The sequence below is a fragment of the Plectropomus leopardus genome, chromosome 17, assembly GCF_008729295.1.
Source record: "Plectropomus leopardus isolate mb chromosome 17, YSFRI_Pleo_2.0, whole genome shotgun sequence".
NCBI lineage: Eukaryota > Metazoa > Chordata > Actinopteri > Perciformes > Serranidae > Plectropomus > Plectropomus leopardus.
The window spans coordinates 336,783-400,418 of NC_056479.1; the positions used below are offsets into that span (position 1 = coordinate 336,783).

General features: G+C 41.9%; 1 protein-coding gene across 1 annotated transcript; it reads right to left on the reverse strand.

The window, feature by feature from the left end:
- Nucleotides 1-295: 295 nt before the first annotated feature.
- On the reverse strand, nucleotides 296-17,650 carry LOC121956128 (serine/threonine-protein phosphatase 4 catalytic subunit B). The gene is made up of 9 exons (XM_042504245.1): nucleotides 17,524-17,650; nucleotides 16,595-16,879; nucleotides 13,119-13,170; nucleotides 12,962-13,012; nucleotides 12,517-12,618; nucleotides 12,113-12,286; nucleotides 10,677-10,803; nucleotides 7,493-7,682; nucleotides 296-1,146 (listed from the first exon to the last, which is right to left on the reverse strand). Exons 2-9 carry the CDS (start codon nucleotides 16,702-16,704, stop codon nucleotides 1,017-1,019), a joined length of 936 nt encoding a protein of 311 aa, XP_042360179.1. The 5' UTR covers nucleotides 16,705-16,879; nucleotides 17,524-17,650; the 3' UTR covers nucleotides 296-1,016.
- Nucleotides 17,651-63,636: the final 45,986 nt, after the last annotated feature.

Below are 63,636 nucleotides of genomic sequence, written 5' to 3' on the forward strand. Positions count from 1 at the left end.
ACTCATGGCGGAACAGTTTAGACGACTCCTGACAAAACAGGCAACTACATCATTTGCAGCAGTGTAAAAACGGAAAGGAAAAACTCTTACTGATAGTGCCTCAACCAGTCTGGATTTTTATAGTAATGTTTGCATTAGTGCCTTTCAGACATGTCCTCAGAGTTTTTGGGTGAACTGACCCATTATTCATTACTTATCCTACTTAGCTTATTCACAACCAGTGATGTCCAAGAAGGTAGATTGGTAGCCATAAACATTTGTGTACATGTGTCATTAAACCACACCTGAAAAGAACTCAGCATCGATACAAAAACTTTATTCTCACAATATCAAAATTGACAGACCTATAGAGATTTGTAGATTAAAAGGAACTGAGAGAGGAAACAGCGGTGAATATAGTGACTCCTGTTGGCCAGTGATTACATTTCTGGTATATGTGACGGTGCTGAGCATCAGCATTGAGCATTGAATAGTGATACACAAACATAAGAGCAAAAAGAGGGTTGAGGAAATTCGTCATCTTGCATTTAATCCTGGCAGCAACAATTATACAAAAACAAGACAACATATGCATTGAAGGAATTCCTTAAATGATAAAATGGTTAAATGTTCTACTTCTGCATATATTTCACAAAAGAAAAAATCTAACTCCTTTCAGATACTTCTAAAACTAAATGACAATGTTTGTCTTGGAGTAATACTACAAGAGGTTAATTGTGGTATCTACAGAAAGATAGAGAAATGGAAGGAGGCTTAGGGAAGAAAACGAGAAATGACAACAGTCATGGGCCCAGTATCCACCTCGCCCCTACACCCTTCACAGTGACTGCTCTGTCAGCCTTGGGCAGTATGGCAAAAATCCAGGTCTTCAAGCTGAAGCTGTATGAAGCTTTGCTGGGTTTGGCAGGTTTTCTGTCTAACTGCTCTGAGTTCAGACTGACAGGACTGTCCAGCAGCAGGATGGAGGGCAGCTGGTGTGAAATGGTGCCAGAGATTTCAACACATCATTTAAAACTTCACAGGAAATAGTCGGCTACTGGCTTCTTGGAGGGGATGCCTCTGGTCTCCTGCGGCGCTGCTTCAAATATGATGAACTCTCGCTGTAGATGTTCATCCAGCTCCAAGATGGCCGCCACGTTTCCACATCTAATTGTTCAGAAAGAGACAGAAGTGGTTAAGTACATTAACATAGTAGGCACACCTGTTCGCTCAGTGGAGAAAGCAGGTGCCCCATGTATGAAGGCAGTGTCCTTGCCATAGTGGCCGCATGTCGTGTCCCCTTTCTTTACCCCCATCACTCTGTCCTATCTAATAAAGCTGAAACTAACCAAAAAAAAAATAAGGACATTACCATAGTAATGTTGCTAGCTACATGTCTTACGTCCCTGATGCAATAAAATCTTAAAGGACGCCGTAAACTCACTATCCAACCATCCTGGGGATGCACCCTATTTTTTTCCCCCCAAATTGCCACATTGTGGACAACAGATCCATGGGTGGAGCAATATGGCTTAACAGTAATAATGTGGTATTTTCAAGCTATATGTTTATACATGATAAATATCAATAAATCTCCTTTAACCGAGTACTCACAGAGTACTTTATGTGACTTTAAAAGACCCTTTTAACAATAACTTGAATTAATGAATATTCATGTATGTTGAAAATGTATGGGTAAGGAAGCATGTAAGAAATGGTCAAATTTAAATCCCAAATCTGAAAACGTTACAACTTTCTAATATAATTTACAAAACAAGACCGTATATGTGTCTTTACATACAGTCTATGTACCAAACATACAAATGTCATATCTGGAATTAAGCACAGAGAGCACCAAATCCATCTATCCAGTATCAAGTGGGCCTAAAACAAATCTGACATGATTGTGATTTTTTGTGAAATTCATAAATATTTAAATAAGCTTATATATAAATTTAATAGTTCAACACTGAGAAATAAACTTCTTTTTGAGAAGTGTTTTATGTTTTCCTTAAAAATAATATAATAATAATAATAATACATTTTATTTGTGGGTGCCTTTCAAAACACTAAAGCTCATCTAGGTACTAGGGAAAGGGTGGAAACCAGACTGAAATTGTTAATAAAGTCAGTCAGATAAGTAAGCATGAACCTGAGATGCAACTGCTTTTTTAAGGATTTTAGATAGAAAAGGTAGAAAGAAGAACAAAACAAGACAAAAGTTATTGAATATCTACGGAAGGAAAATGACGACTGCCAGTGACGATCTTTTTTTCAACACAGCGCACCTGCTCAACAGTACAAAATCACTGTGTCATCTTCGAGATGAATGAATGCAGTATTGTTTCGCGGGACAATCATATTATCAAAATGTAGCATTATCGAGGGAATAAACAGTGCTTCCCTTACATCAGTGAATACAGCATATGTGGTCACAGTGGACACTATGCCAGAGGACAACAGGGATGTCTACTGTAATATCCTACATAGACATTAATTGATGACATTTTATGAATCTAAAAACAGAAGGGTACTGTCTTGTTCTGTCGAGAACCTTGCGCTGAGCTGCTGACACCACCATGTCTGCCACATAGCAGAGAACTTGGGAAGAAGGCTGCTGGACAGATGTCAGGTCTATGCAGTAAGTCACGGACAGTCTTATAATAACATCTAAAACATAAATTTCACTCTCACTGGTTTCTGTAAAACGAGAAATACGTACAAAGTAATTGAAATCACATGGCACCAATGATTTCAAGACAGTCTTATCGTTCAAGGACAAAATAAAAAAAATCAAAGTTACAAGTTAATGTTTTTGTTTTTTTGTTTTTTTTTAAAATCAGCTAGGAATGGCCGATAAATCGATTTTATCGATTAATTTGAATTTGTGGTTCAGGATGATTTTTAAAAATGCAAATCTCGATTTTCTCCTCCACCATACCTTCCCAAAAATGGCCTAGTCTGGTCATCTATTTGGAACTTGTTTCGGTTTTGTGGCGTTAGATCTTAAGCAAACCACAATCCCCTGCAAAGTTTGTTTAAAGGGTGCCGCAACCAAAGGAAGCAGTGCGACCACTTTGTTTCAACATGTCAAACAGAGGCAGGAGCCAAGTGGGAAATATGTGTCTCACTCTGAGATGCACAAGACCACGTCAGCCTACAAACACCTGATATAAAGCAGCTAACATTAGTGGAAACATTTTCCCATTGTGTCCCGTATGACAGCACAGCCACCCAGTGCAAAGCTGCAGTGTTTACCCAACAATGTTGAGTAATGAGATGAGACCCCCCGCCAGGCCTAAATGTCAGCAAGGTTTGCGCAGGACGTTGAAGTTGGCCTTCACTGTATTTTTTTCCCCTTAGGATGTTTAAGCAAACTTGCCAACCCTCACAATTTTCTAAGGAGACTCCTGTTTTTCCCTGCCCTCTCCCCCAGCATCATGTTTGTCCCGTATTTCTCCTGATATAGAGCCCTCAACCATGCGCATAATCTCCATCAAAGTATGTGAAGTTGATGCAGCACTTTAATGCTTTAAATACTTTAATGAGTTTATACTTATGTTCTTTGGTGTTGCAAAGAGCTCATAAAGAAATGATGAAACGGATAATAAGCATTATTAGGGAGCTATTTTTAGACTGCACATCGATCATGTTATCAGGGCCGCTGTGGGTGTGCGATCATAACTGCTTTCTTGTTATGCTCACACATTATAGAAGAAAAATCACAAAACCTAATAAATTCTGCATATGTATGTTCCACTACAGAGGAACTATAGAACAAGCATTTTTCAGCAGCTGGGCTCTACAGAGAAACACGTCTACATTAGCCTACCTGCTAATAGATCGTCAATCAGGCCATTATATGACGGCTTCTGAATGAGTTCTGTGGTGACACTAATGACAGAGAGGCCAGTTCGACATTCCTGTCCTATTGTTGAACACAGGTATGTTTTAATAAGCTTAAGTTTTGAAAAACTTCACCCAACAGAGGCATCTGACTGTTTTAATTACTGGTAATCACGTAAAAGCGTGCCCTTGCTGCTGCCTGTAGCCTATAGCCTGTAGCAGCGGCACTGGCCATTGTCAGGATCAACTATGAAATCGCAGAAATGTTTCATGATCAAAAGATGGATTTATTATTATTGCTTCAGCTGAAGATGTTCTGCTAAAATCACATTTCTCCTATTATAAAGTTCTGTGGTTGCTTTGTTTTCATTCACACCACAAACAAACTGCACCAGGGTTTACTTGGAAGCGGAACAAGACTCCCATTTTCAAGTGGACCAGAGTTCGCTTGTTTGGTCTGCGACAGAGTTCAATTAACCTTCACACCACCCCAAACAAACTGGATTATCCGAGGAAACGAACTATGGTCCATTTAAAGTGGACATTTTTACTATTTTCAACAACTGACAAAAAGAAGGCCTAATAAACATAAATAACACACCTAGCTGATCACACAGCTGATTGAAAGATCCATTGGAACAGACTGAAAGCGCAACAGAGGTAGACCTCTCATCCAGCTGCGGATTTAGTGATTTGGAGGCCTGGTGCCCCAGCCTAACTGCCTTGTTTTGGTTTTTACCCATTCTCTAACTGGGAGTGATGGTGGGCTGTTGGCAGCTGTAGAAGAAGTTATGCTGTTCTCTATCCCCCTCAATGCAACTAATAAAGACAAATGCAGGTGATGTAGAAACACTGAAAGCTGTTACACAGTTAGGCTGAATATTGCTAAAGATATAATATAAATTAATTCATGTAAATATGTTTTGTAAAATAACTACAGCCTTCAGTGCAAATTAAAACAACTCCCACTCCCCTGAAAATACACAGTGCACTTTTTAAGTTTGCAGCTTGCACTCAAACCCCCAAAAGGAAATTCAGTTTATTACATTAACAGAAGGGAAATTCAGTTTGCCTTTAATTTTTATTGCTAAAATTAAAATCAAAACTTGTTTTGAGTAATTTGTCATTTGTAGTTTGTTTTAAAGAAGGAAAAAAAATATTAAAATTGTTAATTGGGTTTGGTGTGAAAAAAATCAGATTTATTTTTAGGCCATATCGCCCGGCCCTAAGATCAGCTGAGTGTGTGATTAGAAGAGTCGAGTAGGCGCAAAATTGATCAGCGCAGATAAATGTCCACACACCGCCTCTGCAGTGTGGCTCATTGCGCAAGTTGCCAGGGCATTTGTGTAACACTAACAAGCAATGCAGCTCCACAACTGGCCCTGAAGACTTGAGAATATTTTTAAATGATATAAAAGACCAAAAACAGATAGAAAAACATGATGCGCAGGGTCTCGTATTCACTTGTATTTTTTTCCAGGTAGAATTCATTCACAAAGGGGGTGGGGGGGTGGGTGGGGGGCAGATTCAAATAGTTTGTGAGCAAACTCTAAAATCAGGTGAATAAAAGAGTATTCTTAAAATGCTGAATTGAGAAATCATCATCTAGAGATAAGGTAATGTTTATGCAGGTGAGGGTGGGAGAAGACCCATATATTGTGGCTGGGAGTGAAACAAACAGGCACATCGTGGAAGCAGGCAGTAATTATCACAAATGCAATGGGAGCGGACAGGAACAGGATTAAGACAACAGTCCCATGCAGGGCTATACCGCAGTGTACTGATTTTCAAGACACATTTCTGAATTGACACTATGACGTGCAGTACCACACCCTGCCCGCCTCCAGCACATATGACCAATTATTTTCCAACCCAACCTGAGAACAGAAGATCTGGCCAACACGAAACTGACTATCCTTAAATGACCATGCGCTGTTCAAATAATTTGGTTAGTATGAGGTCAAATTTATGTCAAATATCAAGAGGGCAATAAATATATTCACAAGCAAATTATAATGTCTCACTTGCAGATATTGCCACACACACAATAAAATGCTTTGCACACAAATTCAACAACCTTGCACACAACCTTGAGCAAATTCTATTGTTTTACGTCCATTCAGCTCTTCACACACACATTCATCAGCAAGCACTCACACTGACTCCATGTAAGAAGCTGTCTGCTCACAAAGCAGACAGCTTCTTACAGGAAGGCTGTGTGCTTGCTGTAAATGAGTGCGCAAAGAATTTAATCACGTGTGTGGAAGTTAATATCTGCACATATGAAACGATATAATTTGCTAGTGGGTACTGAATCTTTTGTGAGGTGGTTGAATTTGTGCACAAAGATTTTTATTGTGTGCATTGGCATTAATATCTGTACATGCAAGACATTGTAATTCACTGCTGAATATATGTATTGCCCCCTTAAGATTTGACATAAATTTGACAGCATAGGGTAAAGAAGCATTATTTAGAGTGATTACTGTAAAGGAGCGATTTGTAATCTCCAGTTACGCAGTTCATACTAATAGAGGTATGAAGAGGTATGAAGAGGAAGAGGTATGAGTATTTTACCCTTTAAATGTCGGTCTAATACTGTGTCCATACAACTGCAATTTACAGTCATCAGTCTTCAATAAAGGCAATTCATAACTGACAGCAGAGCAAGAATACAGCCAGTCAAAGTAAGGCTGCTTTCTTAGGGTTTTCACATTTGGCGTTTGTGGTTTCAATACAACACCAGCTGGCTAAACTTCTTCCTCCTCTCCTGCGGCAAACTAGAGGCTACAGTGACCATCGCCTCTCAGGCCAGGATGCATTATTACAGAAGGGATGATCCGTCCCTGGCTGCTTGGCAGCGGATATCTCTGTAATACAATACATAGACATCTTGGACATAATGACAAAGGTGTGACTTCTTCACACTCTGTTGATAGGGTTAGTTCATTTGTTAAATGTTTTAAACTAAAATGATGTCCAGAGCTTACATAATGCACCTTTAAGACATTTCATACATGTGAAACAAAGATAATATATTTTATTAAAAAAGGTAATTCGGGAAACACAATTCAATACTTTCCAGCCATGGCCAGCATTATTAATAATCTTTAAAAAAATAATGAATACATGAAGTAAAGAACAGATCTTCTGTTTTTATACACACTAAAAAAATAATATAGCTTCTTCACAGTCTGTTGAGTTAGTATTTTGACTTCATTTTATTTCCAGGTTCAGATCTGGGTTAAACACACGGGCGAGTTAAACCGCTGGTTCTTGATGATAATTATATTAAAATAAAATGAAAATGTAAATGACAGAATCTCGTCAATAGCATCGAAAGTGCCAAATTAAAATGCTTTGCTTATTCTCATAATATTTAGCAGCACCTCTACAAAGTAAACACAGCTGTTAGGAATGCACCTGACTGAAGCGGCTAACATATTTCAGCCAGCAGTCAAAAGTCAGAGGATTAACACATTAAGTTAACCTGCATTTTTAATCCACGTTGTTCTGATAAACTGGCTCCATTCAAATGAATCAGAGTGCTGTGGTCTTGTTATATTATACACCTTAAAAGCTGTGCTTTTAACTGGGACTTGATACTTGAACTTGTCTTAGAAGGTTCTGGCGTTTTGTCTATTCAAACAGGACTGTATCAACATACCTGTAGCAATAGTTGGGTGCTGACCACACAGTGAGCACCGTCTCGTTGAAGTGCCACTTGTAGCCCTCCATGACCAACTGGTGTGCTCGACAGATCATGTGGATGTCATTTGCTGCGTTGAACTGGGCCACCACGTCACTTCCAAATAAGTAGCCAGCACCCCTGGGACTCACCCCCCATCCTGTGGTGTCTGAGGCAGAAAAGGTCAGTGGCATCAGAGTTTAAAGCTGATAACTACTATTGTATATCAAACTACATTTCCACCACTGCATAGATTCCCACACATTAATTTATTTGTGGTTGGTCACCACAGCTAAATCATCTACCACAAATAGATTTTTGGAGTGGGGCTGTTAATTAAGAGCATTATTATAATATAATATAACATAATACAACATGGGGTTTAAGGATTAAGCTCATTTTCCCCATTTTTTTGCTGGTCAAAGTTACAGGAATGCATAAGGTGTGTGATATGAAATACAAACATAGTACACATTGTCTAGTTATTATCATCCTTAACTTCCTTCCATATGTTCAATGGCATCTTAAGAAACAAAACTTTTCCACTGTTTTCCCTTCAGCTTCCATGCGCAAGGGGCAGGGACAGTCCATCAAGCTGATGGGGGATTTCTTTCGTGTCTTTTTATTTCTCTTATGTGGTATCTATAAACAAAGAGTGAAACTCCGGCACACTGTCGAGCTTACTGCTGACATATTTATTGAATGAATAAAACAATGTTTCAGTCTGACAGACCTTTGTGAATTTTATGTGATACACCTGATGAAGCTCTGTTCCTGTCAGCAGTAAGTGGGACAGCGTGCAGGAGTTTCTCTCTTTACCACATAAGACAAATAAACAGACAAAATAAAATGCACCCTTTGTGGAAATACCTGTCATACATTCTGTTTTGCAGATTCTCTTCAGCTCGTATGCGTTAACAAAATCATAAGACTCAATAGAGGAAAAACTCCACTGAATGGCAGCGTTGCTGCTGCTTTACCGCCACAGAGATCAGTTGTGGATTTTTTCAAATACAGTGTAAACTTCAACTGATATTATTTTTCTAGGTTTTCTGCAGCCCCGTCCACAGCAGGACATCGCTTAGCTTCCGTACCGGTGTGGAGGGACTTTACTTCATTTTTCAAAGGAGGGGGGTGGCTGGGGTGTGACTTTTCTATTTAAAATGAAAATAAAATACTACCTTTTCATGTTGTATGTCCCTCACCTAGGACAAAATTAAAAACAAGTCCCTCCCCAATGGCTTAATGTTTTAAAAATGCCTTACCTGGTTTCCAGCAGCTCTTCTGCCCTCAAAAATAACACAGTCCCTATCTCTAACCAGCTAGTTGCAGAGTTTACAAATGAATCGTCCTTAGACAAGGATGTTACAGCCCTCTGTGAAACCAGTCTATCAGTTATTAACTAAGGATCTTCTGCTCCCAACCTAGAAAGACAAGGAGTTGACTCACAACCTTAAAAGAAAAATAGCCGATGTTTTAAAGGTTTAGAAGACAAATAAAGCGCACCACATTAAAGATGTGCTCCTGGTAAACCGCGAATACGTTGCTCTATCACCGCAGTGACAAAAAATGCATACCGTCACAGCCCTACCAGCTACTAATTCCATCTGGTTGCTTGGGCATGTTACTGCTGGTGGCGTCATACAACAGTGCATTTTTTGAATTTGCATCAGAGTCTTGTGTCCTGTTGGCCCTGAACAAGGTCTGTCAGTCCAGTGCAATAGCTTGAGCCAGGATGTTACCCTGGATTTCCACTGCTTGCATGTGCGTTGCGGTACGGCTCTGCTGCAGTTTTGCTCTGTGCTCTCTAATCTGTCAACTCCCACTGGTTGCAGTTTGAGTCTGGCACGGTGCAGCACTTACAGATAAGCTGGGGTGGCAAGACCGAGGAGATCCCGTGGTAATTATAGAATCACGCACAACATATCAGTACAGTACAGAAGAAAACAGTAATAACTCCATTCACTACCATAACTCCCAATAAGTTGTTCCATGCCATTTCCTTTCTATGGTTGTCCTTACAAAAATGATGTATGGTGTCATAAATAATTTTGTGGTTTTCCACCTCCATAATTAGCTTCTCCTTATTCATGTTCTCTGTAGTGACCTCTGACCCGCTGACCCCAGGTCATGTGATGATTGTGATGTTCTGTTGATGTAGGTAATTGAAATACAGTCAAATGTAAACACGTAGTGTTTTATTCTGAAAATTAACTGGATGTTTTAATGTTGTGTCGCTGTCTGATTTCCTGTCTGCTCTGTGCTTAATTTGGCTAAATTGATGCAAAGTGCTGGCAAGAAAGAGCCTGGCGTATCTGATCCACAAGCGTCCGGACTGTCGGAGATGGGAGGGAGTTGATTGGCAATGCAGCGGAGCCAGTGGAAGTTAACACGTATACTAGAGTGTAATCCATTTGCTCTGTCTCCCGTGACAGATCGGAGCCAGGGGAAATTAGGGGTTAACCATGTCTGTAAGGATGTGGGCAGAGCAGTCTCTGACGTCCCATTGCTGAATGAGCCTCAACTGCATCTCATCGACATTCTCCTGCTAGTGGACAGTAGCCAGAAGCAGGTTTGGTAAAAGATCAGCTCTCTGTCCAATTCAGTTTAGCCTTGCCCTGATGCCAGCTCCCTCCCTCTCTTCGTCCGGCACGTTCTATTTCATTTCTCCCCTGTGGTCTGACTGGCTGCAAAGCATATGCTGTTGATGGAGATCCTCTCGCAGTCTGCTGCATTCAGTCCAAAAACCCACACAACTTTTCCCAAAGTTAATAAGAGCTTCTCTATTGTAGAGAAGTCGTGCTTCAACAGAAGGGGCCATGGAGTTGTTAAAATAAAAAAATATATAAAAGTAGCAAGGATTTGTGGGGCTACTGACTGCTGCATCTACATGCCCTGCCATCGTCATACATACACACACATACATATACATATATATATACACACACAGATGGTGCTGCAGAATGTCAGGCGCACTGCATGTGAAACTTAATCGTTCATTCTGTGGGGTCTGAAAGTTAAGTTTCACTTGACCAACATATGCAAACAGCTCCTTGAATCAATTGATGTGATCTGATCAGCTGTGAATGGATCTACATCTTAATAATCTACCCCACTGGTGACAAATTGCTATGAAGGAAAAAAGAACAGATTGCTTGTATACCTTCAGGGTCTGACCACAGGAGGTCACACATTGGCCCATCATGGGGAACTTCCTGTTTTCTGTCAATGGTTCTGATTTGGTCCAGTGTTTGGATGGAGGGAGACAAGCCACCGTGCACACAGAAGATCTGTAGAACAGAGACAGGGAAAGAGAGGAGTGTATCAACTAAATGACATACCAGGGTACCCCCAGGGTTGTCAAAGTTAAATTTAGGACTTTTAAGACATTTTTAATACTATCTAAAATGAAATTTAATGTCAACTTTAAGGCCATACTGGCAAACATCTGATGGATATAATGCAAAATATGTGGACATTTTCAGACCAAGAAATAATTATATACCAAATAATTAAATGTAATATAACATGTTAGCAATACTCACATTCATATGTGATTAATGTAGCGTTGTAAGGTGTGTGTCTGTACTCTAATAACATTAAATGAAAAAGATATTACTTTGTTGCATTAAGAGTCCAAACCAGAACCAAAGAGGCCTAAAAAGAAAATTGTGATTTTATGTGAAATCAATAAAAATTTAAATGAGCTACTGTTTAAATTTAATGGTTAAACATTTTGTGAGATAAACTGTCTTTCTAAGAAGAGCTTTTAGGTATCTTTAACTTTAACTATCAATAAAACAGGATGATAACTATGATAGGAAAATGGTGATCACTGTTGATAATCATTTCAACACACAGCGCATCCCCTGGACAGTCGAGTCATCATCTACATGAATGGTTACAGTATTGATCAGTGGCACAATCATTATCAAAATAAAGCATTATCAGAGGGAAAAAAAAAAAAAGTGCATTCCCCAGACAGTAAAATGGTCACTGACAGCGAATACTGTGCTGGAGGATAACAGGGGTGTCTGTAGTAATATCCTATGTATACATGAATTCGGGTACATTTTATGAATCTAAAGATATAAAGTTATTGTTTTGTATTGTTGCGAACTCTGTGCTGAGCCGCCAACACCACCCCCTCAGCCCACAGAGCAGAGAGCAGGGATGACAGCAAGTACACGGGTGTCAGATGTGCGCAAAGTACCGGAGTGAAAAAAAAAAAAACAGTCATCACGGACAGTCTGATAAGAACATCTATAACACAGCATGATGCGTAACATGCAACATTACTGTGAGGAACAGTAAAACAAGTACAACAATTTAGACCTCTATAAACAAATTTAAGACTGTTGATGAATTTAAGACTTTTTAGGACCTTAAATTTGAGAGTTTTAAACTCAAGGTATTTTAAGATTTTAAGACCTTGTGGGTACCCTGGGACCACACATAGGGTTCCCCTAAACTGAGATGTTACTTAACCAGCTATTAGAGTATCAATACCTCTACAGAAACATATGAGTGTCTGGGAATTTATTGCACAGATTTTAATTGTCAGAAAAAATGAAAGAAATACTGCCAAACATATCTCACCTTGCCATCAATAATAGCAGAGAGGGACAAATAGTCAAATATCTCAGTGCAGTATCTCCAGACTGTGACTGAGCCGTACTTGCGGAGGCACTCGTCATAGAAGCCATAGACCTGGGTGATTTGTCTGGACTCATGGTTTCCCCGAATTAAAGTTATCCTGTCTGGATAGCGCACCTGAGGAGCACAGTAGAAGCAATGTGATGAGAGCAAGGGGATTCCATAACCCTTCTGCATGTCCTCAAGATATTAAAAAAAAATAAGCACAAGAATATATAGAATACATACAAGAAACACACACAGGGCTGCTTCTCCTGTTAAAAACTGCTGTAACAGTTGCTGAGCAGGTACAAAGATCATACATTTTCTCCAAACACTTACATATCAGAAAAAAAGAAACTGTATACCTTAAGAGCTAGCAGAAGAAGGAAAGTCTCCACACTGTAGAAACCTCTGTCCACAAAGTCACCCATGAAGAGATAATTTGTCTCTGGGACATCGCCACCAACCTGTCATGTGATAAGATTAAAATCAAGCAGTTTAACATTGGGGTACTGTGAACACCATGTAAATGAATCTACATTACATTGACACCAGTATCAAGCTTGACACAGGATCTGTTTGTCTGGATTGAGGAGCAGCACTCCTGGCAAACAGATCCCATCCAACAACTAGACCATGTCTTGCAAGCCCAACAATGTTACAAGATTTGTCTACAACCTGCTCCAAATTGGTATGTCAGATGTGGGCACTGTGATGACAAATGCAGTTAGAAAAACTTTCAACCAGAAATAAAAGCAAAATGTGACTACTACATTTGTAGTATAAAGCGTGTAACACACAGAAACTTACTCTAAACAGCTCTTTCAAGTCATAGAACTGACCATGTATATCACCACAAACCTTTGAGGGAAAACAAACAAAAACCAGAAGAAATATTAATACCACATTTAATCCACTTTAAGCCAAATTATGAGCAGACAACAGTAAAAAAAAAAACATAACTTACTGTGACAGGGGAGTCCACTCTCTGGACATTGCTTTCTTCAACCAGAATCTCTCTGAAAATACAGACATTCTGATTGATACACATATATTATCAGTTTGAGGGTGTGGGGTGGGGCAAAACACACACACACACATAAGCATATACATATATATACATACAGATATATGCATACATACATGGAGTGCCCCATGGATGACATTTTTTTGTAGACCAGCCTAGAAGCTAACATCGCCCCAGTTCCTCATCGAAAAGCCTATAGGATTTCTCCACTGGACTTTGGATTATTGCAGAAAATAAGCTCTGTGGTAAAAAAACGTTTATGATACCAACATGCTTGGTTCAGCAAGATAATCTTCACAAAAGAACACAATTTTCATGTTTTTTGAGGTCTAATTGTAATCACCAGACGTAAAAATCTACTGCTAGGCTAAAATGAACTATACTACAGTTGCGTCTCCACAAGGCCGCAAAGCTGTGTTCAGCACAGTTCGGTGGGATAGCGTTCTGTAGTCTCATTTAGGGACACAAAAAGGAACATAGCATCGAAGTTTATGAGTGGGGTTTTTACTGACCCATTTTATGTCATAGAACAAAACGTGTTCTTAAGCTAACCACAGACCTTATTTAAGGCTTCCAACCAAAAACCCATTCAAAAAACCCTGAAATTTTGAGACAAGGGAATCTGAGGTAATGAAAAGCTAAGTAAATTCCATGTTTTAGGACCTTACTGGGGTTCTCTCTCTTTCTGTGTCTCTCCAGATATATATGTGTGCACACACATATACACATACACACACACATACATATATATGTATATATGTTAGGGATGTAATGGTTCACTCATTTCACAATTCGATAGGATTCACAACACTGGGTTCACAATATGATTTTCCCAAAATTGTTTTAAAATACAAAATGAGATTACAGAAAAATTATGACTGAAATATATTGTTTTAATTATTTCAAACAATAATTTTACAAAATACTGCATTTTCTGTTCTTTTCTAAATCAATTTAAAGATTCCCTCATTATTTCTGAGGTAGGGTATAAATGCCAAAACACAAACTATGCCATGAATGCAAACTTTCACTTGGGACAGAGGTTGCTGGTGTGTAAAGGTATGCTTTTGCCAAAGCGGAAAGCAGAGAGGGCGAGTTTGAAGAACTAAGTTGGCCATTTCCCACTCGCAGGTTATAAGTTGGGCTTTCTCATTGGCTCTTGTACTTGTTTGGGCAAGTGGGGTTGCAAATGCGCTTGTCAATGTGGTTTGGCCATGTAGTTGTCGTTAAGGAGTAACGTGCGTAGGCGGGGCTTACCACAGGTCCTCACTATGATGCCGGCTCACATGCTGCATCATCTTAGTTGTGCTATTTGTATAGTTCAACAACCTCTTGCAATATTTGCAGACCGGGTTTTTTTCCTGTCTTTTCTGTTACCTTTATCTTTCACCTTTATACTTTCTGAATTAAGGAAGCTCAAAATGCCACCACACTTCCAATTTGAAACTTTAGGGCACATCTTCTCTTTCAATATTGCCTGTCACAGAGCCTTTGCTTTGTCTTATTTACATTGACGAGCTGTCTCTAGTCTTGGACATGACGTAGGACACTGCGCAAGTATTGACGTGACACTTTGAGCAAGCAAAGTCAAAAGCAGACTACCCTCTCTACTGTTAAAACAAGTATCACGGTGATGATATTTTGAATCTTATGCAGTTTTTTTTCCAATTTTTAACTGCCTAGTGATGCTTCATTACATCCATAATGTATGTATACAAGAGCCCAGCCGACTTACCGGTTTACCAATAATCTTGGCCGATGTGAGTCTCTCACAGACCTATATTGGCATCTGCGTATATTTCTTCCAATATGCGCCGATTAGACAATTTTTTTAAAGACCATACAATGCAGAAAACGATGCTTGGGTGGTTTAGAAATGGTTTCATTATATAGTTTGTCCAGCACATTGCACTCTGCCTCCATTGTTTTCACTACTCTTAGAACTCTGAAGCACATTAGCAGAGCTAACGTCACTGCAGAGCAGATGGTGGAGCAGGTAAGCCACATAGAAATACATACTGTTAAAATAATAAACAATGGCCCCATCATTTTGCAAACGAACAAGACGATCTAAGGTCCCAGGGTGACAGGAGGAAAGGACCCTGTCAGCGGTGTTCAATTTAAAAAGCAAGAGACATTTGTGACGTATTTAGATCATCACAGAACAAGGAGGTAATATACTGTCATTTATTACCACGCTCGCTTCTCCCAGTAACCGCAGAACACCACTGTAAGCGGCTGTCAGCCCAGCATCTCCCCCTTCGTGCAGGTGCACAGGCAGGAGGAGAGGAGACGCTCTTGCAGTGTGAATTCAGGTGTAGTTTGTTTCCAGCTCGGTTATTTTGAAAGACTAAACTAATATCTGATATTTGATTCCTTCCAACTCTCAACAAGCAGAACAATATGTAAATATGTAGAGATCACAACAAAGCCGTTAGGCCTACTTAGGGACTGTTCTGTAACTGTGGTGCTTTCTAACATTCTGGGAAATGTTCCACTCTATAGCTGCAGTATAACTCAAACAGATTACTCCTCCACCCTCTTCTGTCCCCAGTGAGAGGGGTTTTTTTTAGCTCCCTGGAAGGTGTAAATGCTGAGAAGCTATACTTCTTGTTTTACAAACAGATCCTAATTCACTGGCAGTTTTAAAATAGTCAGCAGTTGGTTGATTCTTAACAGTGCTGTTGATTATTTAGCTATTTATTTTACTGTATTTATTCTTTTTTTAAAATGGTCAGCATACACACCATACAGTACTGATGTGTATCTTATCTTATTAGTCTCACGCTCTCATGACACCAAAGCAAATCTCATGCCAAAACACTGCAACAGCAGAAGTGTTGAGCAATCATGTAATGCAGTGAAGGACTGACTGTAGAATACAGCCAATTACTTGACAACCGAGCGGCGTTTCACTATCACCAATCAAACAGCTCATTGCCCGACAGCGCAAACGGCTTTGTTACCTCTAAGTTTTAAGTCATTATTATCTCAATTAGATTTACTGAAATAAATGTGCGTATGTGAAACAAAAAGGGGATTTATTATTTTGGCTGGTAAAAAACATGCTTAGCTTGTAGATTTTTTCCACAAAATTGGCACTGTCTGGCAGACTGTAATGCCTCAACCAAAGTTATCAGCAACAATCACCTACAGATGCAGCAATGCTGAATGTGCAGCCTATCCCTCCCCATTCTGAAAACATCCTATGATTTCAGTGTGTGTATCATTACTTTTTGAACATTTTCCAGCACATTTCAACATTATCTCTATATATCAATTATCGCAATGATTTTTTGAACACGATGATTGTGATATGAAAATGTAATATCGTTACATCTATCAGATATATGTGTGTGTGTCTGTGTGTTTCTGTTTTCTGTGTCTGTACAATATGCATAGATGTGATCTATTACCTGGCTTTGGCACACAGTGCCTTGACTTCATTTTCTTTAATGAGCTCACAGCGTCTGAGCTGCTCTATCTGTCGGTCCAGGTCACTGATGTCTCCCATTGTGACACACATAGGGAGGGAGATCTGCTCACACACTATGGTCACACACAAGCACCGGGGTCACTGAAGAACAGGCTTTCTCCTCAGCCAACAGGTGCAGGCAGTTGAACTTCTTTCTCGTAAATTAATAGGGTTCTTCAACGCTTGGACGTCAGGCACTTGTTTTGCGGATGTTCACAGTAAGGAACTGTAGTTGAGAGAAAGACATGTTGAAGAAGGTAAACAACAAACTTAACCTGGGGGAAAAAGGCATGATCCCTCATGCAACCGGAGAAATTTGTGAAACATTAGTTGGGGTTATGTACTTGTTAACTTCAGTTTTCTCAATCTGATTATTGACGGACATTACATGATAAAGATAATCTATTCAGGGAATTCGCATTGCATTTTTCGTTTATTTACACAGAACACAGACAAACGCTTAACGGGAGAAAACTGACATTATTTCTTAGGGAATGTTAAGGCCTTTGGGCGTAGCTAAACAGTAAGCTAACCATTAGCATGTTAGCTTACACCACTGCTAACGACGTCAGCGACTGATTCTTTGATAACTTCTCCAACCATTTTGTTTAAGAATTAGCTCTGAATATGAACACCGATGTCTGCCCGCTGATACATAACAACTGCACACACTCAGTGTGCAAATAAAACGCAGACACGAATTAATCTGATGTTAGCTGACGAAATGCTTAAAGTTAGCTGGCTAATCACAGGCTAACACTACTTGGGTAATTTTGTGAGCAACCCTTCAGAAGGATTCACACTCCGCTGCTACTTCGACGAAACACGACGAAGAGCAATTCCAGTTAAGTGGATGACAGCAGAACAAACCTCTATACGTTTAATTCCCTGGATTTTGTTGTGTTTTGTCGTCCACTGACTCCTCTTCTCCCTCGGTGCCGTCTTTGCCGGTTCACTCTGCCCAGCTCATGAATCAACACTAGGGACTTCACTGTAACTTCCGGTGTCGGGGACGCGCATTGCTCAGTGTGGCCCATAGACATAATATACAACCCTAACCCCGTATATAATGTCTATGAGTGTGGTTGGTGTTGTGTTAAGGCAGTTACCCCTGATAGGAATTGTGTGGAGCGGGCATGCCTGCATTGGGACACGTCGATTTTAAGGAAACTAAACAAGCAAAAAGAAGATTGTTTAATTTATCGTTTTTGCATTGTTGCTTTACCAACTATGTTTTACAGTGTAGCAAGTAACTCGTAAATGATAGATGCGTTTATTCTTCTGTATGTGTTGAATTTCGTGATATTGATTCTACTGAAGTGAGAATGTCTTCTGAAAAAACAAGGCAATCATAGCTCCTTCTTCATAAAGCAAACGTTTTAAAAACCTGTATTATTTAACCAAGACAATTATCTGACTTGGTCTTCCTATGTTCCTATGTTATGTAATTCACTGAATTTGCAGTCAACAGGCTACCATAAAAGCAAGATCAGTGTAATCTGTATCCCCACTACTTCACACACATGCTTTATCAAGCCTATCAGGTGTATTATCCATCCAACTATGTAAATATGGAGAGATTTCTTATTGCCTGTCAATAGCCACAGTGGGATATACCTCTCTTGACGATTTAGTATTTTATTAATTGAGTACCATGTCACTTCTTTTTTTTCAATTTTTATTTTTATTAATTCCTTCAGACACCAGAAATAGCAACATTACTATTTTTGGATAAATCACTCACTTGTACTGAAGAATAACAAAATAAAAGCACAGTATCATACAATTGCATAAGTGGAAATATTAGCAAAATCCGCAAAATGGACAGTATGTAATGAAAAAGACAGTTACATACATAATCCACTCCACATAGCGCTGAGCCACCTGAAGAACAAGAGAAGCTAAGTGAGGATGCTCTTCGTGGACTTAGTGCACTAGAATAAACAGAGTAATGACAACGGAAGTTCAAAATGCTCAGGTGCCACATGACACATGGAGGCTTCGAGTAGTTCCTGGCCATTTGAATACATTATACAGAGAGACAGAACTCAGATTTTCGCTAAATAGCAGTCAACAACCACATTTATTTACAATATACACAAAGACCATTGTATTTAGTTTCACTATTATATTGTTTTTTAAAGTAAAACATGCTTATATTTGAAGATTGTCAACAGCCAGGGTTAGATCAGACTTATTAATCTCACACTCAGGAGATTCACACATTTCAGCAGTTCAAGAATCAGAGGCAACAGAAAAAAAGTGACTGAGTGCTAAATAAGGGATAAATATGATTAAAGTGGATATGACATATATGGTTATGCTGACATATTTTAGACTTACCATGGTAAAGGAGCAGGTTGCTGTTTATTGCTTATATATATAAACGTGTATTTTATTTATCTTTGTCTTTCTATAACTTACTGCAACTAATTAATTTCATTAATATCTTATAAACTCAGAAACATAACTAGCACATCAAGTAGTTGGTATTTGTCCTTCTTTTGTGGTGTCCTTCCAGATAGTCGCCACCATGCTTTGCTGTGCTTCACGGGAACGATCCAGGTGTGTAGAGAAAGGCACCCTGACACGCAGATGAGGAAAATGTTGTTGAAAAATGCCAGCAGAAGTAGTCTTACACTCACCACAGATTACAACTACAAAAAATATGTGAGGTTAACATTTTAAAAACTGCATTAGAACATTTTACCCAAACAAAGAGCATACCAATGCGAAGCCTTGTACATGGTTTAAAAAAATAAGGAACAGGGAAAGGCTTGCAGAGGACAGGGAGCTGATTTTCAGGATGAGGGTGCTGTCTTAGTGCAGGGAGTCTCCTAGCTCCAGTAAATCCTGTGTAGCTCTTTTGCTGAAAGAGGGAGGGGGAAGTTTGAAAAGGTCAAGGCTACTTCATAGGTCTATGTCGTCACACTACTGTTAATATACAACACCCCAGTACCTAACAAAAAAGTCTCTTGGGACCATATCGTAAAACCAACAGGAAGTCAGCTATTTTGATTTGAAGTTTTAATTTTGGTGTATTTTTGGCCATTTTCAGGGATCGTCATTTTTAGAACTTGTCCTAGAGCTTTCATCAGATTGACTTCAAACTACCTTCATAAGATCCATGACACCAAAAGTTATCAAATTCATGAGTTTTCATCACACTGTGTGATCTGTATGAGGCATCTAGTTTGCATGTTCTGCTAGGAACCAGGAAGTAAACAGGAAGTGGTATGTAACTCTGCTGTGAATGGTCCAATCTGCCCCAAACTTCACATGTTTGATGACAGTCCTGCCCTGAACACATCTATATGACAGTTCTAAACTATAATGAGAGCGCCACCTATTGACACAGGAAAGGCAAAGTTTTACAGTAAGATGTCCAGCTCCTAGCAGGTTGACTCGATTGATCTCAGAATGGTCTCAAAAAATCTCTTTGTATTAAAACGAATATTGTAAGTTTTTATTAAAAGGCGTTCCTGCAGTGGGGTGGACATTTTCGATGTTTCGACATGACATCAAAAACTGTTATAACTTCACCCCAGATAGACAAATAAATTTCACAGATTTATTATGAGTCCGGGCCTGAAGACATCTGCAGTGCAATTTTGAATCATAGTCATAGTGCCACCTATTGGTAGCAGGAAGTTACTTTTTTTACTCTTTGATTTTTCCCCTGTAGCAGGTTAACTTAATTGCCCTCATATTCAATTAGAATACTGTGTGAGTTGTGAGTTGTGAGTTGTCATCAAACGCTGTTGCCAAAGATATGCATTATTTGCCATAAAACTGGAAGTACTTTTCGAGGGGCAAGGCATGCAACAAAAGTCAATAAACATGGCTAGAAACATCAGAAACCGCTAATTGTGATAGTTGACATAATTTTTTTGCATCAATCTGTCAAAATGGCTCCGTAGCGCCCCCTAGAAATTTTCAATGAACCAGCCCCCGCAGGCCGTTTAACCCAGACCTACAAACTTGGGTAACGTGTAACATACCAAGACCTACAAAAAAGCCTCTTGGAGCCATTCCCTTAATCGCACAAGAAGCCCATCATTTTTTATTTTATTGAAATTTTTGAGGGAATTTTTCCCATCTCTAGTAGAGCCCGATGGTTTAATTCACTGATATTAAAAGCCGATACGAGCCTTTTACAGACATAATGGAGCATTTTGTGCTTTGAAATCATGGTAAAAACTGACGGCGGGGTCCCAAATAAACACCCGCCGAGCGCCAAATGTGATCACATCTCTGAAGGTTATTCACCACACTGGCGGGTAAATATTTATGCCAAAATAGTCATGTATTAAACTCTGCTGAGAATCTCCATTGCATTTTTACAGGCACATGGCATTGCTGCATCTCTGTGTCATCTACACAGTGCACCAAGCCATCTCGAGCGCTATTCGTTCTGCGGCTCTGTTTACAGCACCAGACATCAGCTGATCACTAAACTATCACCAGCAGCCGGTCTGCTGGGAGCTAATGCTCCGTGCGTACCAATGAAGGTTATGAGATATTAAGACAGAACCCCCGTAATTTGAAACATCACAGCAAACTCTTTTTGGCTCTTACATTGACAGCGTCAGTGCAGCAGCTGCACTTCTTCAGTTCTTACCTCTCACAATAAAAGCCCTAGACAGAAAAACAGCATCACAGCTTGCCAGAGGGATCTCATTTATACACAGAGGTTGTGGTAACGAGATGTTCATAATATTTAATACTTTTACTTTAGATTTTGCTCTCTTCACCTCTTCTTTCAGTATGCATATTATCTCAGTTACAATTACTGAAATAAATGTAAATGTGAGGATAAAAAGGCTATTCATTATTTTGTCTGGTAAAAAATATGCTTGGCAAGTACATTTTTTCTTCCAGCCAAATTGGCTGATGCATCAAAAAGTTTATTGTGGACACTGACTGTCAGCTGTACAGGCAGCAAATTTCAATATTCCATAATAACACCGGAAGCTGCTGTCATTTGACTTTGCAGGTCCAATCTATGTCAAACTTTACATCCTGCTTAAGTGTAGCAGCCTGAAGACATCTACACGTCAATATTTGGTTATAGCTCCACCATTCTACAACAAAAAAACAGACATCTCCAGCCTCAACACTACATGGAGGAAATACTAAATCAATGCTGCATGGAGTGTTCCCCATTCTCAGAGAGATGCGGTCGCATCAGTCAGCATCCTGCCAGAAGCCCCATCGTGCGTGGAGGTGCGAGGTGTTGTGGTCTGATACTTGGCTGTGTTTTTTGCTCTGCGGGTGCCTGACTTTCCTCTCCCTGTCTTACAGAGTGAGCACCGAGGGGCGGGGCGATCTCCTGGAGCACGGGGTGCCCGGCACACCTGCAGCTTGTTCTGCCCAAATTGGCTGGCTTTATAAGCCACGCTCCCTTTGTCTCCTGTGCCAGATGATTCCCCTGTGTTTCAGCGTCTCGCTCGTGCTTCTTGTGATCTCCTGCCTCTTGCCTCGTGTTCCGCTCCTGCCTTTTTGTTAGCGTTCGTAAGTTTTGGGTGCCTTGTCACCGTTTTCTTTGTTATTTGTAGATCAGCTGTTTGTCCCATTTCGATGGTGATTTTTAGTTTACCTTTTTGTTGTTACTTTTCCCTTCGGGTGATTTTCTGTTGATACTTTTCTCGTTTTTTCCGTGTACCGCTTCCTGTTTTGTAATAAAGACTGTTTTTGTTGTAACTCTGCATCTGGGTCCTGGCATTTGTGACTGGTACGTAACAGCGAGGGCCCGTTCATCGCTGCTTGCAGCTTTAATTTTGTTTTTGTTTCCTTATTTATTTGTTTTTTTCTTTTAAGCAGATGATAAGAAAACAAACATCTTTTTGCAATATTTGGTGTATACAGAAAAAAACGAAATCCTGACTTTTCTTGTTTGTTAATTTGCCAGAGGGAATTGGATAATTAAACGAATAGATGATGCACGGACCTAAAAAGAGTTTGGGCTAGATCCTAACAAGCAACACTAGGCATCATGTAATATCATTATCATGAAATATCAAGTGCTGTAATATTAACAAGATTTACAAAAATGTTAGCACTAAAGCTAAGCTAATGGTATGCTAACACAAACTGTAAGAATATCTAATGTCAAGCAACTGTATGTCACCGGGGTCGCAGGTCTGGAGAGAACTTAACTCATATACTTAATTTAGATTTCCAACAACGCCACCTTGGGACTTGCATCTAAAGAATATTAATGTCATGGTTCCTGCATCCTCCTCCCCCTCACTGCCAGTAAATTTCCACTCACCTTCCTCTGACCTCCTCTACCTGCAAGCCCCGCCCACTGCTGCAGCCTGCTCTCCCCACAGCTGCAGCTCATCAGCAATCAACCCGGTATTTAAGACACTCCAGCCCACACACTCATTGCCAGATTGTCCTCTGCAGCATGCATGTCTTTCCAGCACTCTCCAAACAGATCATCCGTTGCCGACTCTGCCTGTCCCCGACCTGCTCTCCTCGCCTGACTCCTCGTGAACCTACCTGCCTTCTGTCCCCGACCACGAGCTTAGTTTCGGCATTCCGGAAATCTGACGGATTCCCCGGTAAAGACCTCTCTGCTCTGCTTCGACGATTCTCCTGCCTGATCCCTGCTGGTGCAGGTGCTGTTTCCGTGGACGGACTTCCCGGTAACCGAACCCCTGCCTGCCCTCGACCACTCCTCCGCTCGATTCCCGACAACGCTCACACACGTGTTGTCGGCTCGCAGAGCTACGGGGTTTCCTCGTCACCAGCCACAGTGGGTACAAGCTTCGTGTCTTCGCTTCGTGTGATTCCCAGAGACATTGCTTGGGCTCACAGCCCGAAGAACGAACTCTCAGTCTGTATCCTGTTTTTCATTCGTGTTGGTATTAATAAAGGTTATTACCAACTGCCAGTGAAGCGTACTGTACTGCATCTGGGTCCTCAATACACCCGTTACAATTAATTACACTGACTTTCTACCAAAGGGTTTCCATAAACAATAATATTCAGGTAAGATCCACAAATGAATACGGAGCTGCTGCAACCACTCTTCACATGTACCAGAAATTAACTGAAAGTTAGCAAAAACAATATTTAACTTAACAAAATGTGGCGAGGAGGGGGTGAATGAATATAAGAATAATATTGTTACCAGATAAAGGGGGCTCGACAACGCCACCCTGGGAATTTCACCCAGAGAATTAATTTTACAACTTAAGGCACACAGGTTCGTTAACTCAAAAAGCAGGAGACGTGGTTCCAAAAATTAAAACACATTTTATGAAATAATTATTGTTAAAAGCAAAGGTCAACCATTCACACTGTAAGGGGGGAGGGAAAAAAACTTAATCGGGGCTGAGGCCTAGTGGATGAACGAGAGCTAGTGCAGGGGAGGGATCCACTAAAAAAAAATAAATAAATAAATACATATATAAAGGGAATCAACTTAAATCACCAGGCATATGTGACAGACACACTCTCAGTGAAGAAACCCACTCCCAGGGACACAGCAGACAGGGGAGACCACTACGAACACCAGCACCGCCACCACCAGCCTTCAGCAACTGAAAGCAAGGGAAATTAAACGAATTAGTAGGGTTGCAAGAGAACAATACAAAACAACAAAATAATAAATCAGAATCTAACAAAAATTATAATTTATGGGCAGGTCGCAAGCTTAAACTTAACAAAATATATCAATCAATAACTGCCCAAGCAGAACTTAAACAAATGTAACCAATCATAAAAAAATGAAGGCTAAAGAAAACAAAACAAAACCCAAACCCGAATGACCGAATTACATATAGAAAATCTTTCACTTTAACCTAATTAACAAATTAATTACATAAGTAGCCAAAATCAGGGCTAATCCAAAGAAAAAAATACAAATTAACCCATACAAATAATCCAAAAGTAACAGAACGTAACCCACACGTTTACACACTCACACATATTTAAAATTGTGCTTCGGCCCGTGGCGTGCGGCTGAGCAGCCGTCACGCACAGGACGTTTGAACAAGCAATTAAGCCTTCACACTGTGCCGTGGAAGCCAAGCAGCAGCAGGGCAAAGCAGAAGCGGTGGAGACAAGCAGCAGCGGAGACAAAAACAGCAGCGGAGACAAAAACAACAGCGGTCCCAATCAGCTGGTTACATTAACACCTAACCAAGAAGAAAAATACTATTAGCATGGCTAAATGACTGAACATGATGCGGTGCGCACTTCGAGACACATACCTTTTCAGTCACAGCCGGCACACACACAGACACACACGAGAGGAGGGAGGGAGAGAGAGGACTCCGGGCAGCGACCAGCGTTTACCTGTGACCACTCTAGCATTAGCCAATTAATAGCATCAACCATACCGTAGAGGGAGAGAGGACACTTACCACGGCCAACAAATGCAGCAGTACCTACACGAGCCACGGAGCAGCACACAGGCAGTCGCCCTACAACACAACACCAATGCCATAAGCACACAAACAGACACAAACAATCTGCGAGGTGAAGCAGCGTGCAGCCATACCTGTTGGCCAAGCGACCTTCGGCACGGAACTGACGCGCCGGTGATGACAGAGGGAGGCGCAAAAGGAAGAACTGGTGGGAGGAATGCCGCTTTTACACCAGCCCACCTCATCACGGCCACCAGCAGCGCTCATTACCAGCAGCGGCAAATGACAGCGGATAAACACCTCTATGCTGCTACAAAAATATCAAAACAAAAGAGAGTCAGCTAACCAAAACTACAATCAAAGGAAAAGCAAATCACAACATAATACAATGTGATTTAAGGCTAATCTAAACAAACTAAACAAGCTAACTCTCACTTCTGGTTGGCAGCATGCCAGATTGCATGCCAGATAATGCCACTGTGAGTAGAGTTCTTAAAAAATCTCCAAAAATCTCGAAATCAGTTTAAACTGGACCTGAAGTGCAATGGGTGATTAAACTATTCCAGCCAAATGATGTGATTTCGAGATCAGGAGCTGTTACAAAGAACTGTCGAGCTACAAACAAGACGAGGAAAACATATGTGACAATCAAACCAAAAGACACAGAAGTGAGTAGCCTTGAACAAGGTCTGAAAATGATGCGGGATCAAAGAGGAGATTTCTAAACAGATTGGGTTGTGTCACGTCTGCTCCTCTGCAGCCTCTCCTCACACACCTCTCTCCTAATCAGCCTGATTTCTTCCACCTGCAATGCTTCCCCCTCTCTCTCTCTCCCTCTGCATGGCTGCACCCTCGTCAGCAGTAACCACCTCCACCTGTTGCTCATTTCCTGTCTCCGCCTATATAACCTGCCCTGTGTCTCACCCTCAGTGCCAGATTGTTCTTCCTGATGAGAGACTTTCCAGCATTCTGTTCCTGCCTGCCTGCCTGTTGCCAACTTTGTCCGTCCCCGACTAACCTGCTCTGTCTCTGCCCCGGTGATCTGACCTGCCCTCTGATTCTCAACACCGAGTTTGATCTGCGCCTTCCACCTTCCTGCTCCCTGAGGAGAAAAAGGTATTCAGGGAGCCAGCTCTCCAGAGAGTTCCGCCATTACGGGAGCTAACTCTTCAGTGCGGCTCGACTCACAAGCTCTGCTCTTCCGGTGGTTCCCCTGCCCGAACCAGGTCATCGGTTTGGCCCATTTTGAGGCTCGACTGGGTCACCGAAGTGGACTTTCTTCCGTTTGGATATTGTTTTGACTGTGAACTATTTCACTTTGGTGAATAAAGTCTCTGAAAGACTCTGTTCAGTCTATGTGTTGCATTTGGGTCTAGTCACCGGCTGACAGGTTGGAATTTGAAAGTCAATTTATTATATCAGAGAACTAAAAATCTGGTAAATTAATATCCAACTTTACTTTTATTTGGTTTTTCTGCCCCTTTAGTCACAAAATGTTTGAGTTTAGATTGGGAAGTTAACTGTAAAAAAAAGTTCTCTTTGGATGAAAACATAACATAAATTCTCAGGAATGTTTAGAGATTTTGAGGTTTTTGTTGAAGGAAGGGAGTGGGAGGGATGGGGGAGGGGAAAAATATGAATTATGGGCACTTCAGGTCTCTTAGATGGTATATATAAATTAGTTACAGAGAGACACTGGGAGGAGCCTTACATCGTTGTATGCTGTCCACCATACAGTTATGGGTAATTTCTAATCCCATAGCCATGGCTACAGCTACCATCTTGTGGCAGGGATTAATTAATGGTAATTCCCTTTTTCACATAACTTAAAAAATATGGAATACTTCCTGTAACTATTTTGAGGTTGCAATATTGGGAAGTTTATGTTTGGGTATTTGGGTAGTGTCTTTTATGATTTGCATGTGCATAAAGTTTATCTGTATGCTTTGTTCCTCCTCCTTCCTTGTTTATAGGCTTTAAAAAGGGTCAAAAGGCCCCCCTTAAGCAGTGTGATGGGGACTTTAAAATGGTAACATTTAACAATAAGGTACACAAAAAATGAGTAGTTACTGAGGAACGAATGAGAAACTAATGATTAGTTAATTGTCAGTTTTTGAGTAACTCCCGATCAAATGTCATACAGAAGCTAATCATTACTTAATAGGGAACTGATGAGGAAGGAATGAGGAACCATAATAAGGTATACAAAAAAATTGTATTTACTGAGGAATCAATGAGGAACTAATCATTAGTTAATGGTCAGTTCTTGAGTAACTCCCAATCAAATGTCATACAGTAACTAATCATTAGTTAATAATTTGTTAACTGATAATGACTGACATTCCACGTCCCCAGAGCTAACTTCTGCCGAGGATCAGACTGCCAAGGTCCCCGCCTTCGGCTGCCGCCCAGCCCACATGGCACCCGACCCCTACGGCCCCTCCTACGGGTGGTGAGCCCACGGGAAGGAGGTCCCATGTCACCTCTTCGGGCTGTGCCCGGCCGGGCCCCAGGGCAAAGGCCCAGCCACCAGGCGCTCACCATCGAGCCCCACCCCCAGGCCTGGCTCCAGGGGGGGGGCCCCGGTGACCCGCATCCGGGCGAGGGGAACTCTGGACCATTGGTTGTCATCATCATAGGGGTCTTGTGAGCTACACTTTGTCTGGTCCCTCCCCTAGGACCTGTTTGCCATGGGTGACCCTACCAGGGGCATGAAGCCCCCGACAACTGAGCTCCTAGGATCACTGGGACACGCAAACCCCTCCACCACGATAAGGTGGTAGCTCAGGGAGGGGATGCAGTGATGCGGACTCTGCACCGATCTGTCGTGGTGAAGAGGGAGCTGAGCCGAAAGGCAAAGCTCTTGATTTACTGGTCGATCTTCGTTCCTACCCTCACCTATGGTCACGAGCTTTGGGTAGTGACCGAAAGAACAAGATCGCGGGTACAAGCGGCCGAAATGAGTTTCCTCCGTAGGGTGGCTGGGCTCTCCCTTAGAGATAGGGTGAGAAGCTCAGTCATCCGGGAGGAGCTCGGAGTAGAGCCGCTGCTCCTCCGCAGAGCCAGATGAGGTGGCTCGGGCATCTCATTAGGATGCCTCCAGGACGCCTCCCTGGTGAGGTGTTCAGGGCACGTCCCACCGGTAGGAGGCCCCGGGGAAGACCCAGGACACGCTGGAGAGACTATGTCTCACAGCTGGCCTGGGAATGCCTTGGGGTCCCCCGGGAAGAGCTGGACGAAGTGGCCGGGGAGAGGGAAGTCTGGGCTTCCCTGCTTAGGCTGCTGCCCCCGCGACCTGACCCCGGATAAGCGGAAGAAAATGGATGGATGGATGGATGGATGGATAATGACTGAGGGAACTGATGAGAAGTGAATGAGGAACTACCTATTAGTTAATGGTCAGTTCTCAAGTAACTTCCATTCAGATACCAGACAGTGGCTAATCATTAGTTAATGATGAGTTAATTTAGAAATGATTGATGTAACTAATAAGTGATAATGATCAGTTTTTTTGATAAATCCTCCGTGCATACTAAGGTCTGCTTTGAAGTGCCACAAGGTTCCTCTGCTTGGACCAATCCTTTTTACTTCATATATGCTTCCCCAAGGCAACATAATTAGAAAACACTATACATTTTCTTTGTTATGCTGATGATACGCAACTATATCTATCTATGAAACCAGATGAAACTGATCAGTCATCTAGACTTCAAACATGTCTTAAGGACGTAAGAGCCGTAATTTCTTGATGTTGAATTCAGACAAAACTGAAGTTATTGTTCTTGGCCCCAACACCTCAGAAACTCCTTTTCTAAGGATGTAATTTCTGTAGATGGCATCACCTTGGCCTCTAGCACAACTGTAAGAAACCTCAGAGTTTTATTCAACCAAGATTTATCTCTTGCCTCCCATATAAAACAAACTTCTAGGACTGCTTTCTTTCATTTGCGTAACATTGCAAAAATTAGACATATCCTGTCCCAAACAGATGCTGAAAAATTAGTACACACATTTGTCACTTCTAGGCTGTCTCCTTACATACAAAGCTCTAAATGGTCAGGCTCCATCCTATCTGTCGCAGCTCATAGTTGCTTACCAACCTTCAAGAGCACTGCGCTCTAAAAAAGGCAGGGTTACTTCTGGTTCCAAAAGTGTCCAAAAGTAGGATGGGAGCCAGAGCCTTCAGCTACCACACTCCTGTTCTATGGAACTGTGGCAAAGCGAGCGGAGCAGAAAAGTTGCAGACAACGCCACCTGGGGACTTTCACCCCAAGATATAAACAGGATTTAACAATTTCCAGTTTTCAATTCGAAACGAAGGCACACAGTTCGAAAAATCCCACAGGACAGGAACGTGATTTCCAATTACAAAAATATTTTTATTAAACAATTATTTTAAAATGAGTAACAGACTAAATAAATCATAATAATAATAGTAATAATAATAAAGATAAGGAGTGATATGAGGAGCTACCAAAAGGAAAAGGGGACAGGGCTGGGGGCTTACCACGACAGCGGTAACAAAAAGGGGAGGGATCCAAAACTACACCACACCTGTGACACAGCAAACCAAAAAGTGAAAAAGGAACCACCACCAAGGGAACCGCTGCGCTCAAGGCCCTCAGCACCTGTCAAAGGACAAGAACACCATTAAACACATGAAATCAAGGCAACTCTCACACATACCATAACCAAAATGTCAGCCACCCCAAACTCAAAGGAAACTATTCCAAATCACAAATTATCAAGACAAAAGCAAAAAGGTTTCTAAACAATAAAGCAAATATAACCCAGAAACCCAATCAACAATAATTCGAAGAAAGAATTGACAAATGGAAAAGAAATAAACTCAGGTAATTAATTAAATGTCTGCCACTCTAAATTAATTAAAATCAGGCTCTAGGGGGGACGGCTCTATGTCGAAGGGAGGGTCAAGACGCCCTCTCCTGGCGCACGTTGGCAGCTTTTTTGTTGGTCCAGGCTGTGTGGCCACAGCTTTGGGCCGCAGTTAATGGGGACAGATAAAGGCGTCAGATGTGAGCCGAATCAGAGGGTTTCCTCCGCATTCACGCCGAGTGACGTAAGCTTCAGTTCGTTGCTTCGATCTCCCTCCAGAGACTTTGTTGTGGGTTCCGACCCGAAGAACGAACTGTGTGCTGAATTACCTCATCTTGCTTCGTGTTTGAATTGTGCTGGACTGAATAAAAGTCATTACCAACTAATCCTGTTTACCGTTGTACTGCATCTGGGTCCGTACCACACCCGTTACAGAAGGCATGTTTTGAGGTTGCAAAAAGGCATGTAGGAGACTTCCAAAATGTATTGAGGGAGGTGCTGTGGTGAGATGAGACTAAAATTGAACTTTTCGGCCATCAAGGAAAATGCTATGTCTGGCGCACACCCAACACATCTCATCACCTCAAGAGCAACACTGGGAAACTGTTCCGAATTGAGGTTTTTTCACAATAAAAAAAAAAAAACAATAAAAAAAAAACACTACTCCAAAGTTGTAGGCATGTTCTGTAAATTAAATGATGCAAACCCTCAAACAATCCATTTTAAGTCCACGTTGTGAGGCAACAAAACATGAAAAATGCCAAGGGAGGTGAATACTTTGCATGGCACTGTAGGTCTAATCTGCTGGGGGACTTTCTATGATACCCTGAGCTCCTTTTCCTTCTCTTACTCCCTCCATCTGAAAACGTTCATGTCCGTGTACTGCATTACGCTAACTCCGATGCCTCTCTGGAGCACTCCTGCTCCCTTGTTTCCTAGTTTTCCCAGATCCTGGCTGCAACATTATTTGCACTTGATCATGGTGATAGCTGTGCTGGCGCTGTGACCCTGCCTTTGGTCGTGCTTGTGCTGTGGTTGCTCTGATACTGTACCCCAGGCTCGCCCTGATTGTGGTCTTGGTCATGGTTGTGCTGATGCCGTGATCATGCCTTTGGACACTTCCCTATCAATATACGCATGAGGCTCAACACCCACAATATCATCATAAAGTGCATTTAATAATTTCACACCTCTCCCCCTCTCTTCACCTCTCTCTTTCTCTTTCCTTTTTGTCATGATTGTATTTCATTTGTTATTTACGACATTTATTGCACATCTGTCCATCCTGGAAGAGGGAAGGGCAGAGGGATGTTATGCACTGTAAAGCCCCCATTATCACAAACCATGTTTTGTGATAATGAGCTCTATAAATAAAATTGACTTGACTTGACTTGACTTGAGATGGTTACCAACTGGGGCAGATGGTAAGGTCAGTGGCGTTTCTGGTCAGTTGAAAGTGTGCACAGCAGGTCCTGAAATGTCCTGTTGAACCTTTCACATTGGCTATTACCCCGTGGATGTTAGGGAGTGGTACGGGTTCACACAGCTGTTGAACCAGGACATTTCGAAGCTCCTCCCCTGGTCAGAATGGATGTGAACTGCAACCCCATAGCAGTAAAACCATTCTCTGATCAGAGTTTCTGCTACAGTGGCGGCCTTCTGGTCATGGGTGGGGACAGCTTAGGTTAACTTGGAAAACACATCAGTCACCACCATGACATGCTCCCACCCGTCCTGGGACGGCTCAAGTAGGGTGAAGTCGATGGCAAGCACTTGACACACATTAGGCTCTTTGGCTAACAGGTGACCCATGGGTGCACAGACTTGACACTTTGTACACTTAACTAGAGATGTTTTGAATCATTTCGTCACTTCCGGTTTCGGCACATAGCTCGAGATGGGTTTCAAAACGTCACATGATCGGTACCAAACCCAGACAGATTAATTTTGTTAATGAATGAAGCCATTAAAATATTCAACAAACTCACTGTAGCATAGCATAAGACCAATGTTACCAGGTCACATAGCTAATAATGATATGAAATAGTCACCATATACTACAAGAACCAAATCATAGCAGTTTGATTTGATGTGCTTGACACCTATTGAGGTAGGCTTTTGGGCTGGGTAAAAGGGAGCTTGCAACAAAAACAATGAAAAATGGGTGCAATGCAAGCTTCTAACAGTAGAGCGAACAGGTTCTGAAACGTTTCAAAAAGTTTCAAAGGAATGGTTTAAAAGTATTGAAATGTTACAAAGTTTCGAATTTGTCATCTCTACACTCTGCAAGGGTCCTTTATCTCTTGGTCTATCCTTGGCCAGTAGCACCACTGCCTCACCAACTCTGTGGTCCGTTTGATGCCCTGGTGACCATGATTCTGGTGAAGCTGGTGTATTTTCCTCCTTCAGGCATTCAGGCAGAAGAAGCTGGAGGACCTCCTCTCCCCAATCTGGGCGGAAGAGGTGTTGATAGAGAAGCCCCTCCCTCTGCACGATACAATTCCACTGACGTACCAGGCCACGCATCTGGTGACTTATTTCCTCCCTCTCCGCACAACTTGGTAATCTCTGCATACGCCAGAAACGAAGATGTCCCGATGGTTGCATCTGCGTGCCACAGTGCCCGCAGGTCAGCTGGAGTGCAAGATGGGAGAGCAGTGACCTCTGCCTGTACACCCACACACTGCTGCTTTCTAGTAACCTCCCAAGTAGCTGCCAGTACAGCACTGCCAGGAAGAACTTGCTCCAGGAACTGGGCTCCAGTTGTTGGCTGCCAGGAGAGGGCGTCAGCATTCTTGTTTGTACTGCCTGGTCGATACCAGATACTGTACTCTAAGGCGACAAGTTCTGCCACCCTTTGCTGCTCTGTGGCACCCAGATTAGCAGTGTCAAGATGGCTTAAGGGGTTATTGTCGGTCCAAACAACACATTGATCACCCCACAGGTATTCTTTGAACTTCTCCGCCATCGCCCACTTCATGGCAAGGAACTCCAGTTTAATGGAGCTTTCTTCTAAGCTGGGTGCAAACTCCGGCTGGCATATGCCACAGGCCTCACTCTCCCATTCTGTTCCTTTGACAGGACTGCTCCCAAGCCACTGTGGCTGGCAAGTACCTCAAGGATGAAAGGGAGAGAGAAGTTAGCAAAATCCAAAGAGGCTGCACTTACTAGACAAGCCTTTAACTCCCTGAAGCTCCTCTTGCAGTGAGGCTCTTCTCATTGTGGGCTCTATCCTCTTTGTGCCTTAACACCAGCCAATTCAGCAACCAATCGATGCAATGGGGCAGCCAGCTCTGCAAAGCCCTCGACAAATCGTTGGAAGTCGGAAGGACCTCAAGCTCAGTCAACCACAGCAGAGATCTTTCCTGGGTCAGTAGACACTCATTCTTGGGAAATGAGGTGGCCCAGGTAGTGTACCTCCTCCTTGAAGAATGAACATTTCTACAGTTTTACCTTAAGTCCCACCTTGAGTAGACAGCTCAACACGGCATCCAAACAGTTCAGGTGCTGCTCCACACTGGACGAAAACACAACAATGTCATCCAAAAAGACTGGCAGTGCTGCACCCCAAACATTCTCTCCATGAAGCGCTGAAAGGTACCAGGAGCATTACACAGTCCAAGCAGGCTACCATCTTTTTTTCCTCACCAGGGGAGGCGTAAGGGCTACTACTCTCCCTAATTGCCTGGTGCTCTAACAGCATGTGTATATGAGTTTTAAAGCTGCAGTTGGTAACTTCCAGGAGAGAGAGACTTTGAAAATTTGAAAGAGAACAGCCTGCAAGTCCCTCCTCCTCCTCCCTATCTGCTGCTCCTCAGCCCTGCCTCCACACCACCTCCACGGCCCCTCCACTACAGAGGAGGCAGTCATGCACACACAGTCTCATAACTATGGCAACCAATGTGGCCAAGGAGACGACATAGAGAATACACCAGTAAGAGCGAAACACAAACAATAAAGCTAGAAATAGCTGCCTTTAATATAACTGTTGCTGACTATATCTTGGACCTGGTCGTCATTACGTTAGCTGCGTATTTATAAATAAACAGTCTGTGTGATGCTGGTAACGTTACAGTGTTTCCACTTTAGCATTAGCTCTACATTGAACTGTTTAGCTAACATTAAACACATTCGCTTCTATAGTCAAATAAAAGGTACACGTGTAATTCAGCAGTTTATTTCCATTTGTTGCTTTGTAAGCTCACTGACATGTTGTTTGTGCTGATTCAGGTACTTTGAGAGTGTGAGACTTGTCTCTGCTGAAGAAATCACCCCCACAACTGATACTACAAGCAGAGGGGCGGGGAGAAGAAGGAGTCGGGGTGCCGTGTGGGCCAAACATCAAGGACCTTGGCCTTTGCAGGAGGGAGCCTCACGCCCGACAAGGGGTCTGTACCCGACCCTCCAGATGCAGGAGGACTTGTTTGTACTTGCATAAATCAAACACATTACCGTATTCTATTATCACTATACTCTTTGAATCAATTTTAAACAATATAAAGAACTACATTTGTAGCATTGAGATTCACAGTCAATATGTGACATTTAATGTCTCAAAAGTAATACCTGAGAATCTTATGTAAACATAATTAATGACACTTTACATATCTTTTTCAGTTTTATTTAGTAGAAGACTAAAATACAAGGCACATGCATAAGATACAGGGGTATATGAAATAACTTTTCAAACATATGTGCATTATACTACAACAAAATAAATGAAATACAAAGTAAGATTATTTACAAATATGCAAATCATGCTACAAAGTTTGTTAAATTTATATAAAACATATATAAATTATACTATATACTATATACTATACTATATAGTAAATTATACTATATGTTAAAATTATATATCAGTTAAAAAATAGTGCCGGAGGATTTCATTCCTGATGCAAAGGCCAGTCATTCTCTCAGTGGTGACATCAGGCCTGTAGAAAGAGCAGAAATATTTAGATGTGTGATCTGACCGTTTTTTCACCTCCAGATGTGTTTTGCCATTTCACTACATGACAGTGACGGTAACACAACTACAGCTGTGACAGGCACAACATTATTGTCCAACAACCGCAGCCTGTACGTTGACAGATACATAATCAGCAGACAGATAAATCCTTTTGCTTTGAAAATCTATGTACAGCAATTTCTATCTGGCAAAACAAAAACATGTTAGCATGTGGTTTTAGCACTGTAGGTGTTGATAACAGAAACTGTGGTAAACAGAGAGCTAACTACACAGTAGAACAGTGATGATGACAATATTATTATGTGGGAGCTTACATAAATATCATTAATAAACCCCAAATGACAAAACTGTTTGGTAACTTCACGAAGATATTTTTATCCACTCTGCAATAAATGCAATTTTATCTATCTATGAACCGAGATGAAACTGATCAGCTATCTAGACTTGAAACATGTGGACGTAAAAGCCTGGATGAGCCGTAATTTCTTGATTTTTAATTCAGACAAAACTGAAGTTATTGTTCTTGGCCCCAAATACCTCAGAAGCTCCCTTTCTAACCGTGCAATTTCTCTAGATGACATTACTTTGGCCTCTAGCACAACTGTAAGGGACCTCAGAGTTTTATTTGATCAAGATATATCTTTTGCCTCCCATATAAAGCAAACTTCAAGGACTGACAACAAATGTCTTACGTCTCTCCAACTGGTGCAGAACGCTGCTGCTCGTGTTTTAAAAGGAACCAAGAAAAGGGACCATATTTCTCCTGTTTTAGCTTCTTTGCACTGGCTCCCTGTAAAATCCAGGACTGAATTTAAAATCCTCCTCCTTACTTACAAAGCTCTAAATGGTCAGGCTCTGTCCTATCAGCTCATAGTTCCTTACCAAAGTTTCCAAAAGTAGGATAGAAACCTGAGCCTTCAGCTACCATGCTCCTCTTTTATGGAACCATCTTCCAGTTTCAGTCAGGAAGGCAGACTTAGAGTTAGAAGAATTAGGGTTGGCTCAGGTTGCCTGGACCAGCCCATAGTTAGGTTGACATAGGTTTAATCTGCCAGGGGACTTCCTACGATACGCTGAGCTCCTTTTCCCTCTCTTTCTCCCGCCATCTGAAAGTCATGCATGTCTGTTTATGGCATTACCCTTACTGCTAAGCTTAGCCATGTATCTGTGACAGCCGTTTGTAAGTTAGCTTAGCCTCAGTAGTTTACCTTAGCCTTGCATCTGTGATAGCCATGTGATACAGTCACTACCTGGGACTTGCGATTAGGGAGTCTGGGTCTGTTGAACCACACTATGATAATCCCGTTGCCTCTCCAGAGCATTCCTGCTCCCTTGTTTCCTAGTTTTCAAAGATCCTTGACGTAACCTTGGCTGTCTTCCTTTTTTTTTTCCTAAGAGTTTTTCCTTAGGTGATGTGAGGGTCCAAGGGCAGAGGGATGTCGTACACTGTAAAGCCCTCTGAGGCAATCCATCTTTTGTGATAATGGGCTGTTTAAAAAAAATTGACTTGACTTGATTTGACTTGACTTATAGCAGCTCCGATGACCACCATTGTTTTATCTCGGGTTCGCTTGAATTATTTCGTTTTAACTCATTTTTCGTCTTCGGCCTGCTTCTGTGACACCGTGTATGCTGCTGTCAACAGAGGAATCAGTTGTTTTTCATTGCTGGTGGTTCTTTCTTGGCCATTGTATCTGTAATTTTCCTCCCGAGGCTGCAAACAGACTGTAGTGAGCTTGGCTGAGCGTGCGCATGGGAGGGTGACTGAACAGCGAGTGCACGGCAGTGATTGATACTGCTTAGAGCCTCCCCCTGGCTCTGCTTGGTTGATCTCTGCCGGGTGCGATGGATTTCTACAAATGGCAATAACAGCACCAGGTGATCGTTGATGTCATTATTTCGAACATGTAAGACTGTAATTGTTGTCATATTTGTTTTCATTTGTAAGAATTTAAGTTGCAATTATCTTTTATTTGATGAAATCGCTTATGCTTTTATTTTGAAGAGGTTTTGGGCTGCTCATGCTGCAGCAGACACCTTAGCGGATGTTAACAAGCTAGCAGTGGGCATGAATGTGTGGCCTGCTCCACGATGGACTTGGGGTTCATTTAAAGAAGTTACTTGTTGCAAAGCCTGAAGATCAACCTCCTCTGTAGCATGCAGCCAACGAGGTAATTTTTGTTTGTGTATATATTACTTTTGCAAAACGTTTATCCACATGCTGTGCATGTATCTTCATAATTTAATATATTTTATATTGTGTGTTTAGTTTTCACGGTGAATGATGAACCAGTTAAAGGAAACCAGTCTGGGTATGCTTCGGGGGAGCTACAGATCATCTGCCTCATATGCACTTCTCAGATTATTATACAGTTTCAGAAAATATGACAAAAAGTTATTTTGAAAAAAGTTACCCACTGCAGCTTTAATGGCCTCGTACTCAGAAGGGGGGATACGCCTATAACGCTACCTCACAGGTACGCCATTTAAAAGAGGAATGTCCTGGGAAATCAGATCAGTATAGACAAGGTCACCCTCAAATTCACAAAACACTGGCTCACGCTTGGTTAACAGTGTCCTAACTTTTCACTGCCCTGCCTCAGAAAGAATAGCTTGGTCTAGAGCTCTAATCTTCTCCTGTACTAATCTGACCTCTGCAGTCTGGGGCATAATTGTTACAGTAACCTGCCCTGTCTTGCCCTTTACCTCACTCAGCCCTGCAGGTAGACTCACAGCCTCAGCTTGAGATAACAGCCCTAGAGGACAGTGGGTTTTTACAGTTACTGCTGACATCCCCACATTAACAACTGGTATGTAGGCAGTGCTGTGGGCAACACGCACAAGAGCAGGGGACACCAACAGTCCTGCAGGCATGCTATACTCATGACTCAATGCAACTAGGGCTGACCCATAGGAGCCAAACACAGCAGAACAGGTGGCAGCAACAAACTTAGTGGAGCTACTGGGTATGCAGAGGGACCTCCTACTCTGGAGCCTTGCTAAACCTGCCTGTGAAAGAGGGGACTGAACTTCAGTCTGATGGCAAAACTGAAAAGCGGGCAGCCATGACTCTGAGGCCTCCAAAACTGCAGGGAGATCAAACAGCCTAAGGCCATACTGGTTAAAGAGCTCTCTGTAGCAGGCCTTGATAATGTTCATGCCTAAAATCCCTGGCACTTCGGGCAGGGACACCTGCTCAGGGGGTCTCTGACTACCAACACACCTTGCCATGGGATAACACTACCCAGCACCTCAACACCTGGCTCTAAGTAACCAAGGTATGTGATTTCCAACCCATTTGCAGGTCACGTCTCTAACCAGTGACGGGACTTTAACCTACCCTCAAAGTTTTGCCTGAATACATTTTCTGAGAAGGTGGACACCATGGACCCTGTATCAAGAACACACTTAATGTTAACACCTGACAATGTAATTGTTACCTGGGGACAAGGGGCGATTGACTGCACCTACCTTTTCCACCCACTCTTCAATCCCAATAACATGAACACCTCTTAAAATAGGGTACTGTCCTTCTCTTGGAAGGTACACATGCGCTCAGTAGGGCCAGTTCTCTACTTGCCCCCTTGAATTTGGACCAGCCTGCAATGCATCCAGTTCCTGCAGCAGATGAACATTTTCAGCCTGGAGCAACTGCACCTGCTCCTTGGAGAGAACTTTCCTCAATTATCTTAATTTACTGTAGGTTGCTAGCAATGACCTTGGGACTTGCACCCACAGAATATTAATTACGTTGACTTACTACCAGAGGGTTCCCATAAACAATAATACGAAGGAAGTACCACAAATGAATACAGAGAGTAATGTAGGCAAAATGTAACAACTTTTATTCACACCATATTATAAAATTACAATACTTTATTCTTTTGTTCTTTAAAAAATAGAAATATATACTTGATTAGATTTACCTGTAACAAATATGTAACCTTTAGTAGTGATGAAGGGGTAACATGTAATGCAACGGGGGTACTGCGAGGATGTGGCCTGCAGACTCAGCAAAATAATTTTAAATCACACAAAAATATCAAGGAAAATGCAAACAAATTACTAATAAACAACACACAAAAAAACAATAAGGGGATGAAACCAAGTCAACTGAAAACATTTGCTATACACTACACCCTAAACACCCCTGCAACCACTCTTCCTGCAGGTACTAGAAATTAACTCAAAGTTAGCAAAAATGACATTCAACTTAGCAAAATATCAAATTAAAAGGGAGTCAACTAATTAAAACTACAATCAGAGTCACTCATTATCAACTAAACTAAACAAGCTAAGCTGCTAAGGTAAGTCAAGGGCAAAATGAATCACAACAAGATACAATATGATTTAAGACTAACTTAAACAAACTAAACAAGCTAACTCATCTCTGAAAGGAAACTGGGTAAATCATAAATAAAGCTAATCAAAACCAATGGCAATATAACTCAATACCAAAACTAAACAACTACACAACCATGGGAAATCAAAATCAAAGCAAAGTAAAGCTAAAGACAGTATAACTAATTTACTCTAATAACTATTTACACTATTTAAACATTTACATCACATCAGAGCAGAGCACAAGCAACAAGTTAAATGTACACTGAGGCAGAGCAGGAGCAAGGCTAACATCAGGCAGAGCATAGTATTAATCAAAGGCAAGCAAGGCAAGTCAAGCAAGGCAAGGCAGCAGTGGCAGTTTGGGGAGAAAACAAGAGTGTTAGATAGATACCAACTGCAATTTTCCATAATTCATTTTATCTTCAACAATCAGTGTGCCATGATGCAAAAAGAGGGGTTGCCTTGGCTGTCATGACCCAAAACATCAGATGTACATATTCCCTGACGGCAGCTCACTGTCTACACTCACACACGCACCACGACGGCCTCACACGTCGCCTGTAATACATTAACATTAGCACATTAACACAGGTTGAGACTAGACATTAACTGCTCTTCACAAATAAAAAGAACATGCTACATACCTGCAAACACATGCTAACCGCGACCTCACGCTGGAACTTGGCAGCTCTGCGCATTGTGCTGAAACTGCAGAGGAACACTACAGTGGCGGAAAGGAAGAGGGCAGGTACGAAGGTGTATTTATCGCCAATCGTAATCAGGCAATGTGCCGGAGAGGCCACTACAAAGGCAGCAAGGGGCATATTGCAATTAGGTTGCATTCATGAAGACACTACAGGGTGCATTAAATAACCACCCGGTTACATCCACAAAGAAATTAGTGCTACAGCTAATTCAGCAACAAACAATGACTGACTGTGGCATGTAATGTTTCGTACAGACACATCAACCAGCATCAGAGACCAAAAGTCCCATGCTCTGTCACCTCATGTCGCCATATCTTACCAAACCTATGGCCAACAAACATGTACATTCTGCACAACTGTGAGAGGAAATCAGCTGTCCATATTAGCAGAGGCAGTAGTCTGTAATCGTCATTCAAATAAGAAAACTGGAAGACTGTTGCAATGCTAGTTAACCAGTGAGCACATACCAAACACAATTCCAACATTTACAGAACAAAGCATAGGACGTCTGTGTAGGTTCTCAGTCATCCAGGTCACGGTAATCTGAGGTTTCTTTAAAAGTGGCAACTGGATTTTCTTGAAGACATTTCATCTCTTCTCCAAAAGGCTTCTTCAGTTCTAAAAGTTGGCTGGCTGAGAGCTGAAGTACCTGTATAAAGCCTATTGTTGCAGAAGGAGATTTCCTTCATGCTGTGTGCTGGCCTGCCCTGTTGTCATTGACCAATCCCTGCAGGGGGCGCAGTCTATAAAAGCAGGTAGCTGTCACCTGAGCTCCCTCTTGCTGTGAAGCTGGAGGCATGCCCCGATCCCTGGGTGCCTCACCTCCTGTGTGCTTCACTTGCTTGTCTGCAGGTAGGGTAGCAGTGGTTGTACTGTTTGTGCTCCTGTTTAGCTTTTGCCGTAATATAGAAGCTACATTTATCTCTTATAGGGCTCTGTTTGGTGGGTCCTCCCCTCTCCCTTGTGTTGAGCCACTCTCAGGACCATGTGAGTATGTATTCCTCTCCTTAATGCACTCTCATGCCATCACGCCACACCGGTAGTAACCAGCTGTTTTAATTTAGGTATTTACCGCAGCTGTCACGCCGCTGTGCTCCCCTCTCTTTCACGGTGTGCATTCAAATACTGCTCGATCGGTTTGTAGATTACATGGTGCTAATTTTATCTTTTGAAGTTATTATTTTTTTGTTGCTAATATAAGTTTCCTTTTGCATGCCAGGGTCTGTTTTTTGCCACAGGGGTAAGCTGCTACTACGCTAACCCGCGTTCAGAAACGCTGCTGCTTTGCCGGCACAGCCTGTGTCTGCACCACATTAAACTTCCCCTTGCTTAACTTTTTTTTAACTCAACGTTGTGCCCACCGGTGTCTGCTGTACTGCTGCCTGGTTCTTCTCCAACCGCTTCTCCGAACCACCTGCTTATAGCTGGCTGTGACGGTGTGGACCTCATAACTCTGGGCTGCATATGGACATGATTAACAGCCAAACCTTTTATGATGGGTTATCTGAATCGTATGAATGTGTGTACAAGGGGTTCATTTTGTTGATTTGTCTAACCATTGCTTTTTCTGTGATTTATTTAATGTAATCCTGATTTGCTATTTTTTGTCACGCCATCACATGACTGTTTATTCTTTTTCTTTTGATATTATTCTGTCTAGCCCTTGGTTAATGTTGTTTAGTTGTCACATGATGGGATATTTCCTCAGTGATATTCTTTTGTTAATTCCTTTCAATTACTGTCTTTGCTACAGTTTGTTTATTTTGATTCATTTACAAGGAGGTGGCTTTCTGCTTCCTTTATTTCTTTTTTTTAATTTATTTTGTTTTGTTACAACTGATGAGTGTGATTGTGGCAGCTTATATGGCACTGCATTTATTTGTTTAACTTGCTTAGTTGTGGCTGCCAACCACTTATACCTGCCGCCTGTTTATGTTCTTTTCAATTGAGTGACTGATTCGAGGGAAGCCCCTTTAATTGCTTCCGTCCTCTTTCCTCCTTTTCAGAAGCTGAGTGCGAAGGTGGCGGTACTGGTATCCCCAGGTGGTGGTATCTCCCTCCTGTGTGATGTGCTGTGCACCCCTGGCGATTGGGGTGATTTCCTTGAGATCCTCATCTACCCTAGTTGACCGTTCGCCCCACTGGTAAGCCACAGCTCTGATTAGGCCCGCCCCCCTTTCCCTTATTTTTTAAGTGTGTGAATGAGATTTCTAACATTTTAAGTGTTTTTGTAATAAAGAACGGAATTTCTTTTAAACAGAACCACATCTCCTCCTCAATAATATAACGAACCTGAATGTCCTTACCTGTACTGTTATTGGTACTTTGAAGTAACTAATATTTCCCCGGGTGGAATTCCCAGGGTGGCATTGTCTGGGTTTTTTTTTTTTTGGTGTCTAGAGCAATACATACTGTTGCTCTATCCCATACACATCTTACCTCCCTCACTCACTACACTATGTTGACCATTAGTATGCTAATGATCAAGGTATCACATGAGTCGTAAGCTAATGATCAAGGTGTCACATGAGAGTTGTAAGCTAATGATCAAGGTGTCACATGAGAGTCGTCAGCTAGGAGTGTGGGGGCGTGACGGGCGTTCTTTAACGCTTTTTAACTCTTTAACTTCACATTTAACTCCACATTCAAACTAACCCTAAGAGGGTTGGTTTGAAAGAAGCCATCTATCTCAAGCTAGAAAAACATCTCTGGACAGAGGAGGTGGTCTAAGACACCATTTACATTTATTTCACCCATCAAAAATGCAGTTCTGGATTTTTTCCATCAGAAATCCAGACACAACCACTCTAAATCATGTGACACCAAGGACCCAGAAAGGACCAAGACTGTGAAAGTGTTGTCAATCACACCCCCACATTCCTAGCTGACAACTCTCATGTGCCACCTTGATCATTAGCATACGACTCTCTCATGTGACACCTTGACCCACCTAACCCACGCAGAAGTCTGACCCCCACACACTCATATGGCGTGTCCGGCCCTCTCTCTCTGCCGCAGCCAATGTCTCCTTCCCGATAATAGCCTTAGGAGCTTCCCCGTTTTCACCACCAGCCCGGAGGGACCACATTGGGACCAAGGCACCTGTTAAAGTTAAAAGCACCTTCTTTTAAGTTTTGAATTTATGGTGTCATAATAACATTTTAAGCCAGAAATCACCTTCATTTCACACAAACAACAAATCATGGCAGCTTCAAAATCCCCACCAAAACCACCACACAGGAAAGAAAACAAATCTGGGCCACAGCTTTCACTACACTGGACAAATCCATAGAAAGGAAAAAGCTACCACCAGACTCAAGACCACAAAAATCAGTGACCCCACAATAAGCAACTTCATCACCACCATCAGCTCAACCATCTATACAGCAAACTCAGAAAATACGGCAAATCCACCCCCCTCAATAATGCTGTCACACAAATGCAATCCTCCCTTAGCACCATGAAACAGATTCTTCTCAACAGACAGGACGCCACACCCCCCTCTCACCACTCTCTGCCAGCTTTCCAGAGACTGTTACCTCAAACATGCACAAATACCCAGCACTGAACTCTCGCACAAGAAAACGTCCAAGAAGAGAATCATCAGAACAACAACACATCACACTAGTCGTACTACAAAACTTCAGTACCCCCAACAGCTCTTTTTCCACAAATCAGTCCATTATCCAGGAAAGCCAAGCTCACAAACCCCAAGCCCGCCCACAAAAACTGGTCCACGTGCGAAACAGCCATATCCTTATCTTCCCAAAGGACATCCCCTCCCTCAACACCCTGCTCTCACCCTGGCCAGAAGAGGCTTTTAATGGATCACAATTCACCTACAGATTAGCACAAAAACCTGAAACCACACCTCCATCTGGCACCCCCACAAAATAACTGGTTATAAGAGGCATCCACACCAGCATCACTGAAGAACACATTAAACAGGAATTGGAAAAATAAGGCATCAAGATCTCCAAAAGCCACAGAATAACAAGCAGAACTAGCAGTGGAATAGCCAGCAGTTTAACCACGTATCGACCAACTACAATAACCCGACAACCTGCCTCAGATGCGGAGAAAACCATCATCACAAAACCTGCACCAAGGAAAAAAGAGGAGCTACATGTGCACATGGCTCCGGACCACATTCTGTCGCATCCAAATCCTAATCCGTACATGACCCCATCTACTAGGAATCCCCCATATGCCTGGAAACCATCAACCTCCAACCCCCCTGGCCACCATCATACATCAACATCCCCCTCATTCACCTCCGAGACTACCTTCAGAAACTAATCACAATAAAATTGATCAAGTTCTCCAAAGCGTCTGAAAACACACCAACACTAGAATCAAAGTCTATCTTTCATACATCCGTCCATTACTCAAGTTCTCTGTCCCCGCCTGTATCACCATATCAGACCACCAACTCAATCATCTACAGATCATCCAAAACAAAGCCCTCAAACTTGCCCATAGACTCCCCCCATACATCAACAACCACTACATCCACACGATAACAGGCATTCAAACAATCCACCAAAGACACCAGCAAATAGCTCAGAGAAACCTCAACAAGTCCTGTTGGCACTTTAAAAGAAACCTCGGAAAGCATGGGACGCTCACCGACAGCCCACCACTAAGAGCCGACCATCAGTTTGGTGTGTCAGGGTCTTTAAAATGCTTTGAGTGGTTCGAAAAACCAGAGCTATACAATTGCAAGTCCATTTACTATATTGGCTAACATGGACATTATGTACATTCCTATGGGAAAATTTTTAACAAGGACTAAAGTTAATTACAACTAACTCCGGACTTCCACCCAGGAGCCTGCCATGTGCCATAGTCGCTCAAGTTATTTTAATAATGTAGTGTGTGAGTATGTATAGCATACTATGCTAGAGACACAAACCACGTGACGTTGTATCAAATGTATTAAAAAACTAAAAATTACGTTTTTTAAAGTATGTTCTATGTTTATTTAGATAAAGAGTGTATGACTGCAACAGGCAGAAACTGATTTCCTGTGAAAAAAAGGTTTATTTTTTGTAATAGTAATGAGCAGAAATTCAATTCAATTTATTTGTTACATACAATCACAGAATATGATTTTAGTTAAATGAATGTTGTCCGCTCCACTCACATTCAGCAGTAGCAACGATAAACAATGTCAATGTTCAAGCTAAGACAGTGTCTTCATTCACTGCCCTTGTATCCTGAGGATAGAAGCTCCTCTGAGCCTCTCAGTGCTGCCTGCTGTATCTGCCTGCCTACCTACCTTCTTCCTGATCTCAGCAGAATGAAAAAGCAGTTATATGAGTGGCTTGGATCTTAAATGAGTCTCCTGGCCTTATTTTTGCTGCATCTGGTGTAAGAATTCAGTAGAGCAGCGCCTGTGGTGTGTTCAGTTGAAGGAACTACTCTTTGGAGAGCCATATGGTCCTGTTTGGTGCTGTTTCTGTACCAGGCAATGATGTTCCCCGTCAGGATGTAAAAATTCCTCATCATTTTAGGGGAAACTCTGAATTTCCTCAGGCTTCTCTGGTAAAACAGTCTCAGCCTTTCTTTTCTCACCACTGAGTCAGTATGCCGGCCCAGGTCAGGCTCACAGTTATGTGAACAGCAAGGTCCTTGAAGCTATCCAGCCTCTCCACCAAGGACCTGTGGAGATAGGTCCTTGTGGAGAGAGACCTCCTTAAAGATATTAAGGAGAGTGTAGTTCCTTCCCTTTTATTTCCCAAAGTTCACAATCATCTCCTTATTTTTGCTGACCTTCGATAGTAGGTTGTTGTGCTGACACCAGCGGGTCAGGTCCTCTACTTCTTCCAGGTAGGCCTTTTCATTGTTAGCTGTGATCAGGTCCACCACACCTGTGTCCTCAGCAAACTTGATGATGGTGATGGTGAGTTTGTAGTGGCTACACAGTGTGTGTGTGTGTGTGTGTGTGTGTGTGTGTGTACAGGGAGTACAGCAGGACTCAAAACACGGCCCTGGGATGCTCCGGTGTTTAAGATGAGGGTGGAAGAGGTGCGTCTGCCCACTCTCACCACCTGGAGTCTGCCTGTCAGTAAGTCTAGGATCCACATGCACTCTGAGGTGTTTAATCCTGTGACCAACCTGGAGGCAGCTATGGTCTTAAACACTGAACTGTAGTCTATGAGCAGCAGTCTCAAATAGCTCACTTTCTTTTCCAGGTGAGATAGGGTGGTGTGGAGGATGTGTGCTATGGTGTTTTCTTCTGTCAGTGTGCTGGTTAGTGAGGAGCAGATTTTATTTTCAACCAGTCATTCGAAGCACTTCATCTCTACAGAGATGAGTGCCATTGGGTGGCAGTCATTCAGACAGATTGTTTTTTGTTTTCTTGGGTGCAGGGAAGATGGTGGACTTCTTAAAGCATGTGGGTCTGACAGAACCAGAGTCAGTGAGTGGTTGAATTTTGTGACCTAGTTGAAGACATGTCCATTTACACCATCTGTACCTGCTGCTTTCTTGGTGTTCACACACTTAAATGCCCTCCTGTGTGCTCATTCACAGTTGTGAAAGCTGTGACAGGAAATGTTTACAGGCTCCCACTCTCCATAATGGCAGTGATGTTGCACTTTTACGACAGTCTCCAACTATGCCTTTAGTCACAGATGTGTTGGGCAGATAATCACTTCATTGTGCTCTCAACAGCATCATTATCACTGACTATTTCAAGTTGACTAAAGCTGTGAAATATCTGCCTAAATCACTTTACCAACATGTCCAAAAACTGTGAGAAACCAAGGCTTTGACATTGAGCTATTGAAGATAATAGCCACAAAACACAGTGAATATAAAATATTTCTCTAACTTTACCCTGATGCTACCAGATGTTTTACTATTCTCAAAGCCAAGACTCTGATTGTTTGAAATCAGATTAAAACTCATTGTCCCAAATACAAATTTGCCAACTGCCTCATTACTATAGCCTTTTATTCATAATTTTCAGGGAGATACAGGAAGGGAAAGACACTGACTGTGGTTGAAAAGTGTTCATAGCTCGTCATTATGCCTTATAAGCTTCAAATTTGTATTTATTTGCATTTATCATCTAGTGCTTAGTGGTGTTACTGTACTCAAGCAGGAGCTGTTGTTTCACCGTTGTGGGTTCAACCAATGTCAAACATGGTCCTGTCGCTGTTTCATACTTTCAAATGTATTAGGCTGAAAAGTGGAAAAATAGAATGTAATAAGAGTGTTACACTGGCTGGGGTGCCTGGTAGCTCAGTGGATAGAGCAGCGCCTCATGTACAGAGGCTGTGTCCTCGCCCACAGCTGCCGTGGGTTTGAGTCCGACCTTGGCCCTTTGCTGCATGTCTCCCCCTCTCTCCCCCTTTCACACTCACACTATCCTGTCAATTAAAGGCAATAAAAGCCCCCCAAAATAGTCTTTAAATTAAAAAAAGAGTGTTACGCAGGCTATGGCTCATGATTTATGTTGATATTGTGAATCACAAAATTGGTAAGAAAAAAAGGTGATATTATCATATGAAATAAAATAATTTAGAATGATATGCAATAGAAAAGTCACAAAAAGTCATGATATAGTATCACATAAATAATGTTTCTCAATATGTCATAATAATGCTATCATATCATTTGTAAAAACATTTATAGTATAATAAGAACAAAAATGTCTTTAGAACCCTTGATCTGAGATTTTTGTTTCAAAATGATCCAAGATGGACAGTTTAGCTGTTAAGTTAAAATTTTCTCCCTAGGGCAATTCCTTGCAGACCCCCCTGGAGTTTTGGATCACAGAGGGTTTCATTTGAAAATGGTCCCCCCACTGTTGAATAGGTGATTACAGCCTTGGTTCTCGGCCCTTGTAATGGTCTGTATCCATAATCTCCTTCTCTTCTTAGCAAAGGGACGGTATCCCCTTGATATATTAAACATTTTTCATCCGTCTTTTCTGGTTTTGGTGCAATATACTGAACAATATATGCTTGTCATCTCTGTTTTAGAGCTTGGCTGTTAGAAATACTGTGAAATGTGTTGCTTTATTTCCCCTAGCTGCACGCACATCTCTGTGATGACGTGACCCAGACACCAATCTACACACTGTATTTTAGGAAAAGGAAAGAGCATAGAAAGAATATCTCTAAGACAAGTGTCTGCATAGATCATTTCATTTTAGCAAGACATCGAAATGGCATTCAACATGTTACTTCCCATTCTGTTATTTCTTTGTATGTTTTTTACATGCAACAGTTTCACTTGTCATGCTTGCTTTGTTTCACAAAGTCTGTTCTTTATCCAAGTCATTAAGTCAAGAAAGCTATTTTTGTGTGGTTGCATGAACAACCACCTGAACACTGCCCTCTATACTTGTATTTTCATTTACACTGTTCATTTATCCTCCTCCATGTTCTGCAACTTAGCCCTTCACCCTACCCCCTGCCATCATCCTCCCTCCCTTAGTTACATATTGATTAGATTGCTTAGTGTGTGTGTGTGTGTGCGTGTGTGTGTGTGTGTGTGTGTGTGTGTCTGTGTGTGTGTGTGTGTGTGTGTGTGTGTGTGTGTGTGTGTGTGTGTGTGTGTGTGTGTGTGTGTGTGTGCGCTTGCATAATACAAGCCTGGTCCTGCTGTGGTCAATGAGGTCAACATGGTGGCCAGACAGACATCCCCACCCCTTTCGTTTTTTTTTTTTTCCCTGCCTCCTCCATCACCTCCGGTTCTCCCTTCTCAGGGTTAGTGAGTGTAGTCGAGGTAGAGGAAGCATTGAACAACATTAGCATCCTTCATAAGCTCACCAAATAGCACAGTTGGTTGCAGCTGACAGACAATGAATGCTCTGCTTGCAATGTTTACTGTGACAAGTGTGATGAGCTTGACGTGTTCATGAGGCAAAGGTAAGATATATAGATAAGCGTTACATAGTTTTGTCATTGTAGAGACCTCCAAATTCCTAAATTTCCTCACAGAAAAGTCAAACTATTAGGTAGAAGGAAATTGCAACACCTTTAAAGGTCAATGTAATTGTCACAAACAGGTATTAGTACATGTCAAAATGTTGCAGATTATTTTTTTAAGACAATCAGGTGATGTTCCCTGATTTTCTGATCTTGTTTGTTCATTGAATGAAAAATGAAGCATGTTTTTCAAATGCTACCTGACAATGACTGCCCTCACTGACCCCTATGGCCAACAGACTGGCTGTCTGAGTGGAGGAGGGGGCAGGATGAATGGGAGTGCATGGGGTCGATAGAGGTCATGAGGCAAAGATTGAGGGAGATGCACACACAGGAAGCCTGAAAGGATCCCACACAAGAGGGAAGTGACAGAGACAAAGTATCAACACCATGTATTCAGCTTTTTGTACAATTTTACTCTCTAAGTCATCAAAATGCTGTGGTAAAAATAGCAAAGCAAATTCAAACATGAAATGAATCTGATAATCCCAATGAAGCTAAGCACCATCATGAAGAAAAAATATGTTTGCTTGTAGATACATGCACTCCAAGCTGACCTATGCTTAGGCTGTCTTCTCACTTTTTAGTACGAGGTTTTGGGACTGTCACAGTGCATAATGACCAGCCCCGCCAGCTCTCCCACCAAATTTTACTGAGAGAGAGAGAGAGAGAGAGAGAGAGAGAGAGAGAGAGAGAGAGAGAGACTGTGTTTGTGTGTGTGTGTGTGTGTGTGTGTGTGTGTGCTTGTTTTGAGCACCTGTGCACTGTAATATTCTCCTCTCTAATCACCTGTGGCTTGTGTGTTGTTTTTATCTCCTGTCCCTGCTCTGCTCGTGTTTTTGGACTCTTTTACGTTACGACTCTTTTATGTTACATGTCCATTTAGACAGGGCTTAGAGCAGGACAGGATGTATTAACCCTTTACTCTGGTGAAAGTACTAATACTATACTGTAAAAATACTATTTTTCAAGAAAGGGCCCTGCATTAACAATTGGTACTTAATTAAAAATATATAGATATAATCAGGCAATTTATTTAAGTATTTAAAGTCAAAGCACAGCACTGAGAAAAAGTGTCCCCAGTGACAGTTCCACTATTATCAATGATCTCATTAGATCAGTATGACTTATGCATGAATGCAAAAGCAGGATTTGACAGTTGTAGCTGGTTGAGGTGGAACTCATTTTGAAGTATACAATAATTATTATTTTTTTATTATGGATTAATCTGGTGGTTATTTTCTACATTAACTGATTGAACCAATTGAAAAATTCTCACAACCCAAAACACTCCCAACCTCAACTCAACTTTATGTTTAGCGATAATCAGCGAACTAAGATAGTTTACAATCTCACAGAGCCGTAAAGAATGGCTTTAGACTTTTCAAGGCTCTCCTACACCAAGGACAATATCTATAATGGCACCATGTAAGCACTGATAAGTGATTACATTCTGTAAATAGTGGTGCCAAGTATGTGCTGCATGTTACAGCTTTACTGGCAGCTTAGGAAAATTGATATCGATGACCTTTATCCATTCCACTCCATTTTCATTTGCTTATCTGAGACCAGGTCACAGCAACAGCAGACCAAGCAAAGTACCCCAGACCTCTCCCCAGCACACTTTCCAGCTTCTCCTTGAGTATGCCGAAGCATTCCCAGGCCAGATGAGATATGCAAACCCTTCATCGTGGTCTAGGACTGCCCCAAAGCCAAGTTTTTTGTATTTGGAAAACAGGATGCAACCAGGAGGCAAGCTAATCTTATACCTGAACCACCTCAACTGGCCCCTTTCAATGTAAGCTCCCTCTGGATGTCTGAGCTCCTCACCCTATCTCTAAAGCAGTGTTCACGTTACAAGCAACAATGCAACAGCATGCCCAGTGACATTATCAGCAAGTCGTCACTGAAGTGTTGCTCAAGCACTTGTTAACATAAGTACGTCTTCACAGGCTTGTGTGTACCTGCTACAAAGTACCTTGACTGAGCGTCATTTTAAGTTTGTATGTGGTCTAAAAATATCCATGCTTTTGATTAATACTTCAGCCCCATTTTTAGCACCACATTTTGCCACATTGTATCCCTGTGTGCACTAAAATTTCATTTCACTTATTTTATTTATAACAGGGGTTCTCAAAGTTTTGAAAGCTTAGGGCTTAGCTTAGAACCCAACATTGGACTGAGGGCCCCCGAAGGAAAAAAAACATGGTAAAAACAGAAAAAAATCCCATTTGTAATAATTTTAATGACCAGATTCACATTTATTGGTCTGCATCCAGTAATGTGCAAGAAAAAATGTTCAATTAATAAATGAGGTTAAACCTGGCAAAACCTGAGAAAACCCTGAGTAACATTGTAATGCACACAAAATCCCTGGGGTTTTCTGCCCTCTACAGTCAAATATGGGATATAACATTCCTGTGTGCAGTCCATTTCAGAATATATGTAAAAACTTATTTAGAACAAAAAGTCAGTCTCAATGTGCCTTGCTTCCCGTCTATATCAGCATGGACCTTATTCAGGAGCAATTCCAGCTACCAAAGCACCACAGGAAAACCTGCAGAGACAGACAGATAATATAAGCTTACCAAACAAGTCATCATCATCACCATCATTAATATCTATCATTGCCTGTCATCAATAAGCATGTCATTAAGTCACACAGAATATGTGTTACTAGGTCAAACATACCTTTTTTTATTGGCATGGGATTTGTGGTGCTGTTTTCAGTTGCCCACGATTCCTCTGATGTCTGGCTCCATCTCTGTCGTTGCTATATGAAGGACAGCATGTAAATGGCCATCTGTCAGCCTGGATCTCAACTTGGATTTGTTGATGGCCATAATGGAGAAGGTCTTCTCACAAAGTATGTGCTTCCGAATAAAGAGACCATTCTGATAGCATGCTGGCGAAGTGCAGGATATGTAGATGGGGAAAGTCCTCGATGAGATTCATATCACGATATGCTGCTCTTGCCTCATGGCTCTCCTGCAGGTCGATGAGCTCAAACTTAATTTCTGTAGACTCTTCCTTAGGGACACAGGAGAAAGGAAGATGTTGAATCACTTCTCGTGGTCCCTGAAGTCGGAGAAGCGGTGGTCGAATTCCTCTCTGAGCTTTTTTATGAGGTTATGGTTCTTGTCTGAACGCAGGTGACGTAAAATGTGGCGCCCATCTGTGTCTGTGTCATCTCTGAGTGCCTTGCAGGCAGGAAAATGGGTTAGATCTCCCTGTTTGAGCTGTCCCTGCAGCAGTTCAAGTTTTCACTGGAAAGCTTCGACATTGTCAAATAGTGTAGAAATGAGCTTCCCATGGCCCTGCAGCTTCACATTGAGATCACTGAGATCCTTGTTGACCTAAGTATTCGGGTCAACAAGGAGTGCTAGGTCACAGAGCCATTTAGTGTCACTTAACTGTGTCACATCTTGTCCTTTTGACTCCATGAACTCTCTTATTTCTTTTCTCAGGTTTAAAAAACGCTTCAGTGTGGCACCTGTGCTCAGCCACCTGACGGCAGTGAAGTATATGACGTCACCAAAATCTGCCTCTGATTGTTTATTGTATTATTGTGTATTGGTGATTCAGACCTCTGGACTTAAGGAAATTAACTGTCTTCACAACAATGTCCATGACATGTTTTATATCAAGCATTTGAGCAGCGAGAGCTTCTTGATACAGTGATATTTGATTAGCTTCTCACCTCCATTGTTGGCCACTTTCTCAGAGAGCAGCAACACAGCACCTGTCCTTCTCCCGATCATTGCCGGTGCTCCATCTGTCGTGACACCGACCATTGGCGGCAGCTTCACATTGTATACATCGAGACTGCGACATACAGCATCACAAATGTCGACTCCCCTTGTTCTGTCTTTGATACTCCAAGCTTAGCAGCTCCTCGCCTATTTCAAAGTTTCTGATCAGCGATTGCACTGTATCAGAAAATGTCTGTGCTTTCATATTGCAATAGAAAAGGTTCTCTTTTCCAGGCCCTCCACGCGTTGTCCCAGTTGCTCTTTGAGATTGTGGGCCAGAGCTTCGATTTATCGTGTCACTGTGTCATTTGACAAACTTATGTCACGGAGCGTTGTTTTCTGATCTGGGCATACAATGTCGGCCACTTTCAAAATGCAGTCTCGCACAAATTCTCTGTCACTGAACGGCTTGCTCCGCCTGGCTGTTTCTTGAGCTACCACGTAGCTAGCCTGTGTCATAGCTTCACCGGATTTGGCCAGATTTGTGAAAACTGACTGCTGTGCAGTGTAGCCTCTTTTAAGTTGTTCAAGCTTACTGGTGCGCTCCTCACCAGTGAATTTGTCATAGGTTTTATGATTGATCATAATGGCGTTTTACGTTGAAGTCCTTGAGCATTGCATTAACCTGCTTGCAGATCAGGCACAACTTTATTTGACCCGTAAAGTACAACAAAGTAAGCCTTAGTCCACTTATCTTGAAACCGCTTTTTTTCCTCGCAGACACAACACTCCGACTCCATCTTCACAGCTGTGGTCACAGTCTCTTCCTTGAGGCAGAGTGAGTCAGAGATGCTGTCAGCACCCCAGTGGTGAAAAAAAACATTGCACCGCGGACCTCTTGGAGTGAGGTCAAGTGAGGTCTAAACCACACCTGCAATTACCACTCTGTAATCTACCAGGTTGTGGAGGCGCTTTCTGGTGAAGGAGCAGTTTACACTGTTGCCCCTGTGAATGACCTGCATTAGGTCCAGAGTGTGCACTGGGACATGTTGAAGGCTTTAGTGCTGCCTGAAGCTACTGCTTCCTCGCCGAGGGTGTAATCTCTACCTGCCTTGGTAGCATTTTTTTGTGAACAACTTTTTTTATTAGTTCATGTTAACAGACCAAACAGAAAAAAAGTGTACACATATGGATACATGTAGTAACACTGATTTTGTTTAAAATATAATAATTAAACCTAAAGTAATTCATGTTGTATAATGCACTTAGAAGTACCTAACATGCAAACCATATGCAAACATGTCTATCCATGTTTACCTCAACTTAATTCATATGCACATAGATACACCTGCACCTGGGTACATAAATAACACAAACAACTAGATTCACATCCTTATACACAATACATGATCATATGCCACATGTGTGTGGCATGCATGGACACATGCATATCCAAATCCATCAACAACTGGTGATTTTATAATCCTTTCTACAATCTCCCTTCATTTCCCTCCCTAGTGAGTGATCCACCCCCCACCCACCTGCCCACACTTTACCCCTCCCATCTTCCAGCAAGTGCTTTCACAGTTAGAAGGGCTTCTGACCAGGACCTTATGGTCTTCCCCTTGGCACCATGAGACCGTGCAACAGAAAGCTCACAGGTACCACCAATGGTATAAAGACAGTGTGTGTGGTGGCTTCCACCGTACTACCAGGATTTCCTTTGCGGCAGTTAGGCCAGAAAGCCAAATTCTTTTTTCATGAACAGACATAGGGACCTGAGAATTGTCATTTAGCAAACATAGAAGAGGGCAACATGGAATTTACTTGTCAAGAATTTACTTGAGATTCAGTGACCTGGGACCAAAAAGACTGTACCTTGGAGCATTCCCAAAACATATGTGTAAAGGTGCCAATGTAACTGTGTGAACAAAATTGGCATAGGGGAGATGGTGCTAACTTGATCCAGTATCTAATTACTGGCGTTAAATAAGTTCTATGTACAAATCTAAGGTGAATAGTTTGGTGATTAGGATTTTTTTAAAACTAACTTAACATTATTTCATACAGTTTTCCAAGATATTTCAGAGGAGATAGAACTATAATGATTTTGCCAAGTGGTTTGAATTGTCATTGGTTTATAAGAGCTTTGCATTATTTGGGAATACAACACTGATACAGTTCCTTTGGTTTTATTTGTTTTGTACAGTTGATTTGTAAGGTCACATTTAGAGAGTTCAGAGTCCCATGGAACCCTGTATGCCTTCAAGGCAGAACGGGGCTGCAGGTATAAAAAAAAAAAAGAAAAACCTGGTAGGTTGTACTGCTGCTGAAGTTCCTGGAATGTACAAGTCAAGTCAAGTCAAGTCAATTTTATTTATAGAGCCCATTATCACAAAACATGGTTTGCCTCAGAGGGCTTTACAGTGTACGACATCCCTCTGCCCTTAGACCCTCACATCACCCAAGGAAAAACTCCTGAAAAAGAACCCCTGAACGGGGAAAAAAAAAGGGAGAAACCTCAGGAAGAGCGGTAGAGGATGATGAGGGATCCCTCTTCCAGGATGGACAGACGGGCAATAGATGTCGTAAATAACAAATTAAATACAATCATGGCAAAAAAGGAAAGAGAAAGAGAGAGGGAGAGAGGGGGAGAGAGGGGGAGAGAGGCACGGCAATAATAGAGACCATTAGTATAAAACAGCTGTCCAATTAAGTAAATTCCATTGTTTGACCATATTGGATAAGCCAATGTCCGTCCGCCGAGCAGCAGAATATAACTGTAAAATATTGGAGTGTGATAGTGCCACTTTGTTTGAAGATTAGTATGGTTAGTCACCAGCTTCAAAGTTATTAAGACATTTGCAATAATAGGACCAAAATGCAATTTAGCTTGTTTGAGGGGGATTCCTGCATAGATTAGATCTTGTAATCTGTGCGGATGGACTATATTTTCTTGTATATTTTCTTGGCGTAAAGGTAGTGCTCTCTGCCATTCTCGTCCTTGTGTGTGTGTGCAAATGTGCGCATTGTCAATTTCAATTTCAATTCAATTTTATTTATAAAGCCTATTATCACAAATCATAACTTGCCTCAGAGGGCTTTACGGCATACATCATCCCTCTGTCTTTAGACCCTCACATCAACTGAGGAAAAACTCCCCAAAAGTAACAACATAAAGGAAAGAGAAAGAGAGAGAGAGAGAGAGAGAGAGAGAGAGAGACAGAGAGACAGAGAGAGAGAGAGAGAGAGAGAAAGGGAGGAAGAGAGAGGGGAAAGATGCACAGCAATAATGGCAACAATAACATAACATATAACAATAGTGATAGACATAAAATTAATAAATGCAATTTATGATAGCATGTAATGTTACATACAAATATCGTTAGTGTTGATAGTGGAGACATGACTCAATAATGGCAGTAGAAGGTGGCGTCAAGCAGGATCACGGCATAGGCACAACAAAGGCTCATGTCACAGGTGCAGCCACAGACAGGACCACAGCAACAGCACAACCAAGACCATGATCCAGGCTGAGCCTTACAGTACACCATCAGTGCAGCCACAGCACAAACACAGCCAAAGGCAGGGTCACAGCATCAGCACAGCCACCACCAGGATCAAGGTACAGCCAAGACTACAGACAAGATCCAGGAAAATTACAGAACAAGGGAGCATAAATGCTCTGGAGAAGAAGCCGAGTAAGTGTAATGCAGTAAAAGGATATGAGCGTTTGCCGATGGAGGGAGCGAGAGAAGGAAAAAGGAGCTCAGTGTATCATAGAAAGTTCCCCGGCAGACTAAACCCATGTCAGCCTCACTAGGTGCTGGTTCAAACTAGGGCTGGTCCAAAGCAAGCCTGAGCCAGCCCTAATTATAAGCTTTATCAAAGAGGAAAGTCTTAAGTCTACCCATGAAAATGGAGACAATGTCTGCATCCCTGACTGAAACTGGAGGACGGTTCCGTAAAAGAAGAGTGTGGTAGTTGAAGGCTCTGGCTCCCATCCTACTTTTGGGAACCACAAGTAACCATGCATTTCCAGAACGCATTGCTCTGAGCGTTGATAAGGAACTGTAAGCTGTAAGCTTTCTAAGTAAGGAGAAGGATTTTAAATTCAGTTCTGGATTTAAGAGGGATCCAGTGCAAAGAAGCTAAAGTAGGAGAAATATGATCCCTTTTCTTGGTTTCCAACCCGATAATAGGGAGATTGTTATCCAGCCTAGAAGTAACAAATGCGTGCACTAGTTTTTGGCATCTGTTTCAGACAAGATACGCCTAATTTTTGCAATGTTAGGCAAATGAAAGAAAGCAGTCCTTGAAGTTTGTTTTATATGAGAGGTAAAAGATAAATTTTGATCAAATATAACTCAGAGGTTCATTACGGTTGTGCTAGGCAATGCCATCTAGAGAAATTCTGTCCTTAGAAAAAGACTTTCTGAGGTGTTCAGGGCCAAGTACATTAACTTCAGTTTTGTCTGAATTTAATATTAGGAATTTGCAGCTCATCCAGGCTTTTATTTCCTTAAGACATGCTTTTAATCTAAGTAATTGATTAGTTTTATCTGGCTTCATAGATAGATACAGTTGCATATCATCCGCATAGCAATGGAAATTTAGTGAGTGATTTTTAATAATGTTGCCTAGGGAAAGCATATAAGTATATAAGTGAAAATGTTTGGTCCAAGCACAGTATGATTTAAACCAGCTTAGTGCTGTTCCTTTAAAGCCAATTACATGTTCCAGTCTGCGCAGCAAGATTTGATAGTCAATGGTGTCAAATGCAGCACTGAGATCTAATAAGATTAATAAAGACAGTCCTTTATCAGAAGCATCCAATATTGTTAGTAATTTTTACTAGTGCCATCTCTGTACTTCTAAATCCTGACTGAAAATCCTTGAATAAACTATTGTCTTGGAGAAAATCACAAAGCTGATTAGAAACTAGAAATAAAGGGGAGGTCACATATCGGTCTATAGTTTGCTAAAACCTCTGGATTGAGAGTGGGCTTGAGGGTAAAACTTTCTTAGGTAGCCTAAGTAAGATGGGGTCTAAAAGGCAAGTTGATGGCTTGGATGCATAAATCATTGAAGTGAGTTGGTAAAAGTCAATGGGGGAAAAACAGTCTATACAATACATTTCAGGCCCTACTGCCATATCCAGATTACCTGTGTCCAAGGTCAGGTTGGTTGAGGGCAGGAGGTGATGGATTTTATCTCTAATAGTTACAATGCTATCATTAAAGAAACTCATAAAGTCATTGCTACTGAGGGCAAAAGTAATGTAAGGCTCTATAGAGCTGTGACTATGAGTCAGCCTGTTGAAAAGAACCCTGGGAACGTTTGAATTTTCCACAAGTGCATTGGTGACGACAACTTCCATTCATTGTTGTGCAGCTGACCGCTGATGCAGTGAAGAGCAGATTGCTCTGCTGGAAACCCCTCTGGGTGCAGATACAGGTCTTCCCGGTAAGTCGTTGTTGTCTGTCTATCTGCTGGTTCCTGCTGATTATTGTCCTGCGCTTTTTCACTGCAGTGTGATTGAGGCACGGCCTTTTGAGGCTCTCACCCTCCTTCTCTGTGAGGCTGTATGGTATGAATTCAAAATTACCATAAAACAATGTTAAATTTTCTGGATGATACCTTTTTGGGCTATTTAACTATATTGTTTAGGCTTTTAAGCTATATTGTTTTGGCTCTGTTTGGGGCTCTTAAAGGCCCCCCATACTGCCGGACTGCCAAATACGAGCCTTCCGTACCAGGTCTGCCCGCATTAAAAGGGCACCTACCATTTTTAAAGTGTCATTGTATTCATCATTTAAATTTGTTTTCTGGCTTAGTTTGTAACATTCATTTATTTATATTTTGTTTATTTTCATTTTTTTGGACTTGGTTTCCTTTGTTGTTTCATTTCCCATGTTGTTTTTGTGATTTGCATTAATTATTAGCACTTAATGGCATGTTTTTAACTTTCCCACTTCTGTTGCAGGTGCTGTGGATCTGAGGTGGCAGTCCATTCCCCGATGGCGGTTTCTTCACGATCCATCTTTTTTTTGCATTGGTATGCGATGTCACAGGTGTTTAGTTTAAGGGTCCCTTCCCACTTTTTGGTTTCCTGCCACCCCTTCCTTGCCAAGTGCAAATTTTATTGTTAAATTAATACTGATGTTATGACGTTTTAGCTGTGTTTTGTCAGTCAGTCATTTTCTGTAACCGCTTGTCCCCGTAAGGGTCGCGGGGGAGCTAGAGCCAATCCCAGCTGTCATCAGGCGGAAGGTTGCCAGACTATCGCAGGGCTGACACATATAGACAGACAACCATACACGCTCACAGTCACACCTAAGGTGTGATTTAGAGTCACCAATCAACCTGACCCGCATGTCTTTGGACTGCGGGAGGAAGCCGGAGAACCCGGAGAGAACCCACACAGACACAGGGAGAACATGCAAACTCGGCACAGAAGGGCCCCCGCCCATATGCTCTATATGCTCTCCACTATGAGAAAATGGGATAAATGTTTATTTTAGATTGCAGAATTCTCACATATGAAATTTACATGAAATATGACATGCTACAAAGTCCCTGGCTGGAATCAAATGTTGCATTCATATAGTATGTGTGGTGCCTTGTAGCTCTGTGTGTGCTTGTGGTTTTGTTTTTTGTGTATGCTTGGTGGTTTCTGTGTGTCCTCCTGTGTTGCAGGGGCTGGGCGTGGCTTCCGGGTGCTGGAGCTAGGTGCACTCTTCCTTACCTGCACCTCATTGTCAATCACCTCCCCTGCAGCTCCCACTTCACTCTTTACCGGTGCCAGATTGTTAAACACCTTACCAGGGGTAGATCGGCCGTCTCTTTGGAGATTGTTTTCTAGTGTTTCATGCCTTGTTGGATTGTGATTTTTTTGTGCTCATTCAGACTCTTTTGTGCTCTCTTCAGCTCCAGTGCCTCGTCCCCCAGCCCTTTGCTTCAAGCTGGTTAAAAATTGTTTAGTGTCCTGAAGTCTTCCAACAACTTAAGTTCATCATCTTTAGGGTCATTTTATCACTTATCAAAAATACATGCAAAATCATATTTTCACATTCTTATATTTTCTGCATGTGAGCGAAAATGGCCAACCTGAGCCAAGGAGTCAGTCATGCCAATCAGTGTTCCTGGACTGCGACCAAACCTGGCAGTGCTGATCAAAGATGAATCAAGATTCTGTAAATACATTGTCTATTTCTCACCTCAAATATTTTAAGAAACATTTCATTGTACTGTTTAGCTGTAAAAAGAGAATGTTTGTGACTGGCTGCAATTTTGGATACAGTAAAACTGGACTGGCTCTCAACAAGGTCCACCCATGCAGTGCAGTAGCCTGATGTTAGGGCTTAACCATGCCTTTGTGAAGATGTGTGCAGAGCAGTCTCTGATTTCTCTGACTAATAGTGCAGCTATGTGAAAAAAATGTTGATATCAACAGTTGGATCTGCTGGTGGCAGTGTTTGGTAGTCCAGTTTTACTGTATCCCAAATTGCAGCCAATCACAAACATTCTCTTTTTACAGCTAAACAGTACTTACTCCTAAAACATTTGAGGTGAGAAATAGACAATGTATTTACAGAATCTTGATTCATCTTTGATCAGCACTGCCAGGTTTGGTCGCAGTCCAGGAACACTGATTGGCATGACTGACTCCTTGGCTCAGGTTGGCCATTTTCGCTCACATGCAGAAAATATAAGAATGTGAAAATATGATTTTGCATGTATTTTTGATAAGTGATAAAATGACCCTAAAGATGATGAACTTAAGTTGTTGGAAGACTTCAGGACACTAAACAATTTTTAAAAATTAGAATTGTTCAGGAATATTCTTTCTGTAAAAATACACCAACTAGTGCTCCGATAACAGCATCTATCACGAAGATAGTAAATAAAAACAGACAGGATGTGCAGGTGCATCAAAAGGGTTAACTGTCTGGGTCTAAGCGAGTGACAAGTGCGTGTGTGTGTGCGTGTGTTTGCATGCATGTGTGTATTAGGGGATTGACAATAAGTGCAGCTCTATAACGTCAGTCAGTCTTGGAGTGTGAACATGTTTGAAGGCAGCAGCAACGGAGGAGGAGGAGTAGATAGCTAGGGAGGGCAAAGCCACAGAGGAGTGGAGGAGGGGTGTCTGGTAGACAGAGAGAGGGAGGGAGGTAGAGCGCAAGAGAGGGGGGAGGAGAGACAAGCCTAGTGTGCACAATATTCATTCAAACTGACAGAGGCTGTGTGTGTCCTGGTTTGCACTTCTCATTGCTCCTCGGTCTCTCTCGACCTCACTCCTCTCTCTCTCTCTCTCTCTCTCTCTCTCTCTCTCTCTCTCTCTCTTTCTTTTTTCTCCCCCTCTCTCTTGCCAGACAATCTGCAGTTTACAGCAGCAGGAAGAAGACACTGGAGAGCCACCAGAGAGGATGAAAGAAAGGGAAAGAGTATGATGAATGGCAGACAAGGAGGAGGAAGAGAAACAAGGAAAAGGAAGGAAGTAAGGAAAAGTAGGGATTTAGGGAAGAGTAGATGAGTGAAAGATGAGCACAGAGGATAAAAGAGAGAGACAGTGGTGGCTTGATTTTTCAAAGGGAGGGGTAAATAATTAGACAGAGGAATGCAGAGAAAGGCACGAAGACACTACTGCTGCTGCAGAAAAGGATATTGGGTAAGTCAGTTTGCGCCTTTATTTCCTACATTTTTCCAGGTTGCTTGTTATGCATGCGGCAGGGCTCTGTTCCCAGAGCAGCGCTGACATCTACTTTCCATTGTCACCCTGTGGGAGAGGCTGCTTACTGGCAGACATGAATGCAATGTGACAGTGTGTCAGTGGATGTTTGCCTACACCGATGTGCATGCATGATGCAATGCCAAGAAGGAACGCCCAGAGAGGCAAGGAAAGAGTTGAGCATGGAAGTGGATGTAGTAAAGGACACCAAGGCTGCAGTCTGACATGGCAGTGAGTACATTCACACAACAGAGATTTTCAATTATGACTTCTCAAGTGATTAGCTGTGTTTGGGTGTGAAGGATGTGCATGCTCTTTACAAGGGTGCATTAGTTGATTAAGGACTATGTTTGTGTGTATGCATGTGCATTGATATGTGCATGTTGCATGTGTTGTGTGTGTTGTGTGTCTCTGTGTGTTTTGCTGTCCAGCTGGAAGTGAATGACAATTAGAGTAAAGTATTGATCCAGTCTGGGAAAGGTAGCGAGACACAGACATTGTTCACACACCCAGCAGCAAAGGGATGGGGGTGGGGGGCATTGCCATTCTCAATATCACTGACATTATACACGCACACACACACACACACACACACACACACACACACGCACACACACACACACACACACATACACACACACACATCTATATGCATAAATAATGCTGATGAGCAAAGCACACATTTGATTAAGAAGTCACACAGAAAAATTCACATTTAAAAATTCTGTCTGTAACCACACATTCAAACACATACACATACAAATATATACAGGTATTGATGATGTAAGCCTTTAGCAAAGCAAATCTCTGATAAAGAGCTAACAGTAAAAAATAATCTTTTAAGAAACACAGTCCCTAAACATGTCTACACGTGTCTACACATATTCATAAACACACAAACACACACATGCATGCGCACACACACATACGCAAACTCAACTCTGGTCACTTTGAAACATGCTCTTACTCAAACACACACACACACACACACACACACACACACACACACACACAAACCAGCAGTTTCCCCCAGCAATGGTGTGTATGGTAGTGCCTCCCTTGAACTCATTCACCAGGGGGGTCATGGGTTCAAGTCCTAAGTGGGGGAGGGGATGCTTGCGAGTTGGAGAGTGAGTGAAGGAAAAAGGGAGGGAGGGAAAGAGGGCCGCCTCCTACCCCACCAAATGTCTCTGTGTCTCCCTTTACCCTCCGCCCTTTTTTATTTATTTCACAGTTCGGCCACCACAATCTGTCTTCTCATTCTCACACACACACAGGAAGTAGTGCAAATTTAATAGATGCGACCTTGACATAACACACAACCACTTTGTGTGTGCGAGAGAGAGAGAGAGGGAGAGAGAGAGATGCCTTACATTGTGCTTCCTTGGTGTGTTTGAAGAGGTCAGCAGAGTTAAATGTTTATTATGGCTTCTGTTATCTGGCCCATGGGTGTGAAACCATCACTGTCTGTTTGGCTGCTATTAGCATTTCTAACTGTCCCGATGTGTGTGTGCGTGTGTCCAGGCATATGTACAAAGACAAACATCCTGGTGTATACTCCATAAATAGGAATACAGCCACACAGCGAAATGTGCAAGTAGAGGAGTGATTGTGTGCGTTGTTGGTGCTGCCATCATGTCAATGCAATGTAGTAAAAGGCGTGTTTTCACTACATGGTACTGGAATAAGTACCTGGTACCTGGTACCACCTTATTTGGTACCTGCTCTCCTGGGGTTCCAAAAAAAGCTGACCTAGTACTATGAGGTACTAAAAGTTGACATGAAACACTGCAGACCACTAATTGGTCAGACAGAATCGTCACTGTGTCATTGCATTATCAATGCGCGGCACACATGGAATAACATGAACAGCGCAAACAGCAAAGCTATTTTTCCCAGAAAAAAAGATACAAGAAAGGCCAAGGCAAGAAAGGATTTTTATCATAGTAGCTGACAGTTTTATACAGCTCTGGACCATCAACAGCAGAGAATATGCTCCAGCCAACAGGAATGAAAAACTGAGCGAAAATAGTTCTGATGAATATGGAGTTCTGCCTCATCTAACAAGTATATTTTTTTCCCATTTTATTTTTTAATGACTGACAAATTCAAACAATTCCAAAGTAAAAAACAAATACTTTGCTACTGTGAATAGGGGTGTGTAAATGGCAAATAATGTGAGCAACACAATATAACTATAGATTCATGCTCTCCGGCATATTTTTACAAACAAAAGAACACACACACACACGCTGGATTTCCCCTAGATGATGCTCTCTGAGGTGGATCCTTTCATTTGCATGGCAAGAGATTTGAAAATATGATGCAAACATGCATGCAGATTTGCTACTGCACATAAGCAGGAAAACACACACACA

Coding starts and splice junctions, on each gene's coding strand:
- LOC121956128 (XM_042504245.1), bottom strand. CDS start 16,704: ATGTGTGTCACAATGGGAGACATCAGTGACCTGGACCGACAGATAGAG. Junction 13,013..13,118: donor GAGTGGACTCCCCTGTCACA/GTAAGTTATGTT, acceptor TTTCCCTCAAAG/GTTTGTGGTGATATACATGG. Junction 12,287..12,516: donor TTCTTCTGCTAGCTCTTAAG/GTATACAGTTTC, acceptor TGTGCTCCTCAG/GTGCGCTATCCAGACAGGAT.